The 71,118-nt window shown below is 51.9% G+C and overlaps 3 protein-coding genes and 1 long non-coding RNA gene across 15 annotated transcripts in view; 1 reads left to right on the top strand and 3 right to left on the bottom strand.

Moving 5' to 3' along the window:
• Positions 1-357, bottom strand: part of LOC100191988 (root hair specific 17) — a 13,608-nt gene extending 13,251 nt beyond the window's left edge. For 9 of the 12 annotated variants that reach the window (XM_035959366.1, XM_035959367.1, XM_035959365.1 and 6 more), the window contains exon 1: positions 1-356. This exon is cut by the window's left edge. The gene's annotated coding sequence lies outside the window, so the exon portion shown is untranslated. The other 3 variants (XM_008649091.3, NM_001176452.1, NM_001137412.1) reach the window with 3 other exon arrangements.
• A 45,358-nt stretch (positions 358-45,715) lies between these two features.
• LOC103630779 (uncharacterized) lies at positions 45,716-47,428 on the bottom strand. Its single transcript, XM_008651845.3, has 3 exons — positions 46,938-47,428; positions 46,714-46,832; positions 45,716-46,620 (listed from the first exon to the last, which is right to left on the bottom strand). Exons 1-3 carry the CDS (start codon positions 47,299-47,301, stop codon positions 46,216-46,218), a joined length of 888 nt encoding a protein of 295 aa, XP_008650067.2. The 5' UTR covers positions 47,302-47,428; the 3' UTR covers positions 45,716-46,215.
• A 5,672-nt stretch (positions 47,429-53,100) lies between these two features.
• On the bottom strand, positions 53,101-56,696 carry LOC109939225 (uncharacterized). The gene is made up of 6 exons (XR_002262665.2): positions 55,951-56,696; positions 55,657-55,763; positions 55,496-55,544; positions 55,047-55,115; positions 54,315-54,389; positions 53,101-54,141 (listed from the first exon to the last, which is right to left on the bottom strand). It is a non-coding gene; the product is annotated as an uncharacterized lncRNA (long non-coding RNA).
• A 6,356-nt stretch (positions 56,697-63,052) lies between these two features.
• Positions 63,053-63,967, top strand: LOC103630778 (uncharacterized). Its single transcript, XM_008651842.4, has 2 exons — positions 63,053-63,610; positions 63,740-63,967. The coding sequence occupies exons 1-2, from the start codon at positions 63,176-63,178 to the stop codon at positions 63,932-63,934; spliced, it is 630 nt and encodes a 209-aa protein (XP_008650064.2). The 5' UTR covers positions 63,053-63,175; the 3' UTR covers positions 63,935-63,967.
• Positions 63,968-71,118: the final 7,151 nt, after the last annotated feature.

Genomic DNA, 71,118 nt, shown 5'->3' with positions numbered 1-71,118 from the left:
TCTGTCCAAATCGAAACACGAGGTTACCAGCGAGAGGAAGCGGACGACGGCGCAACTCGCTGCAGGGCGTTGGGCATCGGCAGCCGTTCGACGGTGGGTGCGGGACAGCGGCGCTCGCTGCAGGGCACGAGTCGCGCGACTTCGCCAGGCGGCGACGCTCGCTGCACGGCGCCTGGCGACGGTGCTCGCAGTCGCTAGGGATTGGGGGCGGCCTGGCGGCGAAGGTCCCTGTCGCTGGGGGTTGGGGTGGCGGCTAGGGTGAACCGGTGAAGAACGAAGCTGAATAGCAAAGTGCGAAACACTGGCGGCTGACCACGGGGTACGGCGCTATCTCCCACCATTCCTCTCCCAAATCCACTGTTCGCACTTTCTATTCATATTTAAATACCTTCTCTTCAATTATTCTTGGGAAATTTGGATCCATACCATTAAAAGATCACCACTTTGGATCCATACCATTATTATCTCACTTACATGTGGGTCCACATGAGTCAATGACATGTGGGGTTCATGGTATATATCTAAAGTTTGGATCTTTTAATGGTATAGATCCAATTGTTCCATTATTCTTCCTCTATTTCTCCTCCTCTCCAACCATTCTCTCTATTCAGTTCCTCTTTAATCTTTAACTGAGCTATTTGCTTTTTATATATCAGTTTTCAGAGTTTTAAAAAATATTATCAATTATCATATTTATACTACTGTAATACACATTGTTATCTGCTAATTAAACTTGAAAATGATTAATTTCGCAATTATTTTCATTGATTAGTGAACAGGGGAGATTACCTTTCTAGGGGGAAATGAGTCTCTCATCGGCGTGAGGGAGAGGGGGAGGGGGTGCCGTTGGAGGCGAGGGGGTCTGGTCAAGGCACCGTATGGTCGATAGGGTGAGGGAGCCGATGAACCCTTGAGATCGCCTCAGCATCCTCACGGGACTCACCACTCACGGGCTCACCGACTATCTCCAGCTATTTACTCGTCCTCATGCCCATATTCAAACTACATTTTGCGAACAGTGCAGTCTACAGTGAAAAACAGTGCAAACAGTGCTTTTGGGTAAACTATGGCTAGACTGCTACATACGGTCACGGCCGCCCTGGGCGACAGTCGAGGAACCGCTCGGCCTCATTAGGGTTACGCTCTTTTACATGTCGATATTGGCGGGTATGAAATTAAATTTGGTTCAGTACTAAATTAGTCATAGTATTGAAATGAGATGTAATTTTAATTCTATTATTTGGATGTCACTGAATTGGAGTTTAGAATTGTGGGGTCTAATTCCATGCAGTTCAAAGGGGTGACGCTCTGTACCGAGAGAGGAAGTTTCTAGTTATAGTCCAATTCCAGAAAATTGGGTCTCTGATTCCAAATCAAAATTCCATGTGCAACTAAACAATAGAATTCAAAAAAGCCAATTCCAATTCCTAATTTTGTGCTTCAATGTCTACGTCCAAATGGAGTATTAGGGTAATTGAGACCTACATCTCTATCCCTCCTCTGTCTCTATCTCTGCTATATATTCTCTACTATTTATTAAAAACGTAAGGGGTAGTCTGACTCCGTGGTTCTGTCTCCCCTCATTCTGCCCACACCGGCTGACAGGTGTCCCCCTGTCCTCTGCTCCGCACCGTCAAGCTCCCAGGTCTCCAGCCGATCCTCCCTGTGCCTAGGGATGACAATTTGACCCGTGGATTCTGAAAGGGAAATGTGCCCTTGGGCCATTTCTAAGTATTTTGGTGATTTAGTGTCCAACACAAGTGCTTAAATGATAAACTATGTCAAATGGTGGATATGGTGCAAATCAATACAAAGGTATGATTCTAGACTTAGTACATTGGTTTTTGTGTACTAACATGGTTGTCTAAGTGCTAGAATCAAAGAAAATACAATTGGAAAAGCTTGGCTCGAAGCGGCCAAGACTCTGCGCAGTCTGGGTGCACCGGACTGTCCGGTGGTGCACCGGACAGTGTCCGGAGGTGCACCGGACAGTGTCCGGTGCGCCAGGCTGGCGGCTGTCAACTGGCTGCTCTCGGGACTTCGTCGGTGGCGTACGGCTAAAATTCACCAGACTGTCCGGTGTGCACCGGACTCTCCTATGAGCCAACAGTCGGCCGGGCCAACGGTCAGCCGCGTGATCCGCGCGCGACGCGTGGCAGAGCTAACGGTCAGAAGGGGGCACCGGACAGTGTCCGGTGCGCCAACGGTTCTAAACTGCCAACGGTCGGCTTCACCAAAGAAGGAAAGAAATACGCACCGGACACTGTCCGGTGGTGCACCAGACTGTCCGGTGCGCCAGGCGACAGAAGGCAAGAATTGCCTTCTTGGAATGCTCTCAACGGCTCCTAACTGCCTTGGGGCTATAAAAGGGACCCCTAGGCGCATGGAGGAGTACACCAAGCATCCTTTGAGCATTGTTGATCACTCACACTTAATTCTTGCACACTTGTTCGACATTCTTAGTGATTTGAGCTCTGTTCTAGTGAGAACCTTGAGATATTGTGTTGAGCTCAAGTCTTGGTCTTTTGTGTGCGTATTTGTTGTGGTTTTGAGTGTGTCGTTTCCCTCCCTTACTCTAGTGCTTCATTTTGGTTCTTATTGTAAGGGCGAGAGACTCCAAGTTGTGGAGATTCCTCGCAAACGGGAAAGAGTAAAGTAAAGAAGATCACCGTGGTATTCAAGTTGATCATTGGATCACTTGAGAGGAGTTGAGTGCAACTCTCGTCCGTTGGGACGCCACAACGTGGAGTAGGCAAGTTTTGTACTTGGCCGAACCACGGGATAAATCCTCGTGTCTCTTGTGCTTGTCCTTACTGTGTTTATTGTGTCTCACAAGAGAACTCCTCTCTAGCCACCTGGCCTTATTGTGCTAACGCCTAATCAAGTTTTGTTGGATTAAGTTCAAGTTTTTACAGGATCACCTATTCACCCCCCCCCCCCCCTCTAGGTGCTCTCAATTGGTATCGGAGTCGTTCTCTTCAAGAAAGGGACTAATCGCCCGAAGAGATGGATCCTAAGGGCAAGGGTATGGTGGTCAATGATAAGGAGAAGGAGTCCTTCGTCAATGATCCAAAGGATGACAAGCCTACTGACTCAGGCTCGGGCCACAAGAGAAAAGACGGGAGGAAGAAGAAAACAAGGCGCATCAAGGAGATAGTCTACTACGACAGCGACGAATCTTCCTCTTCCCAGAAGGACGACGACAACGACTACGAGAAAAAGAAGACGGTTAATTCAAACTTTTCCTTTGATTATTCTCGTATTCCGCAAAGTTCCAATGCTCATTTGCTTTCCATTCCCCTCGAACCCCCCCCCCCCCCCACTTTGATGGAGAGGACTACGGATTTTGGAGTCACAAAATGCGTAGCCACCTGTTCTCTCTCCATCCAAGTATATGAGAGATAGTAGAAAATGGAATGCACTTTGACAGTATGGATAGTCCCATGTTCATTAATGAGCAAATTCACAAAAATGCACAAGCTACTATTGTTCTTCTAGCTTCATTGTGCAGGGATGAATATCATAAGGTGAGCGGCTTGGATAATGTCAAGCAGATTTGGGACACCCTCAAGATCTCACATGAGGGGAACGACGTCACCATGCTCACCAAAATTGAGTTGGTGGAGGGTGATCTTGGGAGATTCGCAATGATCAGGGGCGAGGAGCCAACCCAAACATACAACCGGCTAAAGACCCTCGTCAACAAAATAAGGAGCTATGGAAGCACGCGATGGACGGACCACGACATTGTCCGCCTAATGCTAAGGTCTTTTACTGTCCTTGATCCACATCTTGTGAACAATATTCGTGAGAATCCTAGGTACACCAAGATGACGCCCGAGGAGATACTTGGAAAGTTCGTAAGCGGGCAAATGATGATCAAGGAGGCTAGATACGTTGATGATGCATTGAATGGCCCAATCCAAGAGCCTCAAACTATTGCTCTCAAGGCAACGAGGAGCAAGGAGGCGCTACCTAGCAAGGTGGCGCAAGTTGAGGCGACCGGGCTTAATGATGAAGAAATGGCCCTCATCATCAAGCGTTTCAAGACGGCGCCAAGGGGTCGCAAGGAGCATCCCAACAAGACCAAGACGAAGGGGAAGCGCTCATGCTTCAAATGTGGTAAGATTGGTCATTTTATCGCTAATTGTCCCGATAATGATAGTGACCAGGAACAAGGGAACAAGAGGGAAAAAAAGAAGTCTTACAAGAAGGCTAAGGGCGAGGCACACCTTGGCAAGGAGTGGGACTCGGATTATTCGTCGTCCGACTCCGACAACGAAGGACTCGCCGTCGCCGCCTTCAATAAGTCGGACCTCTTCCCAAACGAGCATCACACCTGCCTCATGGCAAGGGAAAATAAGGTAAGTACTCATAATACTAGTACTTACGCTTCCTCGAGTGATGAAGAATCTAGCGATGATGAAATAGACTACTCATGTTTATTCAAGGGCCTAGATAGAACTAAGGTTGATAAGATTAATGAATTAATTGATGCCTTAAATGATAAGAATAGGTTATTAGAAAAGCAAGAGGATCTCTTGTATGAAGAACATGATAAGTTTGTAGAGGCACAAAAATCTCTTGCTTTAGAAATTAAAAGAAATGAAATGCTTTCTTGTGAATTGTCTACATGCCATGACTCTATTTCTAGCTTAAAGAGCATAAATGATGATTTGAATGCTAAGTTAGAAATAGCTAATAAATCAATATCTTGTGTAGAACATATTGTAGTTTGCAATAGGTGTAAAGATTTTAATGTTGATGCTTGTAGTGAACACCTAGTTTCAATCTCTAAATTGAATGATGAAGTGGCTAGTCTTAATGCCCAACTTAAGACTAGCAAGAGTGAATTTGACAAACTAAAATTTGCAAGGGATGCCTACACGATTGGTAGACACCCCTCAATTAAGGATGGTCTTGGCTTCAAGAGGGAAGTCAAGAACTTAACAAGCCATAAGGCTTCCATCTCCGCCAAGGAGAAAGGGAAGGCCCCTGTGGCTAGTAATGCTCAAAAGAACCATGCTTTCATGTATCATGATAGGAGACATTCTAGGAATGTTTATAGAAGTTATGATGCTTTTAATTCTCATGCCATGATTGCTTCTAGTTCTTATATTATGCATGATAGAAATTTGGCTAGGAAAAATGTTGTTCATCATATGCCTAGAAGAAATATTGTTCATGTTCCTAGGAAAGTAATGAATGAACCTTCTACAATCTATTATGCTTGCAATACTTCCTTTGCTATTTGTAGAAATGATAAGAAGGTAATTGCTAGGAAATTAGGGCCAAATGTAAGGGAGACAAGACTTGCATTTGGGTCCCTAAGACCATTGTAACTAACCTTGTAGGACCCAACATGAGCTGGGTACCTAAGACCCAAGCCTAAATTTGCCTTGCCAGGTTTATGCATCCGGAGGCTCAAGCTGGATTATCGACAGCGGATGCACAAACCACATGACGGGGGAAAAGAGGATGTTCTCTTCCTACGTCAAGAACAAGGATCCCCAAGATTCAATCATATTCGGTGATGGGAACCAAGGCAAGGTGAAAGGGTTAGGAAAAATTGCTATTTCATCCGAGCACTCTATTTCTAATGTGTTCTTAGTTGAGTCGCTTGGATATAACTTGTTGTCTGTAAGTCAACTTTGTAATATGGGATATAATTGTTTATTCACAAATGTAGATGTGTCTGTCTTTAGAAGAAGTGATGGTTCATTAGCTTTTAAGGGTGTACTAGACGACAAACTTTATTTAGTTGATTTTGCAAAAGAGGAGGCCGGTCTAGATGCATGCTTAATTGCTAAGACTAGCATGGGCTGGCTATGGCATCGCCGTTTAGCACATGTGGGGATGAAGAACCTTCACAAGCTTCTAAAGGGAGAACACGTGATAGGTCTAACTAATGTAACTTTCGAAAAAGTTAGACCTTGTGCAGCTTGTCAAGCAGGTAAACAGGTGGGAAACTCTCATCATGTCAAAAATGTGATGACAACATCAAGACCCCTGGAGTTACTTCATATGGACCTCTTCAGACCCGTCGCCTATCTAAGCATAGGAGGAGGTAAGTATGGTCTTGTTATAGTTGATGATTTTTCCCGCTTCACTTGGGTATTCTTTTTGCAGGATAAATCTGAAACCAAGGGACCCTCAAGCGCTTCTTAAGGAGGGCTCAAAATGAGTTTGAGCTCAAGGTGAAGAAGATAAGGAGCGACAACGGGTCCGAGTTCAAGAACCTTCAAGTGGAGGAGTATCTTGAGGAGGAAGGAATCAAGCACGAGTTCTCCGCTCCCTATACACCACAACAAAATGGTGTGGTAGAGAGGAAGAACAGGACGCTACTAAACATGGCAAGGACGATGCTTGGAGAGTTCAAGACCCCCGAGCGGTTTTGGTCGGAAGCCGTGAACACGGCTTGCACTACAGGAATTCACTTAATTCCCGTCGGCCAGAAACCGACGGGAATAAGCCTAAACCGACGGGAATTACTTATTCCCGTCGGTTTTCAGCCGCCAGGCGTCCCTTGTCGGGGATAAGTTTATCCCCGTCGGCGGCTGACGGGAATTATTAATTCCCGTCGGCCACTAACTAGCCGACGGGAATTAAGGCTAACTCCCGTCGGTTCCCTAGGCCAACGGGAGTTATTAATTAATTCCCGTCGGTTCCCTAGGCCAACGAGAGTTATTAATTAATTCCCGTCGACCCTACGTGGCCGACGGGAATTAACTGGGCCGACATGCGTTATTAGTTAATTCCCGTCGGTTCGACCATAGCCGACGGGAATTAACTGGGCCGACGAGAATTACCCTATACTGCTACAAAAACAGCACTAAATTAGGTGACTATTTCTGCACACATAACGTATATCACACATAACATAAATCACAGATAACAGCCACATTACAAACACATGCATTCATAATAAAATCACGCATTACAAACATAACATCCACCAACATTTCAACTATAAGTTCAACCACCACATCGAGTCAACGAGTACGACATAGTATTGAAATATAAGTACGACATATGTTCAAGTACGACCAAGAGTCAACGAGTTAAGAAACATGTTCAAGTGTTTAGAGATAACCACCACTTGGGTGGTTAGAGCTTTGACCGCTGCCGCCACCACTACCAGGAGGAGGGAACGCGAAGAGCGAGTCAACAAATCCAGTCCCTGCTGCGGGATCAGACCCACTACCATCCGCTTCGGGCGTAACCTATGCAAGTTAGCAAATATCATCACGTTAAATGCAAATATAAAAAAAGTATACAAGTATATAAATTAATGGAGAGTTATCAAACGTACCCTATCTCCAGGTGCAGATATATGTGTCGGAGGGGTGGTGAACTGTGGTGGTGGAACTGGTGTGTTTGCAAATTGGCTCCATTGTGGTGGCGGTGGAAAATTTGATGTCATGCCCTGTTGCTGCATTAACTGTTTGTCGGGGACCATAATTAGGGGTACCCTCAAGGCTCCTAATTCTCAGCTGGTAACCCCCATCAGCATAAAGCTGCAAAGGCCTGATGGGTGCGATTAAGTCAGGGATCAGTCCATTCGAGCGACTCGATCACGCCTCGCCCGAGCCTAGCCTCGGACAAGGGCAGCCGACCCCGGAGGATTTCCGTCTCGCCGGAGACCCCCCTCCAACGGCGAACATATTTCTGGCTCGCCCGAGGCCCTACCTTCGCTAAGAAGCAACCCTGACCAAATTGCCGCACCAACCGACCAAATCGAGCATTTAATGCAAAGGTGGCCTGACACCTTTATCCTGACGCGCGCCCCCCAGCCGGCAGAGCCGAAGTGACCGCCGTCACTTCGCCGCTCCACTGACCGATCTGGCAGGAGGACAGCGCCGCCTGCGCCACTCCGACTGCGGTGCCACTTGACAGAGTGAGACTGACAGGCAGTCAGGCCCTGCCGAAGGCATCATAGGAAGCTCCGCTCCGCCCGACCCAGGGCTCAGACTCGGGCTAAGTCCCGGAAGACGGCGAACTCCGCTCCGCCCGACCCAGGGCTCGGGCTCGGGCTAAGTCCCGGAAGACGGCGAACTCCGCTCCGCCCGACCCAGGGCTCGGACACGGGCTAAGTCCCGGAAGACGACGAACTCCGCTCCGCCTGACCCAGGGCTCGGACTCGGGCTCAGCCCCGGAAGACGATGAACTCTGCTTCGCCCGACCCAGGGCTCGGACTCGGGCTCAGCCCCGGAAGACGATGAACTCCGCTCCGCCCGACCCAGGGCTCGGACTTGGGCTCAGCCCTAGAAGACGACGAACTCCGCCTCGCCCGACCCAGGGGCTCGGACTCGACCTCGACCACGGAAGACAGACTCGACCTCGGCCTCGGAGGAGCTTCCACCTCGCCCAACCTAGGGCGTAGACCAGCCACGTCAACAGAAGGCGCCATCATCACCCTACCCCGAGCTGACTCGGGCCGCAGGAAACGAGACCGGCGTCCCATCTGGCTAGCTCCACCGGATAGGCAATGATGGCGCCCCGCGTACCCTGTGACGGCGGCGGCTCTCAGCCCCCTTACGGAAGCAAGAGGACGTCAGCAAGGACTCAACCGCTCCGACAGCTGTCCCTCCGCCAGGCTCCATCGCTCCTCTGACGGCCACGACATCACACCAGCTGGGTGCCAAAATCTCTCCGGCTGCCACAACGGCGTGTACTTAGGGCGCTAGCTCTCCTCCGCTAGAACTGTAGCACTCTGCTACACCCCCCATTGTACACCTGGATCCTCTCCTTGCGCCTATAAAAGGAAGGACCAGGGCCCTCTTAGAGAAGGTTGGCCGCGCGGGGACGAGGACGAGACAGGCGCTCGCTTGGGGCCGCTCGCTCCCTCTCCCACGTGGACGCTTGTAACCCCCTACTGCAAGCGCACCCGACCTGGGCGCGGGACGAACACGAAGGCCGCGGGATTCCCACCTCTCTCACGCTGGTCTCCGGCCGCCTCGCTCTCCCCCCTTCGCGCTCGCCCTCGCGCTCGACCCATCTGGGCTGGGGCACGCGGCGACATTCACTCGTTGGCCCAGGGACCCCCCCGGTCTCGAAACGCCGACAGTTGGCGCGCCAGGTAGGGGCCTGCTGCGTGTTGACGAACAGCTTCCCGTCAAGCTCCAGATGGGCAGTCTCCAGCAACTTCTCCAACCCGGGACGGTGCTCCGTTTCGGGAGTCTTGAGTTCATGTCCCTCGACGGCAGCTACGACATGATACTCCTTCCACCGCCGCGCGACGACGACAACGGCGGCCAGCGGCCCGCCCGCCGGCGGCGGAATCGACGACGTCTTCCCCGCGTGGTGGAAGAACAACCTTCGAGCTCATCCCGCCCTCTTCCCCGCCAACGGAGGGGAAGGCAGGGCAGCCAAGGCCAAGCAGGAGGCAGCGTCTCGTCGGCTGTCGAGCGAGTCGACAGCGCCGGCACCCCAACGGGGGGCGCACCGGGTATCGACTTCGCGCTTGAGACGAAGACGAGCGCCGACTCCCCGCGACACGCCAATCCCGAGCAAGCGGACGACGCCGGCACGCTCACGAAAAGCTTGCTGGACGTCACCCTCGTACCTGAGACGACGGTGCAGTCAGTCCCCGACGTGACTTTATCGCCGCTCGTCGACCAAGAGGTACCGACCGATTCCCATCCCACGTCATTTGGATTCAGCCTCAACCCGCCTAGCGACCTCGCTTTGGCGGGCGCTCTCGTAGAGGCGAGTCCAAACCCTCTGGGGTTTCGCATGCGGTCGCCTTGGGACCGGCTGACGGACGTCTCGACCTACGGGCCCTCTGGGTCCGAGGAAGACGACGAGCCCAGCATCTGTTGGGATTTCTCTGGACTTGGCAACCCCAGTGCCATGCGGGACTTCATGACCGCATGTGACTACTGCCTCTCCGACTGTTCCGACGGTAGCCACAGCCTTGGCGACGAGGACTGCGGCCCAAGCCGCGAATGTTTCCACGTCGATCTAGGGGTCCCTCCGAAGGCAATCATCTCGGCATGCCGGAGGACGGTGATCTCCCTAGGCCAGTGCCCCGCGTTGACATCCCACGGGAGCTAGCTGTGGTCCCCGTTCAGGCGGGGGGCCATGACCCACAGCTCGAGCAAATCCGCGGGGCGCAGGCCAGGCTCGACGAGGGAGCAGGGGCGCTTGAGCCGATCCGCCGGGACGTCGGGCAGGCATGGGCGGGCCAACCCCCGGCCGGAGAAATACGTCATCTGCCCCAGGGTTTCCAGCACCGCGTCGCCGACGACGTCAGGGTCAGGCCGCCACCCGCATCTAGTGGGGTCGTCCAGAACCTGGCTGCAGCAGCGATGCTTCTCCGCGCGATGCCGGAGCCATCAACCACCGAGGGCCGGTGAATCCAGGGGGAGCTCAAGAATCTCCTGGAAGGCGCCGCGGTCCGACGGGCCGAGAGCTCTGCCTCCCGAAGGCAGGGGTACCCCTCGGAACCTCATGTCGCGACTTCCCGATTCATGCGGGAAGCCTCGGTCTGCACCGGGCGCACGCGCAACACCGCGCCTGCGGCCCCGGGCCGCCTCGGCAACGAGCACCATCGCCGCGACCGTCGGGCCCACCTCGACGAGAGGGTGCGCCGAGGCTACCACCCCAGGCGTGGGGGACGCTACGACAGCGGGGAGGATCGGAGTCCCTCGCCCGAACCACCCGGTCCGCAGGCCTTCAGCCGGGCCATCCGACGGGCATCGTTCCCGACCCGGTTCCGATCCCCGACTACTATCACAAAGTACTCGGGGGAGACGAGACCGGAACTGTGGCTCGCGGACTACCGTCTGGCCTGCCAACTGGGTGGAACGGACGATGACAACCTCATCATCCGCAACCTCCCCCTGTTCCTCTCCGACACCGCTCGCGCCTGGTTGGAGCACCTGCCTCCGGGGCAGATCTCCAACTGGGACGACCTGGTCCAAGCTTTCGCCGGCAATTTCCAGGGCACGTACGTACGCCATGGGAATTCCTGGGACCTCCGAAGCTGCCGGCAGCAGCCGGGAGAGTCTCTCCGGGACTACATCCAGTGGTTCTCGAAGCAGCGCACCGAGCTGCCCAACATCACCGACTCGGATGTCATCGGCGCGTTCCTCGCCGACACCACCTGTCGCGACCTGGTGAGCAAGTTGGGTCACAAGACCCCCTCCAGGGCGAGCGAGCTGATGGACATCGCCACCAAGTTCGCCTCCGGCCAGGAAGCGGTCGAGGCTATCTTCCGGAAGGACAAGCAGCCCCAGGGCCGCCCACCGGAAGATGCTCCCGAGGCGTCGACTTAGCGCGGCGCCAAGAAGAAAGCCAAGAAGAAGTCGCAAGCGAAACGCGACGCCGCCGACGCGGACCTTGTCGCCGCCGCCGAGTACAAGAACCCTCAGAAACCCCCCGGAGGTGCCAACCTCTTCGACAAGATGCTCAAGGAGCCGTGCCCCTATCACCAGGGGCCCGTCAAGCACACCCTTGAGGAGTGCGTCATTCTTCGGCGCCACTTCCACAGGGTCGGGCCACCCGCGGAGGGTGGCAGGGCCCACGACAACGACAAGAAGGAAGATCACCAAGCAGGAGAGTTCCCCGAGGTCCGCGACTGCTTCATGATCTACGGTGGGCAAGCGGCGAATGCCTCGGCTCGGCACCGCAAGCAAGAGCGCCGGGAGGTCTGCGCGGTGAAGGTGGTGGCGCCAGTCTACCTAGACTGGTCCGACAAGCCCATCACCTTCGACCAAGCCGACCACCCCGACCACGTGCCGAGCCCGGGGAAATACCCGCTCGTCGTCGACCCCGTCATCGGCGACGTTAGGCTCACCAAGGTCCTCATGGACGGAGGCAGCAGCCTCAACATCATCTACGCCGAGACCCTCGGGCTCCTGCGTGTCGATCTGTCCTCCGTCCGAGCAGGCGCTGCGCCCTTCCATGGGATCATTCCTGGGAAGCGCGTCCAGCCCCTCGGACAACTCGACCTTCCCGTCTGCTTCAGAACACCCTCCAACTTCCGAAGGGAGACCCTGACGTTCAAGGTGGTCGGGTTCCGAGGAACCTACCACGCGGTACTGGGAAGACCATGCTACGCGAAGTTCATGGCCGTCCCCAACTACACCTACCTGAAGCTCAAGATGCCGGGCCCCAACGGGGTCATCACCGTCGGCCCCACGTACAAACACGCGTTCGAATGCGACGTGGAGTGCGTGGAGTACGCCGAGGCCCTCATCGCCGACCTAGAAAGCCTCTCTAAGGAGGTGCCAGACGTGAAACGTCACGCCAGCAACTTCGAGCCAGTGGAGACGGTTAAGGCCGTCCCCCTCGACCCCAGTGGCAACGCCTCCAAGCAGATCCGGATCGGCTCCGGGCTCGATCCCAAATAGGAAGCAGTGCTCGTCGACTTTCTCCGCGCGAACGCCGACGTCTTCGCGTGGAGTCCCTCGGACATGCCCGGCATACCGAGGGATGTCGCCGAGCACTCGCTGGATATTCGAGCCGGAGCCCGACCCGTCAAGCAGCCTCTGCGCCGATTCGACGAGGAGAAGCGCAGAGCGATAGGCGAGGAGATCCACAAGCTAATGGCGGCAGGGTTCATCAAAGAGGTATTCCATCCCGAATGGCTTGCCAACCCTGTGCTTGTGAGAAAGAAAGGGGGGAAATGGCGGATGTGTGTAGACTACACAGGTCTCAACAGAGCATGTTCGAAGGTTCCCTACCCTCTGCCTCGCATCGATCAAATCGTGGATTCCACTGCTGGGTGCGAAACCCTGTCTTTCCTCAATGCCTACTCAGGGTATCATCAAATCAGGATGAAAGAGTCCGACCAGCTCGCGACTTCTTTCATCACACCCTTCGGCATGTACTGCTATGTCACCATGCCGTTCGGCTTGAGGAATGCGGGCGCGACGTACCAGCGGTGCATGAACCATGTGTTCGGCGAACACATTGGCCGCACGGTCGAGGCCTACGTCGATGACATCGTAGTCAAGATGAGGAAAGCTTCCGACCTCCTTTCCGACCTTGGAGTGGCATTCCTATGTCTCAAGGCGAAAGGCGTCAAGCTCAATCCCGAGAAGTGTGTCTTCGGGGTGCCCCGAGGCATGCTCTTGGGGTTCATCGTCTCCGAGCGGGGCATCGAAGCCAACCCGGAGAAGATCGCAGCCATCACCAGCATGGGGTCCATCAAGGACTTGAAAGGCGTACAGAGGGTTATGGGATGTCTCGCGGCTCTGAGCCGCTTCATCTCACGCCTCGGCGAAAGAGGACTACCACTGTACCGTCTCTTAAGGAAGGCCGAGTGCTTCACTTGGACCCCTGAGGCCGAGGAAGCTCTCGAGAACCTGAAGGCGCTCCTCACAAAGGCGCCTATCTTGGTGCCTCCAGCTGCCGGAGAAGCCCTCTTGGTCTACGTCGCCGCGACCACTCAGGTGGTTAGCGCCGCGATTGTGGTCGAGAGGCAATAAGAAGGGCATGCATTGCCCGTTCAGAGGCCAGTCTACTTCGTCAGCGAGGTACTGTCTGAAACCAAGATCCGCTACCCACAAGTTCAGAAGCTGCTGTATGCAGTGATCCTGACACGGCGGAAGTTGCGACACTACTTCGAGTCTCATCCGGTAACTGTGGTGTCATCCTTCCCCCTGGGGGAGATCATCCAGTGCCGAGAGGCCTCGGGTAGGATTGCAAAGTGGGCAGTGGAAATCATGGGCGTGACAATCTCGTTCGCCCCTCAGAAGGCCATCAAGTCCCAGGTTTTGGCGGACTTCGTGGCCGAATGGGTCGACACCCAATTACCGACGGATCCGATCCAACCGGAGCTCTGGACCATGTTTTTCGACGGGTCGTTGATGAAGACAGGGGCCGGCGCAGGCCTGCTCTTCATCTCGCCCCTCGGGAAACACCTACGCTATGTGCTACGCCTCCATTTCCCGGCGTCCAACAATGTGGCTGAGTATGAGGCTCTGGTCAACGGGTTGCGGATCGCCATCGAGCTAGGGGTCCGGCGCCTCGACGCCCGCGGTGACTCGTAGCTCGTCATCGACCAAGTCATGAAGAACTCCCACTGCCGCGACCCGAAGATGGAGGCCTACTGCGATGAGGTTCGGCGCTTGGAGGACAAGTTCTACGGGCTCGAGCTCAACCACATCGCTCGGCGCTACAACGAGACTGCGAACGAGCTGGCTAAAATAGCCTCGGGCGAACAACGGTTCCCTCGAACGTCTTCTCCCGGGATCTGCATCAACCCTCCGTCAAGATCGACGACACGCCCGAGCCTGAGGCGCCCTCGGCCCAGCCCGAGGTACCCTCGGTCCAGCCCGAGGTACCCTCGGCGCAGCCCGAGGCACCCTCAGCTCGGCCTGAGGCGCCCTCGGTTCAGCCCGAGGTACCCTCAGCCCCCGAGGGTGAGGCGCTGCGCGTCGAGGAGGAGCGAAGCGGGGCCACGCCTGATCGAAACTGGCAGACCCCGTACCTACAATATCTCCACCAAGGAGAGCTACCCCTCGACCGAGCCGAGGCTCGGCGGGTGGCGCGGCGCGCCAAGTCGTTCGTCTTGCTGGGCGATGAGAAGGAGCTCTACCACCGCAGCCCCTCTGGCATCCTCCAGCGATGCATCTCCGCCGCCGAAGGTCAGGAACTCCTGCGAGAGATACACTCGGGGGCTTGCGGCCATCACGCGGCGCCTCGAGCCCTTGTCGGGAATGCTTTCCGACAAGGCTTCTACTGGCCGACGGTGGTGGCCGACGCCACTAGAATTGTCCGCACCTGCGAAGGGTGTCAATTCTACGCAAGGCAAACCCACCTGCCCGCTCAGGCTCTGTAGACGATACCCATCACCTGGCCTTTCGCTGTGTGGGGTCTGGATCTCGTTGCCCCCTTGCAGAAGGCACCCGGGGGCTACACGCACCTGCTGGTCACCATCGACAAATTCTCCAAGTGGATTGAGGTCCGACCTCTAAACATCATCAGGTCCGAGCAGGCGGTGGCGTTCTTCACCAACATCATCCATCGCTTCGAGGTCCCGAACTCCATCATCACCGACAACGGCACCCAGTTCACCGGCAGAAAGTTCTTGGACTTCTGCGAGGATCACCACATCCGGGTGGACTGGGCCGCCGTGGCTCATCCCATGTCAAATGGGCAAGTAGAGCGTGCCAACGGCATGATTCTACAAGGGCTCAAGCCTCGGATCTACAATGACCTTAACAAGTTCGGCAAGCGATGGATGAAGGAACTCCCCTCGGTGGTCTGGAGCCTGAGGACAACGCCGAGCCGAGCCACGGGCTTCACGCCGTTCTTCCTAGTCTACGGGGCCGAGGCCGTCTTGCCCACAGACCTGGAATACGGCTCCCCGAGGACGAGGGCCTACAGCGATCAAAGCAACCAAGCTAGCCGAGAAGACTCGCTGGACCAGTTGGAGGAGGCTCGGGACAAGGCCTTACTACACTCGGCGCGGTACCAGCAGTCCCTGCGATGCTACCACGCCCGAGGGGTCAGGTCCCGAGACCTCCAGGTGGGCGACCTGGTGCTTCAGCTGCGACAAGACGCCCGAGGGCGGCACAAGCTCACGCCCCCCTGGGAGGGGCCCTTCGTCATCGCCAAAGTTCTGAAGCCCGGAACGTACAAGCTGGCCAACAGTCAAGGCGAGGTCTACGACAACACTTGGAACATCCAACAGCTACGTCGCTTCTACCCTTAAGATGTTTTCAAGTTGTTCATATACCTCGCACCCACGCAAAGTTTAGTCATCAAGGAAGGGTCGGCCTCGCCCCGGCAAAGCCCGACCCTCCCTCGGGGGCTAAAAGGGGGGGAACCCCCTCTACGTCGAAATTTTCCTTGAAGAAAGATCTTTTCTGCCAGAATGTCTTTCGTGCTTTTTGACTACTTCGAAAAGTGGATCCTGAAAACGATGGAGTACACGTAAGCAGCCAAGGCTGACCGAGCCGAGGAACTCCTACGCCTCCGGGATACGGATACCTCACTCATCACCTTCTGCGATAAGTGACTCACGTTCGGATAAGTGATTCCGCGGACCGGACAAGTCTTCTCGTTCGGAAGCTCTTCTGCCGAAGCGATCCTTCGGGCCTTCTCGACTGCGTCGGTGACAGAGCCCCATGGACGGGTAAGAGTGCGCGTAAGCGGCAAGGCCGATCGAGCCGAGGGACTCCTACGCCTCTGGGATACGGATACCTCACTCGTCACCTTCCGCGAGAAGCAACTCTCGCTCGCACAAACATCCCTGTTACCGACAAAAAAGTCCGGATACTCGAAACAAGAGGAAAAGAGACGCAACTTTACAATACAACGAGGGTGTGTTTTGGCCTCGGCGGCCGCAAGAAACACACGCTACAAGACGATCCGATCCTGCAGGCTCAGGTCTTGACGCTGGAAAGGGGCGGCAACACCCTCGGCATCGACGACACCTTCGGCGAGGTCCGACCTAGCCTCGGACGGCGACGTGATCCGAGGTCCTCCACCCTGAAGGACGACGTCGTCGCCACGCCCGGGCAATCGCTACCAGGGTCTTCTCCGGGAATTCGGCCCGAGCAGGCGGCTCGGCCGGTCACCCCGGGGCCTCGGCCAACCGTCCTCCAAGGACGTCAGCCCGACCCGAGGCCTCGGCTGGTCAACTCCGGCGTCGATCCCGCTAACGGACGACCCGGTTGGGCTCCGACCAACTAGGTTTCCTTTTCGAGCCAACTCTGCCCCTGTTCATGCTGATATCGCTACCCCAGGCCTCGGCTCATCGAAGAGCGGCCAAGGGGTCCCTTTAACTAAGCTAGAGAAGCCTCGGACAACAAGGCCGACCGAGCCGAGGGATTCCTACGCCTCCGGGATACGGATACCTCACTCGTCACCTTTACACGGGGCGACTCACGCTTGGTGAAGCGGTTCAGACAACCAACAGGCGAGTCTTAGTGCTCGAAAGTGAGGAAAAAACACGGCTCCGTGCCAAAATTACATACATGTTCAGGCCTCGACAGCCACAATGAACAAAAACACTGGCATTCAAAGTGCCATTACAAAACGGAACTCTGGTTCCGTCCCCGCGGGTATGAACAACCTCCACACAGGGGAGCCTGCGGGGCGACGAACGCCGGGGGACCCGCCAGCGACCTCTGTAGCAGCAGCCATGGTCCCAGGACGGTCGCGGCCGCCGGAGGGCTCTCGTTCGCGTTCCCGCTCAAGGGACGCGAACCAGCTATTAAAGCCAAAGAGCGGGCCGCTCCAAAGCGCGCCGGCAGGTCCTCGCTGCCGCCCTCGCCGCGAAAGCGAGGAAGAGGGCGGAATGTTGCATCCTAGCTGGGCAGCAACAGTTCGCCTTCCCCGGCATGGCTGGAGGATGTCTCCTCCGTAGAGCTGGAGGATGTTTGCCACCACCAGAAGCTGGAAGAAGGGATGGCCCTCCGGCCCACGCGGGAAGTAGAGCCCCGGCTCGCCTCGCTCCCCGCCCCAGCGAGGATGACGAACACCCTCGACACTAAGGGCGGGACCGAGATCACAGCCCGGCTTGCCTCTCCCCATCCGGGGGTTGGAGGTCACCGTCTTGGGTGACCGCCGGCGGAGGGATGCAGCCGGGCTGCATGATGAAAATCCTTGAAGCCGAACGATGGCTGAAAGGTACCAACTCCCACGGAGTTGCGTTCCTCCAACGATGAGGCGAAAAGACGGCGGGTATCCCCCATCCCGGGGCTTGGAAGGTGGAAAGACACGATGCATAAGGGAGCGCGAAGACATGGTCGCCTTCCAAAGGGGGCCACCCTCCTTTTAAAAGCGACTCTCCCTACTTGCGCCCCCAACCGTCGCAGGCTGAGTCTTCTCCGACACACTCCAAGGTCCTCCCCTGCGGCGCGGGGGCTGGGTCCCACACGTCATGCAAACCGGCTCAGAGCAGAAGAAGCCAAACCGCCATGCGCGGTGCGCACGACCGCCCAGCGGTTACAAGTGACCCTCCACTTTTGCCCAGACCAACGGGCGAAAGGGGCGGGCAGCCATGCAGGCGGCATGCAACCGCGCCAAGTGGGCGCGCTTCTCCGACTCCCAACACGCCCAGCATGGAGGCCCAGGCCCACGCGTCATGCAACCGGCGCGCCGAATGCTTCGTGCATGCAACTGCACCGCCACTTGCGCCACCACCGTGCCTCCTCGACTGCGGAGCCAATACCGCGACTCGAGACGACCCAGCGCATGACCCAGCGGCGCCAGCCTGGCGCGGCGGTCAACGCGGCCAAAAATAGGCCGGAAGCGATGACGGTGGCAGGCGGGCAGGAGCAGCAGTCACGTCGTCAGCCAAGCTCACGTCCCATCCGGGGGCAGCGAGAGAACCCTCTCTCACGGCGTGAAGACAACGCGCCCGTGTTTCGTCCTCGAACGGCTCGCGCATGCGCAACGGCCGCCCCGCCAACCACTCGCCCCGTCGCATTAACTTCGCGGCGGGACAGGCGGCGCCTCTGGCAGGAGAAGCGGGCGACGCTTCGCCTTCGCCATAATGACCGCATCAGTAAAGGTATGCCGCGTCGTTCGATTTCGTATCCTTTTCCTTTTTTCCTCTTTCTCTCTCTTGTAACAGGGACCGGGAAAGGGGGATACCCCGAAAAGGATCCTTCCCCGGGAAGGAACCAGGCTCCGAGCCTCCCTACTGATCAGAGGTTCGAAGGCTGGCCCCCCGGAAGGGTTCGATAGCCGCCTGAGATCGCGTGGGCCCTACACCCACTACTGGTCAGAGGTTCGAAGGCCGACCCCTCGGAAGGGTTCCACGGCTGCCTCAGGCTATTCGGGCTCCGCGCCCATTACTGATCAGGGGTTCGAAGGCTGGCCCCCGAAGGGTTCACAGCCGCCTCAGACGCCGAGCGAGGGATGACCATGGGTACGTTCGATACATAACCAAGGCTCAGGCTGCGCTCCCGAGGTACCCTAGGACATTTCCGAGACCAGCGGGGACGATCTTGTAACGGAATCCCATCAGAGGGAGGCATCGAGCCCTCAGACCCCGTCGCCAGGGGACCGGGTCCGGCAGATCACCCGCAGGTACTTTTGGGCGTGCCTCTGGGCCCCTAGCCGACCCCTAACGAACGGGGCACGGACGTCCACTCGGATTACCCGCTTGCAGCTCACCGGAGACACCATGTTCGGCGCCCATCGAGGGCAACATGGCGCTTTTCCCCTCCTCCTTGCGGAAAGGCGACGCAGGGGCGTATGTAAAAAAGTCGAGTCTGTCCCTGATCGCCCTCTCGCCCTGTGCAGAGGCTCGGGGGCTGCTCTCGCAAACCCGGCTCCGGCCGAACCGTTGACAGCGTCAACATACCAGCCCGAGAACTTGGGACCCGACCGTACACCCGGGCTACGGCCAGCTCGCATGAGGGAACAACCAGACCAGCTGAAGCATTACGCAAGGCATTAAGACCTCGAAGGAGTGAAACCACTCCTCCGAGGCCTCGGGGGCTACACCCGGCGGGTGCGCTCGCGCGCACCCACCGGAACAAAACGCAACCGAGAAAGGCTGGTCCCCTTGCAAAAAAGTGCGACGACAGCCTCCAAGCGAGTGCTAACACTCCCTTCGAGGCTCGGGGGCTACTGTCGGGGACCATAATTAGGGGTACCCTCAAGGCTCCTAATTCTCAGCTGGTAACCCCCATCAGCATAAAGCTGCAAAGGCCTGATGGGTGCGATTAAGTCAGGGATCAGTCCATTCGAGCGACTCGATCAGGCCTCGCCCGAGCCTAGCCTCGGACAAGGGCAGCCGACCCCGGAGGATTTCCGTCTCGCCCGAGGCCCCCCTCCAACGGCGAACATATTTCCGGCTCGCCCGAGGCCCTACCTTCGCTAAGAAGCAACCCTGACCAAATCGCCGCACCAACCGACCAAATCGAGCATTTAATGCAAAGGTGGCCTGACACCTTTATCCTGACGCGCCCCCCAGCCGGCAGAGCCGAAGTGACCGCCGTCACTTCGCCGCTCCACTGACCGATCTGGCAGGAGGACAGCGCCGTCTGCGCCACTCCGACTGCGGTGCCACTTGACAGAGTGAGACTAACAGGCAGTCAGGCCCTGCCAAAGGCATCATAGGAAGCTCCGCTCCGCCCGACCCAGGGCTCGGACTCGGGCTAAGTCCCGGAAGACGGCGAACTCCGCTCCGCCCGACCTAGGGCTCGGACTTGGGCTAAGTCCCAGAAGACGGCGAACTCTGCTCCGCCCGACCCAGGGCTCGGACACGGGCTAAGTCTCGGAAGACGACGAACTCCGCTCCGCCCGACCCAGGGCTCGGACTCGGGCTCAGCCCCGGAAGACGATGAACTCCGCTTCGCCCGACCCAGGGCTCGGACTCGGGCTCAGCCCTAGAAGACGATGAACTCCGCTCCGCCCGACCCAGGGCTCGGACTTAGGCTCAGCCCTAGAAGACGACGAACTCCACCTCGCCCGACCCAGGGGCTCGGACTCGAGCTCGACCACGGAAGACAGACTCGACCTCGGCCTCGGAGGAGCTTCCACCTCGCCCAACCTAGGGCGTAGACCAGCCACGTCAACAGGAGGCGCCATCATCACCCTACCCCGAGCTGACTCGGGCCGCAGGAAACGAGACCGACGTCCCATCTGGCTAGCTCCGCCGGATAGGCAATGATGGCGCCCCACGTACCCTGTGACGGCGGCGGCTCTCAGCCCCCTTACGGAAGCAAGAGGACGTCAACAAGGACTCAACCGCTCCGACAGCTGTCCCTCCGCCAGGCTCCATCGCTCCTCCGACGGCCACGACATCACACCAGCTGGGTGCCAAAATCTCTCCGGCTGCCACAACGGCATGTACTTAGGGCGCTGGCTCTCCTCCGCTAGACACGTAGCACTCTGCTACACCCCCCATTGTACACCTGGATCCTCTCCTTGCGCCTATAAAAGGAAGGACCAGGGCCCTCTTAGAGAAGGTTGGTCGCGCGGGGACGAGGACGAGACAGGCGCTCGCTTGGGGCCGCTCGCTCCCTCTCCCGCGTGGACGCTTGTAACCCCCTACTGCAAGCGCACCCGACCTGGGCGCGGGACGAACACGAAGGCCACGGGATTCCCACCTCTCTCACGCCGGTCTCCGGCCGCCTCGCTCTCCCCCCTTCGCGCTCGCCCTCGCACTCGACCCATCTGGGCTGGGGCACGCGACGACATTCACTCGTCGGCCCAGGGACCCCCCGGTCTCGAAACGCCGACACTGTTAAACACATATGTGTTACTACCGAAGATGTTGTATTGAAATATAATAATTTAGAGTTCGGATTATGTGTACTCACTTGATACATCGCTTGGTTATGTGCATTGCAAGCCTCCATAAATTCGCGTTGTTGTCTCATCTCTTCACGCATCCTCATAATCTCCAACTCCTGCTCATTCGGTCGACGAGAGCATGAGCTACGGGAAGATGAACCCGTCCTCTGAGATCTCACCGACGACGAGTCAATGAATCCGTCGAAGAGTGCGTATCTATAAGTTATTCAAAAAATGTGATTACTGTATAATCAATTTAGTGTCAACCATATAATTTCATAAGTTAGAGCTTACCGTCCATGCGCTTTGCCACCACCACTTACGTACACCACTGAGGGATCCACCGGTTCATGGCGCCAGTCGAAGTCAGGGCCATGGTGACGAACCATCTCCTCCCCATATGCCGCCTATACATCATTCACAACCTTACAAATGCAGGAATTTATATACTTTGAACGTTTGAACTTTTGAGCCAAAACTCACTAAGCGATCCGTGGCTGTCTGGCTGCAGAGCTGGTCAGGGTTGTTCGGGTCTGGTCCTTTGTGGCCCTCCTGGTAGACCTCAATGTCACTAGGCTTTTGGCCACTCGTAGCTTCCTGTATAAACAAAAAACATTCATAAGCAATCGTATTATTTGTTGATCGACATAGAAAGATCAAACTTACCATTCTTTTAGCTTTTCGTATCATGTCGTCACCGCCAAACTTGTGGTTAGGATTGGTTCCTCGACATTGTCTGTGATGCGCTGACGCTTTCTGGAAGCCTTCGGAAGCCCAATATCGACACCAAGCATAGTACTCATCAGGCATGGGCGCCATCCATGGAACCATCACCTGCACACACACAATGTTACATATTATATCAATCACAACAATAAATATAAAGGGTAAAACAAATTGAATACTAACCTCACGATATTGATCCTCAGTCAAATATATCTTTGAGGACCCTTCCTTTTTATTCAAGGGGCCTGCTTCTTCCGGATGCTTTTGAAAATACAGGTTTGTAGCCTGAATTCTCACAATAGTATATGGCATCCTTCACCAGCTTCTTTGCATTGTTTTGGAAGACACGTTCAGCGTGCCCCATGTAATCCTCTCCGTCAGGCAACCGATATCGAAGCTACAACATAAAGAATACAAATACAATGGTATAAGTCATAGATTTACAATATTAAGAAACATAACAAAAATAATAAAGAATTCATACCCAAAAGTCATTACGCACAAGTCCCTGTCTGTCGGTGTGGTTTCGTTCCTTTTTAAACTTGTACTCGTCCCAGGTACTGACGAGCACCTCATCCTCGGTATCACCGTTTGACACCTTCACTATACCAGGGTAATGAAGGCGGCAAAGAGAACCCAACGTAAGGTTAACCTAAGTGTGGTGTCCCTTGCCGTCAAAGGACAGGTCCTCCCAATTCCTGCATTACACAAAAACATTAACAATACACATGATAGTTATATTAGATAAGTTAATATATTACACTCACCGATCTCCATGTGGCATGATTAAAGTCCTATCAGCCTCTCGCTTTATCGCGTGACGAGGCTTTACTGAGTGGCTTTTTCTTGAGCGACGTGTGCGTGTCGCTGAAGAGCCTCCCGAGCCATCATCCATCGGGTTGTCAGCCGGTTCGCCCTGTTGGCCCCACTGGTCCCACGCCTGTTGCTGCTCTCTCTGGTGGTCCCACTGGTCCCATGGCTGGTGATGCTGTGCGGCCTGGTCCCATGTCACGTGCTCCACCTCCTCATTGTGTTGCTCAGCCTCATTGTGCTACTCCTCCTCAATGTGCTGCTCCTCAGTGTGCTGCTCATCCTGGTACATACAACTCAAGATTTATTTGTAAATATGTAAACAAATTTATTTGTACAAGATATATTACCTCATCTCCATGTACCACGCTCAACAGCTCTCGACGTCTGCTGCTGCTCGAAGAACTGCCCTGAAAAAGGCCCAGGCCCTTGAATAACCCATTCACTGACTTCTTTGATTTTGGCGGCATCCTGCATAAAAAATAAGAAATTATTCATTAGTGCATCAAAAATGACATAATACTTAAAATATAAACAAATGAAATAACAAAACAACTTTACTTGTTAAATATCATCAAAATCAGGATCTATTTATTCTCTTCTATGCAGAGGTCACCATGTAACTTTTCTCCTAACAGGTTGTCTTCTCCGTCTCTCGGGAAAAGTTAAGTCGTTAACGTCTGGAACTAGTGAATCTAATGCCGGTGTAGGATCAATATGAAAACTAGTTGGCAACTCTTCTTCTTGAAACACCTCATCAACCTGCTCAAGGTGACCAATTTGATATTCGTCCTCACCAGGAGTGTATAGGCGTTCGCGGGGATTTACATTGTACACAACCCTCCATTTAGACAACTTTTTGCATGGATATGTCGAGAAATAAACTTGGTCTGCTTGATGGGCAAGGATATACGTGTCGTGTCCTTGAAGCAATTTTTCAGGTTGGATATGTGTCATCCCAAATTCGGTCCTATAATACTTCGGGTCATACCATTTACACTCAAAGAAAACTAGCGCTAAAGGCTTATTTCCAGCAAATGTAATCTCGATTATATTTTTGATTTTCCCGTAATAGCAGGCTTCGTGTCCTTCCATGTCGGTTGCCCTAGTAACGATTCCACTATTTTGAGTGGCGGCCATAGGATGACTTGATTCGAAAATGCTTGAACGAAAGCGATATCCATTGACGTCGTAACTTTCATAGCTTTTGGCAGTTACGCTTCCAATAGATAACTAACATAAGTCATCATTCAAATTCATTTCCTCCCCAAACTGTCAATCATGCCACAAAGCATTAGCAAATTCTGTAATATTAGTTAAATGAAATTAGCTCTCGGAGCCACATAATTAAGACTTACACGGTCCCGAAGCCACATAATGAAATTAGGTCGCCCATGCATACCATCGCGTCGCAATTTGTCTATGTCTCTCGCTGTTGGCCTACCGAGACACCTCATGTTTTGTTCATCAAACTCACTGTCAAATATTATTGTATGACATGAGATATTTGATAACATAAACTAATTCACATATGAACAGTTTAAGAAAACAAGTCTTACACAAAGTATTTCTCCACCTCAGGCATATTCGTGAACATGTACAGTAAAGCAGACTTCTGTTCTTCCATATTGAGGTGATATGCCTTGGGTGGACCAACGACTTTGCCGTTTGTCTGAAAAATCGAAAGATCACTACACGGAGGCATCTCTCGTTCATCATCTTGTTACCTTTTCTTTCGAGCAAATACATTATGTTCTTCTGCAAAGTAACAACTTGTGAAGTGTGCTACCTCCTTTAGTTTAAATTGTTCCGCAATACATACTTCAACTCTTGCCTTATTGCCCACCATTGCTCTAACCTTCTTTAATGCCCTTTCTATATGTGTCGGGGACCATAATTAGGGGTACCCTCAAGACTCCTAATTCTCAGCTGGTAACCCCCATCAGCACAAAGCTGCAAAGGCCTGATGGGTGCGTCTAAGTCAAGGATCGATCCATTCGAGGGACCCGATCACGCCTCGCCCGAGCCCAGCCTCGGGCAAGGGCAGCCGACCCCGGAGGATCTACGTCTCGCTTGAGGCCCCCTCCAGCAACGGACACACCTTCGGCTCGCCCAAGGCCCAGTCTTCACCAAGAAGCAACCTTGGCCAAATCGCCACGCCAACCGACCAAATCGCAGGGGCATTTAATGCAAAGGTGGCCTGACACCTTTATCCTGACGCGCACCCTCCAGTCGACAGAGCCGAAGTGATCGCAGTCACTTCGCCGCTCCACTGACCGGTCTGACAAGAGGACAGCGCCGCCTGCGCCGCTCCGACTGCTGTGCCACTCGACAGAGTGAGGCTGACAAGCAGTCAGGACCGGCCTCAGGCGCCATAGGAAACTCCGCTTCGCCCGACCCCAGGGCTCGGACTCGGGCTCAACCCCAGAAGACGATGAACTCCGCTCCGCCCGACCCAGGGCTCGGACTCGGGCTCAGCCCCGGAAGACGACGAACTCCGCTTCGCCCGACCCCAGGGCTCGGACTCGGGCTCAGCCCCGGAAGACGACGAACTCCGCTCCGCCCGACCCAGGGCTCGAACTCGAGCTCAGCCCCGGAAGACGACGAACTCTGCTTCGCCCGACCCCAGGGCTCGGACTCGGGCTCAGCCCCGGAAGACGATGAACTCCGCTTTGCCCGACCCTAGGGCTCGGACTCGGGCTCAGCCCCGGAAGACGACAAACTCCGCTTCGCCTGACCCCAGGGCTCGGACTCGGGCTCAGCCCCGGAAGACGACGAACTCCGCTTCGCCCGACCCCAGGGCTCGGACTCAGCCTTGGCCTCAGCCGACGGTCTCCGCCTCGCCCGACCCCGGGGCTCGGACTCGACCTCGGCCACGGAAGACAGACTCGACCTCGACCTCGGAGGAGCCTCCACATCGCCCAACCTAGGGCACCACAGACCGACCACGTCAACAGGAGGCGCCATCATTACCCTACCCCAAGCTGACTCAGGCTACGGGGAACAAGACCGGCGTCCCATCTGGCTCGCTCCGCCAGACAAGTAATGATGGCGCCCCGCACGCTCTATGACGACGGCGGCTCTCAGCCCCCTTACGGAAGCAAGAAGACGTCAGCAAGGACTCGACAGCCCCGACAGCTGTCCTTCCGCTAGGCTCCAGCGCTCCTCCGACGGCCATGACACCACACGAACCGGGTGCCAAAACCTCTCCGGCTGCCACGATGGCATGTACTTAGGGCGCTATCTCTCCTCCGCTAGACACGTTAGCACACTGCTACACCCCCACTGTACACCTGGATCCTCTCCTTGCGCCTATAAAAGGACCAGGGCCCTCTTACAGAGGGTTGGCTGCGCGGGGAAAGGACGGGACAGGCGCTCGCGTGAGGCCGCTCGCTCCCTCCCGCGTGGACGCTTGTAACCCCCTACTGCAAGCGCACCCGACCTAGGCGTGGGACAAACACGAAGGCCGCGGGATTTCCACCTCTCACGCCCATCTCCCTCCGGCTGCCTTCCCCCCTTCGCGCTCCGTCTCGCGCCGACCCATCTGGGCTGGGGCACGCGACGACAATTTACTCGTCGGTCCAGGGACCCCCCGGTCTCGAAACGCCGACAGTTGGCGCGCCAGGTACTGGCCTGTTGCGTGTTGACGAACAGCTTCCCGTCAAGCTCCAGATGGGCAGTCTCCAGCAACCTTTCCAGCCCGGGACGGTGCTCCGTTTCGGGAGTCTTGAGTTCATGTCCCTCGATGGCAGCTACGACATGATACTCGTTCCCCCGCCGTGCGATAGCGACAATGGCGGCCGACAGCCCGCCCGCCGGCGGCGGAATCGACGACGTCTTCCCCGCGTGGTGGAAGAACAACATTCGAGCTCACCCCGTCCCCTCCCCCGCCGACGGAGGGGGAGGCGGGGCAACCAAGGCCAAGCAGGAGGCAGCACCTCGTCGGCTGTCGAGCGAGTCGACGGTGCCGACGCCCCAACGGGGAGCACGTCGGGCATCGACCTCGTGTCTGAGACGAAGACGAGCGTCGTCTCCTCGCAACACGCCGACCTCAAGCAAACGGACGATGCCAGCACGCTCGCGAAAGGCTTGCTGGGCAACACCCTTGTACCTGAGACGACGGTGCAGTCAGTCCCTGACGTGACTTCGTCACCGCCCGTCGACCAAGAGGTACCAACCGATTCCCATCTCACGCCTTTTGGATTCAGCTTCGACCCGCCAAGCGACTTCGCTTTGGTGGACGCTCTCGTAGAGGCGAGTCCAAACCCTCTGGGGTATCGTATGCGGTCACCCTGGGACCGGCTGACGGACGTCTCGACCTACGGGCCCTCGGGGTCCGAGGAAGATGACGAGCCCGACTTCTGTTGGGATTTCTCCGGACTTGGTAACCCTAGTGCCATGCGGGACTTCATGACCGCATGCGACTACTGCCTTTCTGACTGTTCCGACGGTAGCCGCAGCCTCGGCGACGAGGACTGCGGCCCAAGTCGTGAATGTTTCCACGTCGATCTAGGGGGTCCCTCCGAAGGCAACCACCTTGGTATGCCGGAGAACGGTGATCTCCCTAGGCCTGTGCCTCGTGTTGACATCCTACGGGAGCTAGTTGTGGTCCCCGTTCCGGCGGGGGGTCATGACCCACAGCTCGAGCAAATCCGTGGGGTGCAGGCCAGGCTCAACGAGGGAGCAGGAACACTTGAGCCGATCCGCCGGGACATCGGGCAGGAATGGGCGGGCCAACCTCCGGTCGGAGAAGTGCGTCATCTACCCCAGGATATCCAGCACCGCATCGCCGACGATGTCAGGGTAAGGCTGCCACCCACCTCCAGTGGAGTCGGCCAGAACCTGGCTGCAGCTGCAATGCTCCTCCGCGTGATGCTGGAGCCATCAACCACCGAGGGGCAGCGAATTCAGGGAGAGCTCAAGAATCTCCTGGAGGACGCCGCGGTCCGACGGGCCGAAAGCTCCGCCTCCCGAAGGCAGGGGTACCCCTCGGAACATCGCGTCGCGACTTCCCGATTCAAGCGGGAAGCATCGGTCCACACCGGGCGCACGCGCAACACAGCGCCTGTGGCCCCCGGGTCGCCTCGGCAACGAGCACCATCACCGCAACCATCGGGCCCACCTCGACGAGAGGGTGCACCGAGGCTACCACCCCAGGCGTGGGGGACGCTACGACAGCGGGGAGGATCGGAGTCCCTCGCCCGAACCACCCGGTCCGCAGGCTTTCAGCCGCGCCATACGACGGGCGCCGTTCCCGACCCGGTTTCGAACCCCGACTACTATCACAAAGTACTCGGGGGAGACGAGACCAGAACTGTGGCTCGCGGACTACCGGCTGGCCTGCCAACTGGGTGGAACGGACGATGACAACCTCATCATCCGCAACCTCCCCCTGTTCCTCTCTGACACCGCTCGCACCTGGTTGGAGCACCTACCTCCGGGGCAGATCTCCAACTGGGACGACCTGGTCCAAACCTTCACCGGCAATTTCTAGGGCATGTACGTGCGCCCTGGGAACTCCTGGGATCTCTGGAGCTGCCGACAGCAGCCGGGAGAGTCTCTCCGGGACTACATCCGACGATTTTTGAAGCAGTGCACCGAGATGCCCAACATCACCGATTCAGATGTCATCGGCGCGTTCCTCGCCGGCACCACCTGGCGCGACCTGGTGAGCAAGCTGGGTCGCAAGACCCCCACCAGGGCGAGCGAGCTGATGGACATCGCCACCAAATTCGCCTCTGGCCAGGAGGCGGTTGAGGCCATCTTCCGGAAGGACAAGCAGCCCCAGGGCCGCCCACCAGAAGATGCCCCCGAGGCATCAACTCAGTGCGGCGCCAAGAAGAAAGGCAAGAAGAAGTCGCAAGCGAAACGCGACGCCGCCGACGCGGACTTTGTCGCCGCCGCCGAGTACAAGAACCCTCGGAAACCCCCCGGAGGTGCCAACCTCTTCGACAAGATGCTCAAGGAGCCGTGCCCCTATCATCATGGGCCCGTCAAGCACACCCTTGAGGAGTGCGCCATGCTTCGGCGCCACTTTCACAGGGTCGGGCCACCCACGGAGGGTGGCAGGGCTCGCGGCGACGATAAGAAGGAAGATCACCAGGCAGGAGAGTTCCCCGAGGTCCGCGACTACTTCATGATCTACGGTGGGCAAGCGGCGAACGCCTCGGCTCGGCACCGCAAGCAAGAGCGTCGAGAGGTCTGTTCGGTAAAGGTGGCGGCGCTAGTCTACCTAGACTGGTCCGACAAGCCCATCACCTTCGACCAAGCTGACCACCCCGACCACGTGCCGAGCCCGGGGAAATACCCGCTCGTTGTCGACCTCGTCATCGGCGACGTTAGGCTCACCAAGGTCCTCATGGACGGAGGCAGCAGCCTCAACATCATCTACGCCGAGACCCTCGGGCTCCTGCGCGTTGATCTATCCTCGGTCCGGGCAGGCGCTGCACCTTTCCACGGGATCATCCCCGGGAAGCGCGTCTAGCCCCTCGGACAACTCGATCTTCCCGTCTGCTTTGGGACGCCCTCCAACTTCCGAAGGGAGACCCTCACGTTTGAGGTGGTCGAGTTCCGAGGAACCTACCACGCAGTACTGGGGAGGCCATGCTACGCGAAGTTCATGGCCGTTCCCAACTACACCTACCTCAAGCTCAAGATGTCGGGCCCCAACGGGGTCATCACCGTCGGCCCCACGTACCGACACGCGTTCGAATGCGACGTGGAGTGCGTGGAGTACGCCGAGGCCCTCACCGAATCCGAGGCCCTCATCGCCGACCTGGAGAGCCTCTCTAAGGAGGTGCCAGACGTGAAGCGCCACGCCGGCAACTTCGAGCCAGCAGAGACGGTTAAGTCCGTCCCCCTCGACCCCAGCAGCGACGCCTCCAAGCAGATCCGGATCGGCTCCGAGCTCGATCCCAAATAGGAAGCAGTGCTCGTCGACTTTCTCCGCGCAAACGCCGACGTTTTCGCGTGGAGTCCCTCGGACATGCCCGACATACCGAGGGATGTCGCCGAGCACTCGCTGGAGATCCGAGCTGGAGCCCGACCCGTGAAGCAGCCTCTGCACCGATTCGACGAAGAAAAGCGCAGAGCCATAGGCGAGGAGATCCACAAGCTAATGGCGGCAGGGTTCATCAAAGAGGTATTCCATCCCGAATGGCTTGCCAACCCTGTGCTTGTGAGAAAGAAAGGAGGGAAATGGCGGATGTGTGTAGACTACACTGGTCTAAACAAAGCATGTCCGAAGGTTCCCTACCCTCTGCCTCGCATCGACCAAATCGTGGATTCCACTGCTGGGTGCGAAACCCTGTCTTTCCTCGATGCATACTCAGGGTATCACCAAATCAGGATGAAAGAGTCTGACCAGCTCGTGACTTCTTTCATCACACCCTTCGGCATGTACTGCTATGTCACCATGCCGTTCGCCTTGAGGAATGCGGGTGCGACGTACCAACGGTACATGAACCATGTGTTCGGCGAACACATTGGCCGGACGGTCGAGGCCTACATCGATGACATCGTAGTCAAGACGAGGAAGGCCTCCGACCTCCTTTCCGACCTTGAAGTGACATTCCGATGTCTCAAGGCAAAGGGCGTGAAGCTTAATCCCGAGAAGTGTGTCTTCGGGGTTCCCCGAGGCATGCTCTTGGGGTTCATCGTCTCCGAGCGGGGCATCGAGGCCAACCCGGAGAAGATCGCGGCCATCACCAGCATGGGGCCCATCAAGGACTTGAAAGGCGTACAGAGAGTCACGGGATGCCTTGCGGCTCTGAGCCGCTTCATCTCGCGCCTCGGCGAAAGAGGACTGCCTCTGTACCGCTTCTTAAGGAAGGCCGAGTGCTTCACCTGGACCCCTGAGGCCGAGGAAGCCCTCGGGAACCTGAAGGCGCTCCTTACAAACGCGCCCATCTTGGTGCCCCCCGCTGCCGGAGAAGCCCTCTTGATCTACGTCGCCGCAACCACTCAGGTGGTTAGCGCCGCGATTGTGGTTGAGAGACGAGAAGAGGGGCATGCATTGCCCGTCCAGAGGCCGGTCTACTTCATCAGCGAGGTACTGTCCGAAACCAAGATCCGCTACCCACAAATTCAGAAGCTGTTGTACGCGGTGATCCTGACGCGGCGGAAGTTGCGGCACTACTTCGAGTCTCATCCGGTAACTGTGGTGTCATCCTTCCCCCTGGGGGAGATCATCCAGTGCCGAGAGGCCTCGGGTAGAATTGCAAAGTGGGCGGTGGAAATCATGGGCGAAGCGATCTCGTTCGCCCCTCGGAAGGCCATCAAGTCCCAGGTCTTGGCGGACTTCGTGGCTGAATGGGTCGACACCCAGCTCCTAACAGTTCCGATCCAACCGGAACTCTGGACCATGTTCTTCGATGGGTCGCTGATGAAGACAGGAGCAGGCGCAGGCCTGCTCTTCATCTCGCCCCTCGGAAAGCACCTACGCTACGTGCTACGCCTCCACTTCCCGGCGTCCAACAATGTGGCTGAGTACGAGGCTCTGGTCAACGGTTTGCGCATCGCCATCGAGCTAGGGGTCCGACGCCTCGACGCTCGCGGTGACTCGCAGCTCATCATCGACCAAGTCATGAAGAACTCCCACTGCCGCGACCCGAAGATGGAAGCCTACTGCGATGAGGTTCGGCGCCTGGAAGACAAGTTCTACGGGCTCGAGCTCAACCACATCGCCCGACGCTACAACGAGACTGCGGATGAGCTGGCTAAAATAGCCTCGGGGCGAACGACGGTCCCCCCGGACGTCTTCTCCCGAGACCTGCATCAACCCTCCGTCAAGACCGACGACACGCCCGAGCCCGAGAAGGCCTCGGCCGAGCCTGAGGCACCCTCGGCTCAGTCCGTGGTACCCTCGGCTCAGCCCGAGGCACCCTCGGTTTGGCCCGAGGTACCCTCGGCCCCCGAGGGTGAGGCACTACGCATCGAGGAGGAGCGAAGCGGGGTCACGCCTAATCGAAACTGGCAGACCCCGTACCTGCAATATCTCCACCGAGGAGAGCTACCCCTCGACCGAGCCGAAGCTCGACGGTTGGCGCGGCGCGCCAAGTCGTTCGTCTTGCTGGGAGATGAGAAGGAGCTCTACCACCGCAGCCCCTTAGGCATCCTCCAGCGATGCATCCCCATCACCGAAGGTCAGGAGCTCCTACAAGAGATACGCTCGGGGGCTTGCGGCCATCACGCAGCACCTCGAGCCCTTGTCGGAAACGCCTTCCGACGAGGTTTCTACTGGCCGTCGGCGGTGGCCGACGCCACTAGAATTGTCCGCACCTGCGAAGGGTGTCAGTTCTACGCAAGGCAGACCCACCTGCCCGCTTAGGCCCTGCAGACGATACCCATCACCTGGCCTTTTGCTGTGTGGGGTCTGGACCTCGTTGGCCCCTTGCAGAAGGCACCCGGGGGCTATACACACCTGTTGGTCGCCATCGACAAATTCTCCAAGTGGATCGAGGTCCGACCCCTAAACAGCATCAGGTCTGAACAGGTGGTGGCGTTCTTCACCAACATCATCCATCGCTTTGGGGTCTCAAACTCCATCATCACCGACAACGGCACCCAGTTCACCGGCAGAAAGTTCCTGGACTTCTGCGAGGATCACCACATCCGGGTGGACTGGGCCGCCGTGGCTCACCCCATAACGAATGGGCAAGTAGAGCGTGCCAACGACATGATTCTACAAGGACTCAAGCCTCGGATCTACAACAACCTCAACAAGTTTGGCAAGCGATGGATGAAGGAACTCCCCTCGGTGGTCTGGAGTCTGAGGACAACGCCGAGCCGAGCCATGGGCTTCACGCCGTTCTTTCTAGTCTATGGGGCCGAGGCCATCTTGCCCACAGACTTAGAATACGGTTCCCCGAGGACGAGGGCCTACGCCGACCAAAGCAATCGAGTCAATCGAGAAGACTCACTGGACCAGCTGGAGGAGGCTCGGGACATGGCCTTACTACACTCGGCGCGGTACCAGTAGTCCCTGCGACGCTACCACGCCCGAGGGGTTCGGTCCCGAGACCTCCAGGTGGACGACCTAGTGCTTCGGCTACGACAAGACGCCCGAGGGCGGCACAAGCTCACGCCTCCCTGGGAAGGGCCATTCGTCATCGCCAAAGTTCTGAAGCCCGGAACATACAAGCTGTCCAACAGTCAAGGCAAGGTCTACAGCAACGCTTGGAACATCCAACAGCTACGTCGCTTCTATCCTTAAGATGCTTTCAAGTTGTTCGTATACCTCGTTCCCACGCAAAGTTTAGTCATCAAGGAAGGGTCAGCCTTGCCTCGGCAAAGCCCGACCCTCCCTCGGGGGCTAAAAGGGGGGGAACCCCCTCTGCGTCGAAGTTTTCCTCGAAAAAAGATCCTTTCTGCCAGAATGTCTTTCGTGCTTTTTGACCACTTCGAAAGTGGATCGTAAAAACGACGGAGTACACGTAAGCAGCCAAGGCTGACCGAGCCGAGGGACTCCTACGCCTCCGGGATACGGATACCTCACTCATCACCTTTTGCAATAAGTAACTCGCGTTCGGATAAGTGATTCCGCGGACCGAACAAGTCTTCACGCTCGAAAGCTCCTCTGCCGAAGCGATTCTTCGGGCCTTCTTGACTGCGTCGGTGACAGAACCCTATGGACGGGCAAGAGTACGCGTAAGCGGCAGGGCCGACCGAGCCGAGGGATTCCTACGCCTTCGGGATACGGATACCTCACTCATCGCCTTCCGTGAAAAGCAACTCTCGCTCGCACAGACAATTCTATTACCGACGAAAAAGTCCAGATACTCGAAACAAGAGGAAAAGAAGCGCAACTTTACAACACGACGATGGTGTGTTTGGGCCTCGGCGGCCGCAGAAAACACACGCTACAAGATAATCCGATCCTGCAGGCTCGGATCTTGACGGTTGAAGGGAGCAGCAGCACCCTCGGCGTCAACTACACCTTCGGCAAGGTACGACCTAGCCTCGGACGGCGACGCGGTCCGAGGATCTCCACTCTGAAGGACGACATCATCACCACGCCCAGGCCATCACCGCCAGGGTCTTCTCCAGGAATCCGGCTCGAGCAGACGGCTCGGCCGGTCACCCCGAGGCCTCGGCCAGCTGTCCCCCGAAGACATCAGCCCGGCCCGAGGCCTCGGCAACTCAATTCCGGCGTCGGTCCCGCCAGTGGACGACCCGGCCAGGCTCCGGCCGACCAAGTCTTCTTTTCGAGCCAACTCTGCCTCTGTTCGAGCTGACACCGCTACCCCTGGTTTCGGCTCATCGAAGAGCGGCCGAGGGGTTCCTTTAACTAAGCAAGAGAAGCCTCGGACGGCAAGGCCGACCGAGCCGAGGGACTCCTATGCCTCCGGGATACGGATACCTCACTCGTCACCTTTGCACGGGGCGACTCACGCTTGGTGAAGCGGTTCTGTTAGCCAACAGGCGAGTCTTAGTGCTCGAAAATGAGGAAAAAACACGGCTCCGCGCCAAAAATACATACATGTTCAGGCCCCGACAGCCACAATGAACAAAAGACCGGCATTCAAGGTGCCATTACAAACAGAACTCCGGTTCCGTCCCCGCGGGTATGAACAACCTCCACACCGGGGAGCCTGCGGGGCGACAAGTTCCGGGCGACTCGCCAGCGACCTCTGCAGCAGCAGCTATGGGCCCAGGGCGGACGAAGCCAAACCGCTGCGCGCGGTGCATGCAACCGCCCAGCGGTTACAAGCATTCCTCCACTTTCGCCCAGACCAGCGGGTGAAAGGGCGGACAGCCGTGCAGGCGGCATGCAACCACGCCAAGTGGGCGCGCCCCTCCGACTTCCAACGCACCCAGCATAGAGGCCCAGGCCCACGCGTCATGCAACCGGCGCGCCGGTTGCTACGTGCGAGCAACTGCACCGCCGCTCGCACCACTACCACGTCTCCTCGACTGCGGAACCAGTACCGCGACTCGAGGCAACCCTGCGTATGACCCAGCAGTGCCATCCTAGCGCGACGGTCAATACGGCCAAAAATGGGCCGGCAGTAATGGTGGTGGCAGGCGGGCAGGAGTAGCGGTCACGTCGTCAGCCAAGCTTACGTCCCATCCAGGGGCAGCGAGAGAACCCTCTCTCACGGCGTGAAGACGGCGCACCCGTGTTCCGTTCCTCGAACGGCTCGCGCACGCGCAACGGCCGCCCCGCGAACCACTCGCCCCGTCGCATTAACTCCGCGGCGGGACAGGCGGCGCCTCAGGCAGGAGAAGCGAGCGACGCTTCGCCTTCGCCATAATGACCGCGTCAAAAAAGGTACGCCACGTCATTCGATTTCGTATCCTTTTCCTTTTCCTCTTTCTCTCTCTTACAACAGGGACCGGGAAAGGGGGATACCCCGAAAAGGATCCTTCTCCGTGAAGGAAACAGGCCCCGAGCCTCACTACTGATCAGAGGTTCGAAGGCTGGCCCCTCGGAGGGGTTCAACAGCCGCCTCAGAGCGCTTGGGTTCTGCGCCCACTACTGGTCAGAGGTTCGAAGGTCGGCCCCTCGGAAGGGTTCAACGGCCACCTCAGGCCACTCGGGCTCCACGCCCACTACTGATCAGGGGTTCGTAGGCTGGCCCTCGAAGGGTTCACAGTCGCCTCAGACACGGAGCGAGGGATGACCCTGGGTACGTTCGATACATAACCAAGGCTCGGGCTACGCTCCCGAGGTACCCTAAGACATTTCCGAGACCAGCGGGAACGATCTTGTAACGGAATCCCATCAGAGGGAGGCATCGAGCCCTCGGACCCCGTCGAAAGGGGACCGGGTCCGGCAGATCACCCGCAGGTACTCTTGAGCGCGCCTCCAGGCCTCTAGCCGACCCCTAACAAATGGGGCATGGGCGTCCACTCGAATTACCCGCTAGCAGCTCACCGGAGACACCATGTTCGGCGCCCTCCGAGGGCAACATGGCGCTTTCCCCCCCCTCCTCCTTGCGGAAAGGCGACGCAGGGGCGTATGTAAAAAAGTCGAGTCTGTCCTTGACCATCCTCTCGCCATGTGCAGAGGCTCGAGGGCTGCTCTCGCAAACCCAGCTCCGGCCAAATCGTTGACAGCGTCAACATACCAGCCCGAGAACTTGGGACCCGACCGTGCACCCGGGCTACGACCAGCTCGCATGAGGGAACAACCAGACCAGCCGAAGCATTGCGCGAGGCATTAAGACCTCGGAGGAGTCAAACCACTCCTCCAAGGCCTCGAGGGCTACACCCGGCGGGTGCGCTCGCGCGCACCCACCGGAACAAAACGCAACCGAGAAAGGCTGGTCCCCTTGCAAAAAAGTGCGACATAAGCCTCCAAGCGAGTATTAACACTCCCTTCGAGGCTCGGGGGCTACTGTCGGGGACCATAATTAGGGGTACCCTCAAGACTCCTAATTCTCAGCTGGTAACCCCCATCAGCACAAAGCTGCAAAGGCCTGATGGGTGCGTCTAAGTCAAGGATCGGTCCATTCGAGGGACCCGATCATGCCTCGCCCGAGCCCAGCCTCGGGCAAGGGCAGCCGACCCTGGAGGATCTACGTCTCGCCCGAGGCCCCCTCCAGCAACGGACACACCTTCGGCTCGCCCAAGGCCCAGTCTTCACCAAGAAGCAACCTTGGCCAAATCGCCACACCAACCGACCAAATCACAGGGGCATTTAATGCAAAGGTGGCCTGACACCTTTATCCTGACGCGCACCCTCCAGTCGACATAGCCGAAGTGACCGCAGTCACTTCGCCGCTCCACTGACCGGTCTGACAAGGGGACAGCGCCGCCTGCGCCGCTCCGACTGCTGTGCCACTAGACAGAGTGAGGCTGACAAGCAGCCAGGACCGGCCTCAGGCGCCATAGGAAACTCCGCTTCGCCCGACCCCAGGGCTCAGACTCGGGCTCAGCCCCGAAAGACGACGAACTCCGCTCCGCCCGACCCAGGGCTCAGACTCGGGCTCAGCCCCGGAAGACGACGAACTCCACTTCGCCCAACCCCAGGGCTCGGACTCGGGCTCAGCCTCGGAAGACGACGAACTCCACTCCGTCCGACCCAGCCGACGGTCTCCGCCTCGCCCGACCCCGGGGCTCGGACTCGACCACAGCCACGGAAGACAGACTCGACCTTGACCTCGGAGGAGCCTCCACATCGCCCAACCTAGGGCACCACGGACCGACCACGTCAACAGGAGGCGCCATCATTAACCTACCCCAAGCTGACTCAGGCTACGGGGAATAAGACCGACGTCCCATCTGGCTCGCTCCGCCAGACAAGTAATGATGGCGCCTTGCACGCTCTATGACGACGACGGCTCTCAGCCCCCTTACGGAAGCAAGAATACGTCAGCAAGGACTCGACAGCCCCGACAGCTGTCCTTCCGCCAGGCTCCAGCGCTCCTCCGACGGCCACGACACCACACGAACCGGGTGCCAAAACCTCTCCGGCTGCCACGATGGCATGTACTTAGGGCGCTAGCTCTCCTCCGCTAGACACGCTAGCACACTGCTACACCCCCACTGTACACCTGGATCCTCTCCTTGCGCCTATAAAAGGAAGGACCAGGGCCCTCTTACAGAGGGTTGGCCGCGTGGGGAAAGGACGGGACAGGCGCTCGCGTGAGGCCGCTCTCTCCCTCCCGCGTGGACGCTTGTAACCCCCTACTGCAAGCTCACCCGACCTGGGCGCGGGACAAACACGAAGGCCGCGGGATTTCCACCTCTCACGCCCGTCTCCCTCCGGCTGCCTTCCCCCCTTCGCGCTCCGTCTCGCACCGACCCATCTGGGCTGGGGCACGCGGCGACAATTTACTCGTCGGTCCAGGGACCCCTCGGTCTCGAAATGCCGACAATATGGAACATCCACCTATACTGAACAGGACCACCGACCTTAGCCTCATATGGAAGATGTATAAAGAGATGCTGCATAGGATTGAAGAAACCCAGTGGAAATATTTTTTCCAATTTGCACAAAAGCACCGGTGCCTCTTTCTCCAGCGGTTCCATCACATCTCTTCTGATTTCTTTAGCACACAACTGTCTATAGAAATAGCTAACTTCAGCTAACGTTTTCCACATAGCTTCGGAAATGTACCCACGAAACATTACGGGCATGAGCCTCTCCATAATTATGTGGAAGTCATGGCTCTTCATTCCATTCATCTTCATTGTCTTCAAGTTCACAGATCTTCTAAAACCAGCGGCATAACCATCGGGGAATTTAATATCCTTCATCCACTTCATCACTTCTTTCCGTTGCTTAGATTTCAGACAATAGTCAGCTTTTGGTTTGCCTCCGTTTTCTCTAAGCACTTGGGTTGGACGATCACATATCACTGCTAAGTCCATGCGTGCTTGTCATTGTCTTTCGTTTTATCAGGGAAATCCATGCATGTATTTATGAGGGCTTGGCAAAAGTTACTCTCTTGATGCATGACGTCGATGTTGTGCATCAAAATCAATGACTTAACATAAGGAAGCTCCCACAAGCCACATATGTGAGTCCAGTTATGCTCCTCACCAATACCTTGATACCTTTTCCCACTCTCGTTTAGGACAAGTTTCATATGCTCTTCTGTAATTTCTATCCCACTACGTCGCTTGGGCGGTCCCTTCGTGACAATGGTGCCCTTCCTAAATTCCTTTCTCTGCCTTCTGAAGGGGTGATTGAAGGGTAGAAAACATCTATGGCAATCAAAGTAACATATCTTGCCACCAGCACTAAGACGAAAACAATCTGTATCTTTAGCACAATAAGGACACGTCAATCTACCATGCACGCTCCATCCAGAGAAAATACCATACGCCATAAAATCATGAACCGAGAACAGATATGCAACACGAAGATTGAATTTCTACTTCTTGAAGCAGTCATAGGCTTCCACACCTTGTCATAGCTTCTTTAACTCTTCAATCAGTGGTTGAAGCATCACATTGAGGCGTACGCCAGGATGCTCAGGCCCAGGTATAACAAGACATAGGAACATAAACTCATATTTCATGCAAAGAGCAGGTGGAAGGTTGTATGGTATGGCAATGGCAGGCCAACATGAATACGACGCAGCGGTCATATTAAATGGCGTGAAACCATCAGTTGCCAAGCCGATACAAACGTTTCTTGCATCGCTGGCAAAATCTGGATCAAATTTGTCAAGAGCCTTCCATGCATCACCATCTGACGGGTGCACCATTAACCCATCTTGTCTGTCCGTACAATCTTTATGCCACCTCATGTGCATAGCGGTCTTCCTCGAGAGAAACAAACGTTTCACTCTAGGAGTGAGAGGCATGTACCGAAGCTGTTTATGTGCAACCTTTGTCACCACCTTCTCCCCATCTTCATTTACAAGCTCCACGTACCTCGACTTCCCACATTTTAAGCATTTCTGTTCTCTGCCATATTCCTTCCAAAAAAGCATACAATTGTCTTGGCAAACATCAATCTTTTCATACTCCATACCAAGACCTTCAAGCAATTTCTTGGACTGGTACATGTCTTTGGGCATCTTGTGACCCGTAGGAAGAACCTCGCTAATCAAAGCCACAAGCTCCTTGTAACAATTAATTGAGAATGCAAACTTGGACTTGATTGACATCCGCTGGGTCACGAATTCCAGTACGGTCACGTCAGTGTGCCCGTGAAGAGGCTCTTCTGACGCTTTGAGTAGGTCGAAGAACTTCTGAACCTTCGGTGTAGGTGAATCATGATGATCTGGTGCCAGTTCAGGCTGCAGATCCTCAAGCATCTGGTCCATCCTATCAACATCATCTTCACCGTCATCAACTTCTACTTCTGCTACTCGTTCAACATCTTCACCATGGAGATACCAGACCTTATAGCCTGGCACGAAACCATACGAACACAGGTGTAGTGTGACCTGCCTCTTGGTGTGGCTCGTCATATTTCTACATTTATTGCATGGACACCTAATATTATCTATTTGTGACAAAGCAGCTGCATGGTCCAGAAACATCTGCGTCTTGGCAAACCATTCACTTGTGTGACACCCACCCTTCTTGAAACCTTCATACATCCAATCACATCTATCACCCATTATTGCGGCTGTGTGTACGAGTAAAGAGTGCGTGTGAGACATTCATGTTTCTACACGTCACACATACATCTATAGGTAAGTAGTAAAACTATATATATATATATATACACATAACATCACCTTCATCACATTAACATGATAATAATTAATTAACAATATTGCAACATCCAATTTTAAGTCAAATCATACTAACAAATAACATGTGATATTAAAACCGACGAAAATTAACATGTGATATTAAACTAACAAATTGTAATCGTATTACAGTTAACTCCCGTCAGCCATAAAAACCGACGAAAATAAACAATAATCACACTCTAATCAAGCCACATAAACTAACTCTAATCACACTCTAATCATATGTTATATTAAACTAACTCTAATCACATTAAAGCTAACTCCCGTCGGCCATAAAAAACCGACGAAAATAATCACATGTATTTACATATAGGTAGGATTATACCTCGACGGGGGGTTAGAGGCGGCGTTCGGGCGGACGGCGGCGCTCCGAGACGAGCTGAGGGCGTTGGCGGCCTCGGGGGCGGCGTTCCGGCCTCAGGTGGCGGGCCTCGGATGGTGGCAGCGCGGAGGAGCGGTGGCGCGGTGGCGTGGCGTCGCGGTGGCGTGGGGGCTCGGTGGCCCGGCGGCGCAGGAGCTCGGCCGCGCGACTGCTCGGGCGGGCCGCTGCTCGCTGCGGTCGGCGGCTCGGGCGGGCGGCGGCGTTGGGGGCGGCTCGGGCGGGCGGCGGCGTTGGCGGCTCGGGCGAGCGGCGGCGGCGGCTCGTCGGTTTCAGATGAGAGAGAGGAGGAAGAATGAGTCCGCGCGGGCTCGGACGTGGCTCTAAAACCATTAATCCCCGTCGGCCTATGACATGGTCGACGGGAATTAAATAACCCCCGTCGGCTTAGGGACAAAGCCGACGGGAATTACTTAACAAAGTCGGCTAGGTGACGTGGCCGACGGGAATTAAATTAATTCCCGTCAGCTAGTTGACGAACGACGGGAGTTACTTAATTCCCGTCGGCTTTTGCACTGGCCGACGGGAATTAATCTGGCCGACGAGAGTCAACGGAATTCCTGTAGTGTTGCCACGCCATCAACCGGGTCTACCTTCATCGCCTCCTCAAGAAGACTTCATATGAGCTTCTACCCGGTAACAAACCCAATGTATCTTACTTTCGTGTATTTGGGAGTAAATGCTACATTCTAGTGAAGAAAGGTAGAAATTCTAAGTTTGCTCCCAAAGCTGTAGAAGGGTTTTTATTAGGTTATGATTCAAATACAAAGGCGTATAGGGTCTTCAACAAATCATCGGGTTTGGTTGAAGTCTCTAGCGACGTTGTATTTGATGAGACTAATGGCTCTCCAAGAGAGCAAGTTGTTGATCTTGATGATGTAGATGAAGAAGATGTTCCGACGGCCGCAATACGTACCATGGCGATTGGTGATGTACGACCATAGGAACAAAAGGAGCAAGATCAACCTTCTTCCTCAACAATGGTGCATCCCCCAACTCAAGACGATGAACAGGCTCATCAAGAAGAGGCGTGTGATCAAGGGGGAGCACAAGATGTTCATGTGATAGAGGAAGAAGCGCAACCGACACCTCCAACCCAAGTTTGAGCGACGATTCAAACGAATCATCCCGTCGACCAAATTTTGGGTGATATTAGCAAGGGAGTAACTACTCGCTCTAGATTAGTTAATTTTTGTGAGCATTACTCTTTTGTCTCTTCTATTGAGCCTTTCAGGGTAGAAGAGGCCTTGCTAGATCCGGACTGGGTGTTGGCCATGCAGGAAGAGCTCAATAACTTCAAAAGAAATGAAGTTTGGACGCTGGTGCCTCGTCCCAAGCAAAATGTTGTGGGAACCAAGTGGGTGTTCCGCAACAAACAGGACGAGCACGGGGTGGTGACGAGGAACAAGGCTCGACTTGTGGCAAAAGGTTATGCCCAAGTCGCAGGTTTGGACTTTGAGGAGACATTTGCTCCTGTGGCTAGGCTAGAGTCCATTCATATTTTGCTAGCATATGCCGCTCACCATTCTTTCAGGTTGTTCCAAATGAATGTGAAGAGCGCTTTCCTCAACGGGCCAATCAAGGAGGAGGTGTACGTGGAGCAACCCCCTGGCTTTGAGGATGAACGGTACCCCGACCACGTGTGTAAGCTCTCTAAGGCGCTCTATGGACTTAAGCAAGCCCCAAGAGCATGGTATGAATGCCTTAGAGACTTTTTAATTGCTAATGATTTCAATGTTGGGAAAGCCGATCCAACTTTTTTTACTAAGACTTGTGATGGTGATATTTTTGCGTGCCAAATTTATGTCGATGACATAATATTTGGTTCTACTAACCAAAAGTCTTGTGAAGAGTTTAGCAGGGTGATGACGCAGAAATTCGAGATGTCAATGATGGGCGAGTTGAAATATTTCCTTGGGTTCCAAGTGAAGCAACTCAAGGACGACACCTTTATCTCCCAAATGAAGTACACGCAAGACTTGTTAAAGCGGTTTGGGATGAAGGACGCTAAGCCCGCAAAGACTCCGATGGGAACCGATGGACACACCGACCTCAACAAAGGAGGTAAGTCCGTTGATCAAAAAGCATACCGGTCAATGATAGGGTCTTTACTTTATTTATGTGCTAGTAGACCGGATATTATGCTTAGTGTATGCATGTGTGCTAGATTTCAATCCGATCCTAAGGAGTGTCACTTAGTGGCAGTGAAGCGAATACTTAGATATTTAGTCGCTACGCCTTGCTTCGGGATCTGGTATCCTAAGGGGTCTAACTTTGACTTAATTGGATACTCAGATTCCGACTATGCTGGATGTAAGGTCGATAGGAAGAGTACATCAGGGACGTGCCAATTCTTAGGAAGGTCCCTGGTGTCGTGGAGTTCTAAGAAACAAACTTCCGTTGCCCTATCCACCGCTGAGGCCGAGTATGTTGTCGTAGGACAGTGTTGCACGCAACTACTTTGGATGAGGCAAACCCTCAGGGACTTTGGCTACAATCTGAGCAAAGTCCCACTCCTATGTGATAATGAGAGTGCTATCCGCATGGCGGATAATCCTGTTGAACACAGCCGCACTAAGCACATAGACATCCAGCATCACTTTTTGAGAGACCACCAACAAAAGGGGGATATCGAAGTGTTTTATGTTAGCACCGAGAACCAGCTAGCCGATATCTTTACCAAGCCCTTAGATGAGTCAACCTTTTGCAGGCTGCGTAGTGAGCTAAATGTCTTAGATTCGCGGAACCTGGATTGATTTATAGCATACATGTGTTTTATGCCTTGATCATGTTCCTTAATGCATTTTGTTGTTTATTTATGGTGCTCAAGTTGTACAAGCACTCCCCGGACCTCACAAGTCCATTTGCAAGTGATGCACATATTTAGGGGGAGATGTGCTACAACTTGACCCTTTGAGACTAACTGTGTGCTTGAGTTTGCTTAATTTAGTCTCAAAGGAGGTTTGAAAGGGAAAAGGTGGACTTGGACCATGCAAGACTTCCACTGCACTCCGATGAAAGAGTAACTGATTCCAAGTTCATCTTTGTACTTCCACTACTCTTAGTTGAAGATTTTGGTGAAGCAATGGGGTTTAAGGGCCAAGATTGATCCCGTTTTGGTGCTTGATGCCAAAGGGGGAGAAAATAAGGGCCAAAGCAATAAATGGATCAGCTACCACTTGAGAATTTTGAAAATAGTAGAATAGAGCTTTTGGTTTGTCAAATATCTCTTATTGTCTCTTTTGTCAAAAGTTGGCATCTTGTGGGGAGAATGGTTGATTATGGGAAAAAGGGGGAGTTTTTGAAATCTTTGATCAATTTCTCTTGGAATATCTTTCTCTATGCATCAACAAGTGTATTTGACTTAGAGATAGGAAATTGAGGTTGATTTGCAAAAACAAAACCAAGTGGTGGCAAAGAATGATCCAAATATGCCAAATCTGATTCAAAACAAATTTGTGTTCTCATTTGAATTGAGGTTGCACTTCTTTTAGTTGCTTTATGTTGTGTTGGCATAAATCACCAAAAAGGGGGAGATTGAAAGGGAAATGTGCCCTTGGGCCATTTCTAAGTATTTTGGTGATTTAGTGTCCAACACAAGTGCTTAAATGATAAACTATGCCAAATGGTGGATATGGTGCAAATCAATACAAAGGTATGATTCTAGACTTAGTACATTGGTTTTTGTGTACTAACATGGTTGTCTAAGTGCTAGAATCAGAGAAAATACAATTGGAAAAGCTTGGCTCGAAGCAGCCAAGACTCTGCGCAGTCTGGGTGCACCGGACAGTGTCTGGAGGTGCACCGGACAGTGTCCGGTGCGCCAGGCTGGCGGCTGTCAACTGGCTGCTCTCGGGACTTCGTCGGCGGCGTACGGCTAAAATTCACCGGACTGTCCGGTGTGCACCGGACTGTCCGGTGAGCCAACAGTCGGCCGGGCCAACGGTCAGCCGCGTGATCCGCGCGCGACGCGTGCCAGAGCCAACGGTCAGAAGGGGCACCGGACTGTCTGGTGTGCACCGGACAGTGTCCGGTGCGCCAACGGCTCTGAACCGCCAACGGTCGGCTTCGCCAAAGAAGGAAAGAAATCCGCACCGGACTGTCCGGTGCACCAGGCGACAGAAGGCAAGAATTGCCTTCCTGGAATGCTCTCAACGGCTCCTAGCTGCCTTGGGCTATAAAAGGGACCCCTAGGCGCATGGAGTAGTACACCAAGCATCCTTTGAGCATTGTTGATCACTCACACTTAATTCTTGCACACTTGTTCGACATTCTTAGTGATTTGAGCTCCGTTCTAGTGAGAACCTTGAGATATTGTGTTGAGCTCAAGTCTTGGTCTTTTGTGTGCGTATTTGCTGTGGTTTTGAGTGTGTCGCTTCCCTCCCTTACTCTAGTGCTTCATTTTGATTCTTATTGTAAGGGCGAGAGACTCCAAGTTGTGGAGATTCCTCGCAAACGGGAAAGAGTAAAGTAAAGAAGATCACCGTGGTATTCAAGTTGATCATTGGATCACTTGAGAGGAGTTGAGTGCAACTCTCGTCCGTTGGGACGCCACAACGTGGAGTAGGCAAGTTTTGTACTTGGCCGAACCACGGGATAAATCCTCGTGTCTCTTGTGCTTGTCCTTACTGTGTTTATTGTGTCTCACAAGAGAACTCCTCTCTAGCCACTTGGCCTTATTGTGCTAACGCCTAATCAAGTTTTGTTGGATTAAGTTCAAGTTTTTATAGGATCACCTATTCACCCCCCTCTAGGTGCTCTCAAATTCGGATATCCGTCGGATATTTGACCCGACGAAGCCGGGTATGGATACATTTTTTGACCCGTGGATCAGACCTGTATTCGACACGAAGTCAGGCGGGCATGGATTAGGATATTACCTCCCACCCACGAGTTATCCTTTGTATATCCGAAATCGACCCATAGTTTGTTTTTTTGCCTAGCCTATATTACACAACAAAGAGCAAACCTTAACTCCATGAACACCACGTATAACGCTCCCAATTCCCCACCATTGGCTGCCCCTTCTAGCCTTGCTGGCTTCCTGTGCTGTACCCAGTGCCCCCTTCAAGTCCCATAGACCGCAGCATAGCTGGCGACTGACCCTTCCGAGCTCCAGTGTCCTTGACCGTGGCCCATAGGCCCATAATAGTTCTTTTATTAAGTTTTAAATCATGTATGATGGTGAATTGAGAAGAAACTTAATTAATTATGCTATTGAATTATTGAAAATGATTGTGTCTATCATATCCGACGGATATCCGAAACCCGTCCGAAACCCGATAAGCATAGGCATGAATATATATTTCTACCTGCGGACAAGGTTCAAGAAAACGCTAGGCGCTAGGCAGGCGTTAGCCTACTGACTAGCGCCTAGGAAGATTAAACGTAGATTAAGCATGATTAATCGTGATTGTTTTTTTAATTTTTGTGCTGCCGAGAGCAAGATCAGTAGTAAGTACTAAGTAATAATAACACAACTAAGTAGTAATACTAGTGAACATACCTCTTGCTGTTCTGCATATTTATTTTTGACATAAGTTGCTTTCCTCCTTGGCTTCTTGCAAGTTGCATCCAACAGCAGCTGATCATCAAAGAGAGACAAGTTAATAATCTGAAAAACTCTACAATCAGATACTTTGGAAAGAGTAGAAACTCATCTATGAGGGGCAGCTCAATATTGTACATGCACAGCCAAGCTTCCAAACAACAGGGCAACATCACAATTCACAAGTCAAAGGATCACAAGAAAATATATAGAAAACACTCACAGTTCATCACATGCCTTAATGGTCCACAAATTAAATAACAATACAACACACATTAATGGTTTTATGGTCCACAGTCCACACACATTTGGATAAGTAAATAACTAGATATTAATATTTAGATAACTTGGCAGCATGCTGCCATCATGCAATCTCCTCACTCCTCATCATCCTCATAGGCAATGTCATCTTCTAGATGATTAGGATCTTCAGTTTCAGATTCCCACTCTTCTTCATCATACAACTCTCTAGCCACTCTTGCACTCCTGCGAGGTTGAAGTTGTTCATTAGTTCCCATTGCTTCTCCAAGGACACTCCATGGTATCCCTGTCCCCGGCATTACTCCTTCATCTTCCTCATCCCTAAAGACAGCCAATGCATGATCATCTCCTCCCTCAAAGAAAAACCCTTGAGCTTCAGAAGCATCACTACTTAGGAGCACTTCATAATTACTCTTTCTGGCAATCTTCTCCTTCTTGGACAGCAATTTATTATTGAATTGGATGAATACTAGAGAGTTTAGACGCTCTGTTGTAAGCCTATTCCTTCTCTTTGTATGATGCTGTACATTATAAATAAGAATTACAACATCAGCACATGTACATTAAATTAGTACTAGAGAGCAATTAGTAGAGACTAGAGACTACAAACTGACCTGTTCAAAGGTGCTCCAATTCCTTTCACATCCAGAAGAGCTAGATGTCAGTGAGAGGATTCTAATAGCCATGTATTGCAAATCTGGTGCTCCACCTCCATAAAGCCTCCACCAAGACGCTACAAAATGAAGTGAAATGTGTCAAACATGTGCAGAATTGATTGTAGAAAAATCTGGACAGAATTGATTGCACAACAATCTACACATAATTGACACAAGCTTACCCGGTTGGAACTCAAAGCGTTCACAGCTCCTTGCCATCTTCTTTGAGAAGGATCCTTGTCTCTTTTGGAACTTATCCAAGTCCTCATTAACAGCCCTATATTCCTTTTCATCATTACCATCATAAAAGGTCTCCACACATTGCATGAATTTTTCCACTACATTTGAATCAGAGAAGATTGCTGGATTGTTGTAACTATAGTATGGATTCAACATATATGCAGCCACGTGCAGTGGAGAATCAAGTCTATCTTTCATCTTCTTGTCAACAATAGCCATCACTTCTCTGTATTTATTTTCCACATTTCCAAATGCCTCCTTGATCTCCCTCTTTGCCTTGAGAAGTTCTCCGTACACATAACCCATAGATGGCTTCACATCTCCATCAACCAAACGTAGAACTTTCACCAAGGGCTCAAAGACCTTCAAACAAAGGGAGACACCTCTCCAAAAACGAGGGTTCAACACCGTGGCTGTAGCATCCTTGCCCTTTTTGGACATCTCCATTGACTTGATAAAAGTAGTTCCCTCACTAGTATTTGTGCACAGATTCATAATACTTCTTCTCTTCATATCTGTCCAAGCATCAGTCATGATGGAGCAGCCATGCTTAATCTTCTCATCTTCCCGGTCTTGTAGCAAGCTCTTGGTTCTTGCATGCTCCTCTTCCAACAATCTACCCCGAAGATCATGCTGAGCTGGAGGTTGGAAACTGGGACCAAATTGACCAATAGCTTCAACCATTTCCTTGAACTCATCATTATCAATAGCATGGAATGGAATAGATGCAAAAATAGATTGGTGCAGAAAAATAAAATTCCAGCAACTAATAATGCATGGATTGGAACAAATATGAAGGTTGCACAACAATAAGAATTGGTAAATTCCTTAAGTACAGAACATACCATGTGTATACACCCATCTAGCAACATATTGCTGCACTTGGTGTGTTCTCTCTTTCCAAAGTGCATCATTTATGTTTTGTTGCCTCTTAGCTTCAGCATTGCTTAACTTGGGATCAATGGGACGAGTAAATTTGTCCATGGGTCCTAGCTTGCGAGGGGTACTTGAGCTTCCAGCAAGTGACTCAACTTCTGTCACTTCCTCTTCACATGTTGCAAGTTGCACATTCTCCCTAACCTCTTTGTCATGTTGCTGCTTATCTTTCTTCTTCTTCGCTGTCTCATCAAGATTTCTCTTGCACTTCTGCTTAACTTCCTCAGTTACTTTTGGGCACTTCACAATAGATGTGCCAACATGAGCAAGATGCTGCTTAAGGCGATAAATTCCAGCTGTGCTCTCTTGTCCACAAAGAAGACACTTGACTCTGTTCTTGTCATTGGGATCACAGAGACGCCCCCACTCCCAGCCTATATCAGATGACTTCCTCTTTAGATGGTTGTTGTCGATCTCAGGTGGAGTCGCTGCTGCAGTACCATTAGTAGCAGCAGCCTCGGATGTTGACATCCTACAAGCACCCAATCCTCAGATGAACCCAGGACCAGGACAACCATAGAGAACAAAATCCAACCCAATACTCAAGCAAGAATAACATGGGGGAGAGATTGAAGGAGCACCTGGATTGGAGGGATGTGTGCCCACTGCCCACCTGTTCCAGCACCTGGATTGGAGGGATGTGTGCGATTCTGGAGCAGGAACAGAAATGAGCAGAGAACAGAGAAGAAAAGGAGGAGATGAACAGAGCAGGGAGTAACCTGGGCACAGCGTGGAGCAGGGGCGGCGGCAGCGCTAGCGTGGAGCAGGGCGTCCTCGGGCTTTTCTTACCGCGCGCGGGCCCTGTCTTCCTCTTCCCGCGTGGACCCTTTTCCCGCGCGTGGCCTGGCGCGGTGGCGCCCGCCCGCCCTTTCCCGTTCCCGCGCGCGCCCGCCCGCCCTTTCCCGCGCGTGGCCTGGCGCCAGACTTTTCGCGAGCGCGCCCAACGCGATTCCGCGCCGCCCAGCGCGCCTACACGCCGCCCAGCGCGCGTCCGCGCCGCCTAGACGCGCCCAGCGCGTAATCTTGCGCCTAGGCCATAAACGAGACGCTAACCCTCCGTCTAGCGTTTAAACCAGATTAAACCTCGTTTAATTGCATTTTTTTGAACCTTGCCTGCGGATATAGTTACGAGCAAATATTGATTGTAACCGTGAATACAGCTACCGGTGGATATTTGTAATATCCTATCCGAATTCGACCCGTTGCCATCCTAGCCGCGCCTCCCTCTCGCCGTCCCTCGCCCAACTGCCCCCGCCCTAGCCCCCGCCCAACCGCCGCCGCCGCCCAAGCGTGGCCACTGCCCGCGTGCGCGGAGCCGCCGCTGCTCCGCGCCAGGATGTCGCGCACCCGCAGCCCTTGATTCTTCCTCCGCCCCCTTGGTTCCGCTCTGCTCTCGCGTCGCCAGGAAGTCGAGGTGTCTTGATCTGTTCTGCTGCTGTGGTGCTGGCGCAGGGTTTCGTCGCGAAGCCGGAGACACTGACCGTGGCCAGTCGCCATGCACTGTCGTGCTCGCGCTACTGCAATCGGCGTTCCACGGCATCGTGTGGCCGCGCAAGGACCATCCCCACGTACGCACCCCTCGATTCTCCCTCCGCCCTCTTGGTTTCGCTCTGCTCTCGCCTCGCCAGGCAGCCGAACATTCCTAGGATATTTAATTGACAGAGGTGTATCTGCTGCTGCTAAGGCTGTCAGGAAGGTAGGACCATAGATTTCCCATCCTAATGGATTGGCAGTTTGTTATTGAACTACGTATCTCAAGAGTGTTTACATTACATGTTGTGCTGTTCAGGCATATCCACAAGAGAAAGTTGGACTATTTGTTTCAGCGTGGAAAGGGTGGACCCCTCTCTGTAGTTGAATACAGTGAAATGGATGCAACTATGACAACTAAAGTCAATCAAACTACTGGTTGCCTTCGTTATTGCTGGTGCAATATATAATTCCTACACCCGCCTCCCCTCTTATATATATATAGGGAAGTGGTAATGGAAGCCCTGGGCTTCCCTTACTAATGGAAGCCCCAGCCAGGACGCGGTCAACCCAGCACCCGCGCGGCCATGCAGTCAACAGCCAGGAATCCAGGACGATAAGCACGTAAGGCAATATACGAATGCATATATATATGGATAAAGATGCGTAAACCATGCATAAAGGAATCTTTTGACGCCTGAAACACGTGGAATGAATATGACACTGTGGACAGCGTTTACGACTGCATAATGACATGTACTTGACAACATAAATCATGCAGTATGTGGTTCTGGTTCTGGCTCGGGCGGATTCCAGCGTAAACCGTGAGCTAAAACAGCGTAAATGAGTTCGAAATTTAGCGTAAATCCTATTTCTGTTTTGTAACAGCAAACGGGGCCTAAAATTACGGCGTGAAAATCGCGTGCAACCGATCGTGCGCGGGTCCTTGCTCGGGCCGATTCCAGCGTAAACCGTGAGCTAAAACAGCGTAAATGAGTACAGAATTTAGCGTAAATCTTATATATGTTTTGTAACAGCAAATGAAGCCTAAAATTACGGCGTGAAAATTGTGTGCAGCCGATCGTTCACGGGTTCTGGCTCGGGCGGATTCCAGCGTAAAACGTGAGCTAAAACAACATAAATTAATACGAAATTTAGCGTAAATCATTTATCTGTTTCGTAACAACAAATAGGTCCCGAGATTACGACGTGAAAATTATGTGCGGCCGAGTGCGCAGGTTCTGGCTCGAATGGATTTTAGCGTAAACGTGAACCTAAACATCGTAAATTAGTACGAATGTTAGCGTAAATCGTATATCTGTTTCGTAATGGCGAATGGAGCCGAAATTTACGGCGCGAAAATCACGCGTCACCGGACGTACACGGGTTTTGGCTCGGACGGATTTATGCGTAAAACGTGAACCAAAACAACGTAAATGAGTACGAATTTTATAATATAATTGAAACAATTCTAAGACGATATTATATTATTACGAGCAGAATGTCAAAGTATTTTTAGTCTAAAACAGATATAATATATTGTTAACAACAAACAAGCACATGCAGGGAAACACCAATACTAGCTATATGTGGACATGTGAAATGCTATCTAGTAGAAGCAAAAACAAGGTAATGCAATACAACATGCTTTAGTGGCTTATCAAATAACTGAATTTATCCCTCATGTCCTAGCACTCAGTCTTGTTAGGCCACTGACCAAGCTGTATTGCTCATCTTCTCGAAGGTGTTGTTTACAATGACCAATTCATCAATGCCAAGAAACACCTGCAAATATTAGAAAATATTAAGGGTTGATATCATTATACATCATCAAGGTTTACCATAGAAGTGTCTACAACAATTCCAGCAAAGAAATGTTTAGTAAATTAGAATCAGACAGTGATCATAAATAGTAGTAATTGGTAAAAGTCTATCTGCTATAGCATACGACATTGACGATCACAACAAAAATAGTATTAATAACTGAACCTGTACACATACATGTAAGATGCAAAAGTCTATTAGGAGGCGAGCAGGCCAGCTACTCTGGCCATGGCTGTGTAGCTCTGAATCGCTCTCACCGCTTGAAGTCGCTGGCCGTGAGTTTACTATATAGGCGAAAAAAGAGGATGCGACGAGGATAATGTGGACGAGCAATCAACATCTAGTACTGCATCCCGGAGCCACTGCATGGAGAATCTGAGACCTTTTATTTCCATCGCACCCACTGGCTTGAAGAATCGGGGACAGCGGGGACCGGAAGACCCCAGATGTATCTGCACGGGCGGGCAAACCAAAGTAGGGCGGCAGGTCACAGAACTTGACCTGTGGAGCGTGGGCGGTGGGGGATCCGGAACTAGGCTACCGGGGGGGGGGGGGGGGGGGGGGGCGCTGCCGCGTCGAGCCAACGCCGGAGAGCCCCCGAGGTGGCGAGCAGCAGAGCAGGAGATCCGGACGCCGGTGGCCGGTGCCTAGGCAGCTGGCCGAGTCTGGAGAGGGCGAGGGGCGAACAGATCTGGGCTAGGAGGCACCTCTGGAACGATGACAGGGAGGCGATCGTCATGGATCTCGTCTATGGGACGCTTGTCCGCCGCGCTCGCTCGTGTCGCGCAACCGCCGCCACTGAAACCCTAGACTCAGCCATCGCGCGGAAGGCCAGGTAGAGCGGTTGGTTTTATACAATGGTACATGAGCGTAAACTTGTGTATAACTAAGCGTAAACATTATAGTGGGTGGACCGGATGGTCGCCTGGTCAACCGAGCGGGTGGTCGGGGCTTCCTGTAGTTAAAAGGAGCCCAGGGCTCTAAATACTATAACTATATATATATATATATACTAGGTATATACCCGTGCGTTGCTACGGAATCAACACATTTTATTAACATACATTGAGTTCAATACATTTTATTAAGATACATTGAGATTGTGAATACAAATGTGAATATCGACTGTCCCCAAGCGAACGTAGATGGGTGGGTTGTCCTCGGTTGCAGTCGATCTTAGTTGGGTAGCTCGTCGCTAAGACTATATATCACATAGTTAAATCTTATTTAAATGGAATAATTATTCAAACACGTCCAAATCTTTACAATAAAGTATCAATTGTTTGTGTGCATACAAGCTTAGTGGTCCAAAGGTAGCTAGCAAGTGGTACCCATATAAGAGTATATTAGTCTGGGGTGGCTCCATGGCAATGACACCAATCTGGAGTTCTGTATTGCACCTGCTAGAGTCCAATGAACCAAACTTACCAAAGTTTTAGTTTAAGACAGACAATTTAACCTTCATTGAGAAATCAGAAGTACTGAACCCGGTAACAGTTCTTCTGAAGATTTTTTCTCTCATAACAGGAAATATTGGCAAACATTCATTTCAGGTTATCAAACATCTAAGGAATACAATGCTATGAATCTTGCTACCAAGCAGATAGAGAATTGTTATTACCGAAAATTGGTTATTCTAAATGCAGCATGTGATTCAGTCCAACGATAGGAAAAAAATCCAGGCACACTTTTTCATACTTCATGTCCGGTCCAAATTGGGGTCTTCCAATTTGATTGTGGTCAGGCACAAAAGTACGTGGAGAGTGAGACCTTGACCACAAGTAGAACTAAAGAATAATGTTCTTTTCCAGTTTTGCATGTGCCGAATATTGAACAAATGAAAAATCCAGCATTTACAAATTGTGGAACATGACATAAATTCAAGTTGCACGACTGCTGCCATTAAAAATGAATGTATACTATTTAGACCATTTACAAATTGTGATGTGAAAACCTTCTGCAACATAAATAGTGGGCCAACACGGTAAATAGAGAGTCGACTCACACAACTTCTTTAGTTTTAGTACAAACTTTGCTTACACAAAACAATCAGCCGTAGGTAAAATCTTACACACTCTAGTTGCAAAGTGAGCAGGATTAGCAAACACGATCCGTAGTCGAGTAAAGCTTTCTTTTGTTCTGCCCATCAAAACCAAACTATCGCTTTCTCTGTCGAGTCGATGGACTTTGTCTCACAAGGCACAGGGAAAAGAGATCTTTAGAGCCCCTAAGATTACACATTAAAGATTATTAAAGCTCAGATGCAAAACCAAGGATGAAATTACTTTTCTTCATTGTGGTGAACAAGAAAAAAGTGCCAAAATTTTGACAAGTCACATCAATTAAACAATAGACAAGAAGATACCCAGAGGGCTCAATCCATAGAAGTATATGATCCCCTGGATGGAGCAGGTAACTAAACAAAAAGGCAAGGTAGAAGTGTCAGATCTAGAACATCAGTTAATAGGTAGTATTCTGACTAAACAACACTAAGTATTCTGTTCGATATTACCATCGTGCGGAGGATTATGATGATTCTTATTATTATCGCAAGTACAATACAATTATCAGGAATTAATATGGGCATTTCTGAAAAAGTACCAAAGTCATGCATACTGGTATACATGGGCCATGACAGGAAATTCACTGCAAGGATTTGCTAGACAACTAAACATAAAACCTACCTGAAATCTTCCAAGTACAAGAGATAGAGTAATTGCTATGTTGTACCTTGCAGTCATTGGGGGTATCTTGCAACATGCAGCCTGAAGGCACCCCGTGGAGATGGAGAGCGACGTTGTTCGCTCACCAACATGACATCCCCTTCATCACCATCCACTCCCTCTCCGACCTCACCGGCGGCGGCTCCTTGATCAGCAACGAAGCCGCCACGTTCCTCGACATCGCGGCGCAGAACTGATCAGGTGGGAAACAGAGGTAAGACAAATATTCCAAATTCTGAGCAATATCAAAAGGATAAACTATGAAACCTGAATGTTTCCCTTTGAGAATACAATTGAACATGTGTAAATAATCGCAGTGCACGTAGAATAAAATATATAAGAAGCATGAACAGATCTAACACATACCGAATTTTTTATCCACTGATCTCGACATGGTTGCTGCTTGACTTCTGGTCAACTTCTTCAACATGTTCTTTTTTCCTAAAACTCAAATCCAGAAGAAATAATCAACATAAGGCTATGATAACAATTGCATAAATAGCATAAGAGGTTTCAGTTTTCCCATGTTGCATAGCAAAAAAAACACTGACAAGATCGTGCTCGTGAACGTCGACAGGATTGCTGCTTGAATTCTCATCATTTTTCTCTTCATGTTTGCTCTCCTAAACCCCATTTTCCCCAAATGATGTAATTTAAATAATCATCGTGTATTCAAAATAGCATAAAGGTTTCAGTTTTCCCAATGTTGCATAGCAAAAAAAAACACTAACCAGACTGTGCGTTTGGACCTCGATAGGATTACTGCCTAAATTCTCATCAATTTTCTCCTCATGCTTGCTGTCTTGACCCCCCCAAATGAACTTGTTTAAATAATCACAGTGCATGTAGAACAAAATATATAAGAAGCACAGACATATCTAGCACATACTGAAATTTTTGTTTAACATTACCTACCGTACTGATAGTAAGAAGAAAAACAGTGGATAGATGAAAATGGAATCTTACACTGATAAAACGGAGTAACCAAATGCATATAAGAAGCACGGGTAGATCTACACACATACTGAATTTTTTTAACACTACATGGCATACTGATAGTAAGAAGAAAACAAGAGATAGATGAACATGGAATCTTACATTGCCCTGAGCTCGATGCAGTTCTTGATCTTTACAGGGATTGGGTCATGCAAGCTGTTCTACAGAGCTCTAAAAAGGGAGGAATGCACATCATGAGTAGGCAGCAACATAAATACAAGATTCATCTCATACATATCCCTATTAGGGGTGGGTTATTTCTACTCATAGAAGTCGAACAGATGGCATGCTAGATTTTGATAAGCACCTAGGTTAGGTATACACCATTTCCAAAATTGTGTACATATAAAAGGTAAAAGTGGCTTGCAATTTGGAATGGCAGGAGCCAGGAGTATTTATTTAGGCTTTTAAGTCACATGCGCATAAATCATTGTCTCTATGTATGTAAAATTGTGGTGGATAATAACAATAACTAAGACATTTTCTAGTAGTACCATTGTCATCTCTATATGCAGCTTAAATAATGAGCTAGACATAAAAAAGACGTTGACCTTTCTTAGCTCGCTTCCCCAGACTCCCGCACCAATGGGCACATGAAACCTAGGAGAGACAGAGCTAACTTGAGATTGCATTGGATTGCAGAACCACATTTCTCACTCAGAATTCAACTTTACAGGAATGCTAATAAATGACCATGTTCCCTAGCTTGTACCTCCAGTTTGTCCCAAGAACTTCTTGTCTTGTCCAATGCACAAAAGCACAATAGAAGAACCCAACACTGCTAGCTGGCCTACAGTTCATGCGATCCTTTGCACATAACTATAGAAAGCAAAACAGGATCAGCTGATGTTGCCTTTTCCTGGCAAAAGAAAATAATAAAAATAATAATAATAGTATGCAATTTGGTCATTCTCTTCAATAATAGTGTTCCATTGCTTTGTTTGTGCACTGTAGATATTTCAAAGAGTGCCCACAGGGATACAGGAGGCGGAGACCTATCACTTACAATGGCAAAAAGGAGACAGAAACCGCAGAAAATTGGATGATGGCTCCAACGCATATCAACACTATGTTTCCAATGGCTTTCTGTCGCCTTACTTCTCTGGCTACCTCACTGACATCAAGTGCTTCTTGAACTAATTCCAGATAGAGAAAAAAGAATAACAAAATGAATTAGAGCATCTCATTAATCATGAAGGTAAAGCTAGAAATGCTTAATATGATTTCTGAAATCATGGGCTATTGGTGCAGATACTTGCAGGCAATTCATATGCAAATTACAAATAATAGCAAAATGAATTTATCAAGGAAGCACTGCTAATGTGTCAGCCAGCCGCATTATCAAAGAAAAAGAGGCGTGGGCGAGATCCCCGCCTGCCTGCTCAGGCGTGGGCAGGATCCGGTAGGATCCGCGGCTGCCTGCTCGGGCGTGGGTAGAGCGCGTCGCGGGGGTGGGGGAGGGCTGCAGGGGCACAGGCAGCTGGAGGCGGCGGGCGCGTTGGAGACGGGAGGGGGCACGCTGCAGGGGCACGGGCAGCCGTGGGCGAGATCCCCTCCGCCTTGCCCCTGTGAACTCCCCTCCGCTCTGCGAGGATTTGGTGGCGGCGCGGTGTCGACCGAGGATTTGGTGGCGCTGATGGCGGGGCGGGTTTGGGGCATGAGCAAGGGCGCGTGAGGGAGGACGAACGCGGGGCAGAACCGTGGTGCACTTTTGTGAACGCCTACAATAGATTCATATAGAGTAGTAGAGATTACATGAGACGTCAGTAATATATTCTACATGAGATGCCAGTAACAATAGTAAGTAATAGGACATAATATTAAGTAATATACACGAGACTTCAGTAATATAAATATCCATGACATGTCAGTAATAAAAATCAGTAATTATTAGATAAGTAGTAATAATATTCAGTAATTATATGAGCTGCCAGTCGATAAATGAGATTTCAGTAACGACTTATATGTATGTGCTGAAAACTTTTTTTGAAAGGATGCTAGGGAAGGCGAGGAACAGGGGTCACAATCAGCATGTCATGTAGAAGATCTCGATCTGAGTGACATCATTACAGAGGTTAGGGATGAACCCATACTTAAGAAGTTGATCAAAAGAAGCATAAAAAGAAGAGAAAAAAGAATGTCGAAGAAAAGAATGATTTGTCAGCTAATGTACAATACAAGAGTAGGTCGTCTTGTGTAAACATCTACGCAAAAGGTCATGGAACTGTGCATCCGATTATCGATAATCTAGTATAGTAAAAAAATAGTCGGAAACTTCATACTATCAACAATAATCGTCGTTATTATAATGTACGTAAGTATTCTCTTCGTTTTTTTAGTTGTCGCTGGATAGTTCAATTTTGCACTATCCAGCGACAACTAAAACGAAACGGAGGGAATATTATTTTGCAGAACGAAGTCGATATTGAGTACACACCACTAAAGCCCCGTCTCACTCGCGCCACGGCTGCAAATTGAAGTTACCACTGCAGGAAGAATAGGAAGGTGAAAAAACAACAAAAGGGTAAAAAGAAGAAAAAAAGCATTGCTTATGACAAGGATGGCTTCGTGATATTTGATGAATCGCTTATACCTGTATAGGTGAGTACCCGTGCGTTGCAACGGGAACATATAATAATATAATAACTTATATACAAAATGTGTCTTATATTGTTATAAAAAATATTTCATAATCCATTTATAATCCTAGTCATACATAACTTTTGTTATTTTAATTTAGTTGTTTCACTACTCCAGTGCAACCATCAGTATCATACAGACTTCGATATATGCCACGATTTGCATGGTCTCATCATTGAAGAGCACGTGTCACACCTGTCGGTAGAAGTTCCCTCGTACATTGTCAGTCATCAGGTACGCACCACCATACACGCTTGCTTAAACAAAAAAGCAAGTGTATGTGTTTGCGAAGAGAATTAAAGGCAGGCCGGCACAAAAGCTACCCCGACGATGGCGAGTGGTCATTGTTGTCGGTCCTCCTCTGCGTCACCTCTGGTGCCAAGATGACGCCATAGTCCTTGATATAGTAGTCGTCGAATGCGCACGACATGGCGAGTACTGATGACTCTTGGCTGGGCTGCCAAACGAAGTGCACCCCGGGCTCATCAGCGAGGTAGTACACCTAGCCGTTGCACGACCGGATGTGCTACTCCTCTACATAAATCTTGTTCGAGGACACTCACACAACGTCAGCAACGACCGTCGTCCCAGCGCACAAGAATTCATGGCCGGTCAGTAGTGACTTACGTGGGAGGTTGAGCTTCAGGTGGATGATGAGCTGGACGGTGTGATGACATCATTGTCGGATGCGGTGCCCAGAACAACCCGAGAGTCGCCGGCGTTAGCGACGACCATGAGGTCCCCCTATTTGAAGATGGACAGTGCGGTGCAACCGCTCTGGACCGCGTCCAAGAGGCGGCTGCGCCGGAGCTTGCCGAACACAACGACGTATGCGGTCACGTAGTACTGCTTCCAGAGGTCGAACTGGCAGTCGCCAAGCTTCTTTTCATCGTCGATGAGCGACGCCAACGCGAGCGCCTCCTGCCAGTGGTGTTTGTTCGGGGTTTTTCCAAGTAAGAAACATGGATTCATCTTTGGCGTTGGTTTATGAAAATGACTCACAAGTCAGAGCCATGGAAAAATATTACAGAGAATAAATGTCACACATATAAAAAAGAATTTAAGTTGAAAACATTATTCAAACAAAAGAAATTGCATGCAAGGCTCTTTTTTAAATACTACTCCATCCAAAAATATAATTCAGGAATCTTGTTGATAATTATTTACTACTACACATTGTGCAAAGATAGCAGGTGGGCTTTGTGAGAGATGTAGTATATATTTTTACTATAACAAATATTAATATAAACACACATGTGGTGTAGTGGTAGCTATAAGTACATTTGCTTGAGAGGTCACAGGTTCGAATCCCATTGGAGCCACATTTGTGTTTTTTTAATTAATTTTAGCTAGGCGCCACATTTGTGTTTTTTTAATTAATTTTAGCTAGGCGTGAGATGCACGTGGGAATGAGATTTGCGGGGAGGGGGAATGAGAAAGAGTGCGGGGAGGGGGTAATGGGAATGTCAGAACACTGGCAGCCGGGAATGGAAATGGGAATGGACTTTGCGGGGAGGGGAGAAAGTGCGGGAATGAGAATGGCAGAACACGGAATGACAGCCTACCCCTTACCGCCTTAATAAGTAGTAGAGATATATGCAATTATGCATTAACAATTGTGTATTTCTTTTATGTCGTAGGTCTGCTTGCATATGTTCATTTTGGATTTTCTGAACCAAGTGACAAACAGTCTTGAAAAGGATAGCATGTTGCATTTAACCCTTTATTTAATATATAATGTAATTGCTGCATTTTTTTCAAACCTTTTTGAAAGCTGAATTGGGACCAGTTATAAATTTATTACTGATATTTGGGCGTACTTGGGTTGATTCTCTTGGAGAGATGGTTATGACGAACCTGACAACTGGGTACAAAGTTGTGCTATATATTTCCAGCCATGTGGCTGATTTGGGTATGATATTTGACCATTAATTTATTCTTGCATTTGTTGTAGTTTGTTGACAGTTTCGTTCCATCTAGCGGAACACCTAGACTATCCGGACGACCTGGTTTCCTGAAGATTGGAACTGCTGCAAACGAGTTGGAGCTAATAGATGGGAATTCAGTCTGCATGGGAGCAGTCTCTCCTTTAATCGCTGATACAATGATGGAATCCATGACACAATTCATCTTTCTTGGCACCCTGCAAAACATTAGAGTGTGCCAAAGGATAGTCAAACAAACTTTACAGCTCTCATGTAATAGACCAGCAGTCAGCCGCCAATATAATTTTCTATTGTGTCACATTAAACCCATAGCTACTTTCTAACTACCAAGTAGCCGAGGGTCGTCATTCACTTTCTGGACTACGAAACTATCTCAGATTCTGAGGATCACCAGGTCCAAGCTGATGGACATCATACGAGAAAATGGAGAAGACGGTCAGATCATCAAAAGCAACTTTCAGCAAGTTAGTGCTTAAGCACGAGCATATCTAATGTTCTGTAATTTAAAAGCTTCAAATACTCTAGAAACAGCTTTGTGCTTCAAATGTGTAGAGACTCTGCGTGGACCAAAAACTGTACATCGCAATGCATCAAGATGATCGGGTCCCTGCATTTGAATGGAGGATGGGTCCTTGAGACCCCTCTTGTCAAAGCATGCAGTGTGCTGAAATATTTGCTTGGCTATGATGGCATTATATATTGGGTAAAATCGACAATGAGTTTAAGTGTGTTACAAGGGAGAAGGATTTTGTTGTATCTCATATTGAAATCTAACCTACACCTCTCGTGAGAATGGATTATGTGTCCAGGCTATGTTGAAGGCAGAGGTGTCACAATACTGCCACCTCCAGGATATCACGGTCGAGGGCTGGGATGTGCCCAAGCCGGTCCGATACTTCCAAGAAGCCAACTTCCCAGGTTTAGTCCACTTCCACTGTTTCCTGTCCGTGAGTCCGTTGAAAGTAATGCAATACCTGTGAGTTCTTATACTACTATTTCACGATTCCTTCGCAATACCTATGATTTCTTATACTACCGTTTCACGATTCCTTTAACAGATTACTGCATGCAAGCGATTGCCAAATCTAGATTTGTGGAGCAAACACCTATACAATCTCAAGGTTGGCCTATGGCTTTGAAGGGTAGGGACCTGATATGTATCGCTCAAATAGGCTCAGGGAAAACACTATCTTATCTGCTACCTGGGTTGGTTCATGTTGGTGCCCAGCCACAGCTAGGTTTGTTTCCTATAAACTTGCTATGAGCTTTCTGCATTTTATGCATTGTGATTGTAATGCCTTTAGAACAAGGCGATGACCCAATTTTATTAATCCTCGCCCCCACAAGAGAATTGGCTGTTCAAATACATGAAGAATCTACAAAATTTTGATCATATTCAAGAACTAGATGCAAATGTCTATGGTGGGGCACCTAAGGGTCCACAAATATGTGACCTTGCAACTGAAGTCGGTCGGCATGGACGCTCTCCCCGTCCTCGCGGCGGCTAGCACCGCACCTGCCGCCGCTGCCGCTCCCCCCGCCTGCTCGCCGGAAAACCAACCCCAACCCCTCCATCACCCCATTGATCAGGCCTCCATCCTCCAGAGCCACCCTGCCTCGGTGGAGATTCCAGCATTCGACGCGGACGCCCGCATTCCCAGATCTGACTCCGGGACTTCTTCTTCGACGCGGTCCTGCCTCAAGCCTGCCGCCGGTTCGTCGACAGCTAAGGCCGCCTGCACCAGGAGAGTTAGGTTCGCCGAATCAGCTCTGTCCGCTGACCAATCTCATCGTTCCTGCTTTGACGCGTCTGCTGCTCCAACGAAAATCACTCCGCACGGCCGGGATGGGACTGCTACCCACCGACTTCAATACCCAGGCCTGCGTCCCATCACTCCTCAACGCAGCAAATCCGCGGAATCCGGCGCTGAAGATTTGCCTGGCTGGACAACGGTCCATCGGCGACTCCGCAAGAGATTCAATTCGCCTGCGACTTCATTGAAGCCAACAACCGAGCATTCAAGGTTCCGCCATCTGGACAACAAAAATCTTAAGGTAAGCCTGAGAGGTAAATGCTTCCGATGTCTGGCCAGAGGGCACTACGCCATTGATTGCAGGGATCCGTTGAAATGCTTCAACTGCGGCGGCCCTGGACACAGAGCCTGGCAATGTCCCAAGAAGATTAGTGCTGCTGCTTCTACCCCCTCTGCCTTCCCACCACCTCCCTGCTTCGACAACGTCAACTTCCCTCCTCTGCGCCAAGTCAACATGGTGAAGCCTGGCAACCCCATGGAGCGCCCGCAGGAGACTTTCGCTGTTGCCGCGTCCTCTCGGGACATGGACAGCGAGCTGGCGCGGTTGAGCACCCACGCGGCATGGGCCTGGCTCGGCGGCGTTCGACCGGCGACAAGCACCAACACAGTAAGAAGGGCTTTCTGCTCTAGGTTCAGGATGCGCGAAGAAGACATCAAGGTGGTGAGACACTATCCAGAGGACTTCCTCGTCACCTTTGAACACCAGCATCACCGGGACACGGCTGTGGCGCAGCGCGACTTCACCTACAACAACATCGACATCCGCGTCAGGCCGTGGCAGCTCCCCGTCCACGGCGACCACAGCGTCTTCGGCTCCCACGTGCGCCTGTGCCTGGAAGGCATCCCTCTGCACGCATGGAACGATGGCATCGCCAAGCGTGCGGTGGCTAAGTCCTGTGTGCTGGACTACGTTGAAGCCCAGTCGCTGCGAATGGAGGATGCTACGACGCTCAATCTGTGGGCGTGGGCGCGAAACCCGTCTGACATACCTAAGGTAACGTGGCTGACCATTGTTGACAGGAGCAGCACTGCCCACGACGCCACACCGGCGGGGCGTAGCGGCTTAACCTTCAGGGTCATCGTCCACCTTGATATGGTGGAAGACCCCCCTACCAGGGATGGCCATGGGCATTCACGTGCGTATGATTGGAGGCTTGGTGTTGTTGACGGCGAGTGCGAACCACGTGACCGTCACGACCCTCCACCACCTCGCAGCAACCGTCGCAGGGATGAGGATGGTGATAGTGACCGTCGTGGTCGCCGCCCAGGACGCGACGACAGTTGGAGCTCCCGGCTCTTTCGTAGCATCTCGCGGGCTCCCAGGGACCGCGAGCGGGAGCGCTCGGGGTCGCGCCATGGCCAGCGCCATGACTCACCCAGGCGGCGTCACCACCTCGACGGCGATCAGCAACTTCGTCACCACCTTCATGGCGATCAGCAGCCTCGTCATGCCGGAGGCACGTCGTTGGTTACGCCACATGTTGGCCGTGACCCGGCGATTGGTCGTGACCCGGCGATACGTGGACGCAGCCGTGTGCGCCGTTCCACCCGTGTTGCTGTCCGGCGTGGCCGTTCAGCGACCCCCCCACGGCATCCTGCTCGCCCCAGATTTCCACCAAGCGCCTGCAGTCCCGGCATCCGCAGCTCACGCGGTGGTGGCAACGACGGTTCTCCGCGCCCTGCTGTGAAGGCTGCAGCTCTTCCTAAAGGTCGTTACCGCGTTGGCTGCGTGTACCGAAGGCGACCGCGCTTGGTGCCTAAGGGCCAAGTCGATCCGGTCCCTGGGGCTGCTGCTGGCGACAGCAACCTTGCTGTCTGGGATGGCAGTAGGATGAAGTTCGCAGACAACGTAAGTCTCATCCCAGTGCAGCGAGCATTCACAACTATTCTTGATTCCCTTCCAACATGCCCTGCTATGCAGCTACTGCCTTTGGTGCAGTCTGAGGAGGACCATGTGCTGTTAGGCTCTCCCTGCAGCACGGTTGCTGCGGGCTACAACGCCGAAGCTGTAAAGGACTCCAATGTCGACGCTTCCTCTCGGATGATAGCTGCGGTGCATGAACCTTCAACAGATGTTGCTGCGGTGTCAACCACCGCGCAAAGCCATCTACTCAACACCATATTCACCAAGCCCTCGCCTGCCATACTCGAGCGACCAGTGCTACATCCTTCGGAGGGGGTAACAACACCAGCGACCACTCTGTCTACTATTCCTGCAGCACCTGCTAGAAGAATCAAGCAGCGACACGGCTTCAACCTTTCGACGGTACGTCGTAGCGCCAGACTTGCCAACGGCCCTCGAACGAATGTCATGCAACGGGCCCAGCGCGTCCTCTGCCGCAAGCTTGGTCTCTTGGCAAAAGATGACGCTGCTGATTTTAATACTGCTTTGCAGGAATTTCAGGATTGGTTCAAGAAGCCACTGACTGTGGAGATGGGGACGGCCCTAGATGCTCTGTTCAATCTGGATACGCCAGACACAGTTCGCCTCGACAAGGCCTTGCTGGGAATTGCTGGAGATGCTATAGCTGAGATCCAAGAGGAGGTGGACGCCATGCATGCAGAGGCCAGAGCAGTTACTGCGGCTTGATTGATGGCTGTTTTAGCTCCATGTTAGATGATGAGGGTCTGCTTTTGTTATGTCAATGAGTCTCAGCTCAGTTTCTACTACTTTTGTGAGCACCCTGGACTGTATTGGGTTGCTGTTTTGCTTCAGACCTATAACAGCCATGCTTGTGTTGGCCCTGGTGGCCCCTTTATGTTTCACTGTCATTATTGTGCAGTGCTGCAATTTCATCCAGCTGTCGGCAATTAATCGGGGTGCTTTTCTCCTCCATGTCTGACTTTAGCATCCTGTGCTGGAATGTTAGGGGTTTAAATTTGCAAGCGCGCCGAGATGCAGTGCGCGCGATGATCTCCACCACCACTTGCCATCTTGCCTGTTTGCAAGAGACTAAATTATCAACGGTCGACAGGTCCATTGTGATGGCGCTTGGAGGACCAAAGCTTAATAAATTCAGTTTTAAACCTGCGGAAGGAATTAGTGGAACACGGGGTGGTATTCTTTTGCTTTGGGATAGCGACCTACTCGAATTGTCCAATTTTACTATCGGAGAATTCCACATATCTGCAAATGTCTCTCTTAAGGATCGTTGTGCTTCCTTCTACCTGACAGTCGTCTATGGACCATCTTGTAGAGGCCGCAAGCCTGATTTTCTAAGAGAGATGAGTGCACAGAGGCCTCCTTCACCTTCCCCCTGGTTGGTCCTTGGGGATTTCAACTGCACATACAAAGCAAGCGACAAAAACAATTCTAGAGTCAACCCTCGCCTAATGCTTCTGTTCAGGCAAGCTCTTGACATTTGCGACTTGAAAGAAATTCCTTTGCAAAACAGGAAGTTCACTTGGAGCAATGAGAGACGACATCCCACTCTCGTAAGACTAGACAGATTCTTCTGCAACTCTGAATGGGAGGAGATGTTCGGAATATTTGGTCTGCATGCACTATCATCCTCGGTCTCTGACCACTGCCCGTTGCTCCTATCCAATACTACTATGCCGAGGCGTCCACGTTCCTTTAGATTTGAGAATTTCTGGACCAAATTACCAGGTTACCAGCATACAGTTGAGCAAGCCTGGCTGGCACCGACCCAACATCGTGAGCCTTTTCATAGGCTGTACTACAAACTGCAGTTCACGGCCAAGGCGCTTAAGGAATGGAGCTCCAAGTTAATACCTGATGCTAGACTCTTTATGTATATGGCCCTAGAAGTTATTCTAAGACTGGACATGGCACAAGAAAATAGGGGACTGTCCGACATGGAAGTGAACCTCCGAAATAGATTGAAGATGCGCATCCTTGGCTATGCGGTAATTGAAAGGGCACGAAACAGGCAAAACTCACGCATGCTTTGGCTTAAATTCGGAGATGCCAACACTAAATTTTTCCACCGGAAAGCTGGCTCCAGGAGGCGAAAAAATTTCATTCAACGGTTGCGGAGCGGTAATGGGTGGGTCTTCTCGCACAATGAAAAAGCGCAAGAGCTACAAAATTTCTTCCATAATGCTTTAAAGCGGCCAACCCCTAGATCTATCGACCTTAACTGGGACATTATCTCTGACCAGCCGTTTGATCTATCAAGCCTCGACGCGCCGTTCTCCGAGGAGGAAATTAAGAGAAGTATTGATCTTTTACCAGGAGATAAGGCTCCAGGGCCGGACGGCTTCACTGGTGTTTTCCTTAAATCTTGTTGGACCATTATAAGACATGATCTCATGGCTGCAGTGAATGCTTTCTATAATAATCGATGCCTCAACCTCCAATTAATCAATTCAGCAAACATCATTCTAATCCCCAAAAAGGAAGGCGCGGAGGTAGCTGGGGACTTCAGACCTATAAGCCTCATCCATTCTTTCATTAAGATTATCACCAAAACCCTGGCTCTTCGTCTGGCGCCGAGAATGAATGAGTTAGTTTCACCTTGCCAAAGTGCCTTCATTCAAAAAAGGAGCATTCATGAAAACTTCCTTGCAGTTAGAAGCGCTGTTAGGCGCTTCCAGCGTATTAATTCGCCCACGCTATTCCTCAAGCTAGACATTGAAAAAGCTTTTGACTCCGTCCGCTGGGATTACTTGATTGCCTTACTCCGCAATTTGGGATTCCCTGTGAGGTGGACTGACTGGATCGCTTCTATCCTATCCACCTCAACATCAAGAGTGCTCGTTAACGGGGTCCCTAACCCTCCTATTCATCATGAGAGAGGTCTCAGGCAAGGCGATCCTCTCTCCCCTCTTCTGTTCGTCTTGGCGATAGACCCTTTGCAAAAAATTCTAAAGATCGCCGCGGACAGTGGAGCATTGAGCAAGTTGGGAAACAGCTCGCCCAGCATTAGGATCTCGCTATATGCTGATGATGCAGCTTTGTTTGTTAAGCCGAAAAAAGAGGATATTGAGACAATTGTCAAGTTGCTCACCTCATTTGGCGAGGCCTCTGGTCTGATGACCAATTTTCAGAAGTCCATGATCGTCCCAATCCGTTGCCAGGGGCTACCCCTTGATGACATTCTTAGTTGCTTCCCAGCCAGAAGAGCAACCTTCCCGATCCGGTACCTGGGCCTCCCTCTCTCCACAACTAGACTCAGGAAGGAGCACTTCCAGTTTTTGGTGGACAAAGTATTGAACAAACTGAGCAGCTGGAATGGGAGAAATTTCTCAGTGGCAGGGCGCTTAAATCTGGTGAAAACAGTGCTTACCTCACAACCAATTTATCTATTAACCGCCCTTAATGCTCCCAAGGCAACGATTAGCCTTCTAGACTCCAAAAGAAGACAATTCCTTTGGGCTGGTTCTGAACGACTGACGGGCGGAAAGTGCAAAGTCAACTGGAAACGGGTGGCGAGGCCAAAATCCCTTGGGGGCTTGGGAGTTCTTGACTTGGGCGCTTTTGCGCGTGCCTTGCGCGCGCGATGGCTCTGGCATAATTGCACCTCATCACAGAATATTTGGGACAACTTAGAGATTCCTTGCTCTGATGTTGATAGACTGCTTTTTGCGGCATCGACGACCATTGATATTGGTGATGGTTCTAAAATCTCCTTCTGGGGCAACGCTTGGGTGAGGGGGCAAAGGCCAAAGGACTTGGCGCCTCGTCTCTTTTCTATATCAAGAAATAAGAGGAAATCTTTAGCGGAGGCGGTCACAAACAATGCCTGGATCATGGATCTTGCGCTGTTCGACAGACCGATTACTCCCCACCACATTCATGAGTTCTGCATTCTTTGGTCTGAAGTCCAAAAGATCCAGTTTCACCCAGAGCGTGATGATGCCATCACCTGGAATTTCACTGTGGATCACCGCTACACAGTCAAATCGGCATATCAGGCACAATTTTTGGGCTCTGTTCACACAAATTATGACCTCATCATCTGGAAGAACTGGGCGCCTCCAAAATGCAAGTTTTTCAGCTGGTTAGCAATTCAAAATCGCATTTGGACAGCAGATCGATTAGCCGCCAGGAATTGGCCCCATGAACCAACTTGCGTCTTGTGTCGTGCTGCCCAGGAATCGGGGCTTCATCTTTTTGTGGAATGTCGTTTCATCAAAAGAATTTGGGAGGAAGTTGCTGTCTGGGTAGCTGTTCAGGGCCTGAAGCCGTCTAACTGGGGGCGACCCCCCGAGCTGGGGCATTGGTGGGAAAAGCTGGCTTTTTTGCCGGGATGCAATAGAAAAGGCATCAGATCACTTTTGATCCTTGTAAACTGGGAGATTTGGCGAGAACGAAATGCGAGAATCTTTGATCGCAGATTCTCGAGCTGCCAACAAATCATTGCCAAAATCAAGAGTGAGACAGCAGCCTGGATTTTGGCAGGGGCCAAGCACCTAGTTACCCCTTAACAACTATTTAGTGGGGTCTGTTTTTTATTTTTGTTTGCTTCTCTTCAGGTTGGATCTTTGCCTAGTACTTCGGTCACTGTATTGACTTAAACCTCTTGTTATTCTTCTTATCAATATATCTTGGCAGACCTCCTGCCTTTTCAAAAAAAAAAAAAGAAGAGGTACCTGCACACTTCTGTCCATTTCAATTATTTTTAGATGAATACTTTTAAACTCAATTTATTGTATCATCTGCACTTTTAGGAGTTGAAAATGACATTGCAACTCCTGGTCGGTTGATTGATATGCTGGAAGCCAGTCACACAAACCTACATATGGCATACCCTGTTCTAGATGAGGCAGACCGGATGCTAGATATGGGTTTTGAGCCACAAATTTGAAAAATAGTTGCATAGGTACAGTTTCATGTAGAAATGCAGAATACTTACTATTTTCTATTGTCTTGCCTAATGTCTAGCTCTAATGCTTGTAAAACACTTGTGCTATCCATAGATCTACCCAGACAGACAAACCTTGTATTGGAGTGCCAAATGACCTAGAGAAGTTGAAGCCTTGGCAAGACAGTTTCTGCAAAATCCTTACAAGGTGTGTGTTCGCTGCTGTTACCGTTATTTTCTGTTTTTTACTATGTTGTGTTGAATTGATTTTGGCAGCCCCTCTTAACTTTTGGCTTATATATTATAATGCAGGTAATCATAGGATCGCCTGAACCCAAAGCTAATCATTCCATACAACAAATTGCGGAAGGTATTTCAGATCATGAGAAAAGTATCCAAGGTATGTAGGTTGATGCTCTTGTGACTAAAAACTCTTACATTCACTCACTATACTAATACCAATTACAAATGGACATGGTGCGAGTTGATTTTTGCTTCTTTCCCACAGACTCAGTAAGCTATTGTCTGATCTAATTGATGGGAATCGTATCTTGATATTTCTCCAAACAAAAAAGAACTATGTTCTTGCAGAGTTTAAGAGCGACAAGAGTCCCATGACGGCTGCCACATATGTGGCAGCACGTGGTCTTGGTATGATGATTTATTTGAAAATATGATTAGGTAGTAGTTTCAAGTGCTCAAGGATGATAAGTCAGAGGGTTGAACTGAAGTTGTGGATTGGTGGTGTATGCCAAGGTACCATCATGTCAAAAGTAGATCATTTTCCCGTGGTTTACCTCATTTGAGCGTGAGCATTGGCAGTGTTACCCAGGTCCCAGTCACTTCAACCACACTCTTCTCCTTCATATTGTTAAGCAGTTTCACTACATTAGCAAAAAATCTTTAGCTTACGACTGGAAGTAGTATGAAGAGTCTATATTTGATAAAAAAAAAATCATCTAAAAAATTAAATAGTGAGATAGACTTTGAATGGCTGATGTAAAATTAGGGAGTAACACTGTATTGATTGTTGACAAAAAAATGTAAGATGTTGAGGTCCATAATAATATATGTGTTGTTTGTTTACATGTACTCATTGTGAAAAATGAACTTGCATCTTATTTGTCAGAACTGCTATAACTGGCAAAAGGAGCAGACAGGCTGAAAGCTCTGCAATGATAAGGCAGCATACCCGTTCTCTTTTGTTTAGCTCGGCCTCCATAGCCTGGAGTTCTTTCTCCTTTTTCTTTAGATCCTAAATATCAACATTAACAATGTAAGAATGTAACAATGATGAGATAGACCTCTCTTTAACTTTAACAGGTAGCATAATGGGAGATTCGGCTTCTTGAGCGTTAACCTTCTTCCTTTTGAAGGGAAAAACTTTTGATCTCACATCCTGTATATTGTGATCAGCTCTGAAATCAATACATCAAAAAGTTAGAATAAGAGGAGCAGAAGATACAAGCTAACAAATAAAACTGCATCCACTGAAATTTCTCCTTAAATCAGAAAAGTAGCATGATGAAGAAAGGGAAACTATCTTGGTCAAATAGCCAATCGAAACATGCAACTAGGTTTCAGAAGGCAAGCATTCCTTTGATCTAATAACACACAGTGAAGTCTCATAATTAGAAACCTACACTTTTATTAAGAACAAATGGATGTGAAGACACCCAAAAAACAGAGCGGTGTAGTGATAGCTATGCATTGGTCTTAGCAAAGCTCAAAATGACAATAGATAGGAATGAACACCAGCTATCAATCACAGAATGTGTTTCTAGCGGGTGATTCACATGAATTCTTATTTTAGAGCTTCATGGTAAGTGGAGCATTTTACCACTATGCATTTCTTTGACATGAACGCCATAGGATTCAATAACCTAAGCTTATCGATTGGAGTGCAGCCCAGATCAATTTTACATAATGGACAGTGTCAAGGGCGTTAAGCCTTAGGGTAGCAGGACCTCGGCTCCGGAGTTCGTAGCCGCGATCCGTGGTTGGGGGGAGGCGAGGTTTTGCCCCTCAGCACACCCGGCCGGTTTGGAGAAGAGAAAGAGAGATTAGGAAATAGTTCTTTGTTGATTTTCTGGTTTCCTGGTTACAAACTAATATATAAGCCCACCGGCTAACAATCCTAGAGATAACTGCTCCTAGATCCTAGGGACTGATCCGATATGGCTAAACAACCTGCTAACAAACCTCCTAACAACCTGCTAACAAACTTGGCTGATCCGATCTGGCTAACAACCTGCTAACAAACCTCCTAACAACCTGCTAACAAACCTCCTAATCTTAAGGCTAAGGACTAGCTGCCATCTAGCCCTAATCCTAACCGCTAGCGTGTCATGTGGGGGTGGCCGCGCCCTCTGGTGCGCTTGACGCTGCTCTCCGGATGTCCCTGGCGCGCCGCTGCCGCGAGTATGTTTGGCCCCACATGACATCTCTCTCCCTCGACGACCAACTCGTCCTCGAGCTGGAACTGCGGATGCTTGTCGCGGAAACAATCCACGTCTTCCCAGGTTGCCGACGCTGCGGATTGGCCCTTCCAGTGGATCAGCACCTGACGGACGCCCCGAGCCAGACGGTAGCGAACAACCCGCTCTGGTTCCGGAGTCACATCGCCGTTGTGGATGGTCGGCAGCGGAGGTGGAACGTCTGGTGGCGGCTCGACGAACTTCTTGAGGAGACTGACATGGAAGACATCGTGTAGCTTGGCGCGGGGAGGCAGGACGAGGTGGACAACGACCTCGTTGATGCGCTCGGCGACGCGGTACGGTTCGAAGAAGCGTGGTTCCAGCTTGCCCTTGGTCTCTTGTGATAGAGAGGCGACGGAGCGCTGTCGAAGGCAGATGAGAACCCAATCGCCGACGTCGTAGGAGATAGGATGGTGGCGCCTGTTGTAGAACTTCTAGACCGCTTGAGCTTGTTCTAGGCGATAGCGGACGTCCTCTAGGAGTTCCTCCCGATCCCCCATGTTCTTGGCTACGGCTGCGACCCTTGT

The sequence above is a fragment of the Zea mays genome, chromosome 6 (genome assembly GCF_902167145.1).
Source record: "Zea mays cultivar B73 chromosome 6, Zm-B73-REFERENCE-NAM-5.0, whole genome shotgun sequence".
Classification (NCBI taxonomy): domain Eukaryota; kingdom Viridiplantae; phylum Streptophyta; class Magnoliopsida; order Poales; family Poaceae; genus Zea; species Zea mays.
This window is presented reverse-complemented; position numbering and strand designations above follow the sequence as displayed.

Coding starts and splice junctions, on each gene's coding strand:
- LOC103630779 (XM_008651845.3), bottom strand. CDS start 47,301: ATGGGTTATGTGTACGGAGAACTTCTCAAGGCAAAGAGGGAGATCAAG. Junction 46,833..46,937: donor ACGCTTTGAGTTCCAACCGG/GTAAGCTTGTGT, acceptor TTCATTTTGTAG/CGTCTTGGTGGAGGCTTTAT. Junction 46,621..46,713: donor ATTGGAGCACCTTTGAACAG/GTCAGTTTGTAG, acceptor TATAATGTACAG/CATCATACAAAGAGAAGGAA.
- LOC103630778 (XM_008651842.4), top strand. CDS start 63,176: ATGAAGTTCGCAGACAACGTAAGTCTCATCCCAGTGCAGCGAGCATTC. Junction 63,611..63,739: donor ACGGCTTCAACCTTTCGACG/GTACGTCGTAGC, acceptor ACTGCTTTGCAG/GAATTTCAGGATTGGTTCAA.